Source organism: Pinus tabuliformis, chromosome X, assembly GCF_031772625.1.
Source record: "Pinus tabuliformis cultivar Carrire ecotype Pingquan chromosome X, CPIR1, whole genome shotgun sequence".
Taxonomy (NCBI): domain Eukaryota; kingdom Viridiplantae; phylum Streptophyta; class Pinopsida; order Pinales; family Pinaceae; genus Pinus; species Pinus tabuliformis.
In genome coordinates, this window is record NC_142308.1 from 602,279,460 (window position 1) to 602,351,548 (window position 72,089).

At 40.1% G+C, this 72,089-nt stretch overlaps 1 protein-coding gene across 1 annotated transcript; it reads left to right on the plus strand.

Moving 5' to 3' along the window:
- The first annotated feature begins 38,143 nt into the window (after positions 1–38,143).
- Positions 38,144–43,995, plus strand: LOC149141475 (uncharacterized). Its single transcript, XM_089451244.1, has 2 exons — positions 38,144–39,771; positions 39,855–43,995. The coding sequence occupies exons 1-2, from the start codon at positions 38,144–38,146 to the stop codon at positions 43,993–43,995; spliced, it is 5,769 nt and encodes a 1,922-aa protein (XP_089307370.1).
- The last annotated feature ends 28,094 nt before the right edge of the window (positions 43,996–72,089 follow it).

The window sequence follows — 72,089 nt, forward strand, 5'->3', positions numbered from 1 at the left end:
ACAAACTTTGCGGAAGCTTAATCGACTTGAGAAAGATTGATAAGAACACATATAACTAGGAATGAGAAATCAATCACACATGAACACAGAATAATAACCCGAGGAAAGCCTCAGCCTAAAACCCCAATCTTTGTATTATCATACAAGTGGAAATATGTTCGAATTAAAAAAAGAATTTTCTCACAAGCTATCCTGCTCTCTCTACAATCCAACTGCTGCTCATAGACAATCAAAGGCTTCTCACAAACCTTCTCCTCTACCCTCCAAGCCTCCTATTTCCTTGCGCAATTTTCCTTTGGGTCTAGTGCTGCCACCTGTGTGAATTGGCCTCTTCACACACTCACTAACCTCGGATCTAACTACACAATCTTGAAGGAGATAATTCCTTCTACATGGATGAGTTTCCTATATAGGAAAAATCCTCCAACTGATAGTACATTGTCCCTTCCTCTGATCTCAACTGGGTCTCCAACTGAACTAACATGCATGACTTATTTATGAGAGAATACTCAGTTATCTGAAGTGCAACAGTTACATGCATGCATGCATTAACTAACTGAACTCACAATTAATTCAACAAATTGTTTGAACTAATCTAACTGGACTTGACTCAATTAACTGAGCCAACTAATTACAACTCATCCTTATCTCTTTAACTGATGGATAAATTCCTCAATCAATGGAGAAACTGTTGCATGTCCCCACATAGACTTCATGTTTGATTTTCTATAACTAATTAACTCAAGATGAATTAATTAATTATTTTACAAAAAACTGCTAAGATCAAATTCGAATTTTTTCCTCTCTATTTTAGTTCAAGGACTAACTAAAATAGGAAGGTATCCCAAAATGCTATTTATAGCAATGCTACTTTTATCACTTTCATTTTTCATTACTTGTTGCTATGTCCAACACTGGTACCCGAACTGTTATTTATAGTAATGATATTTTTAGCATTTCTTGTTGCCATTTTCAACAGAGAGAAGTTGTCAGATTTGGAATGACTCTGATCAGATTTGATGCAGGAGGAGATCAAGAGGAACACCAAGGAGGCTCTTCATCAAAGACTGATGATGAAGAGAATTGTGACTTAGAAATTAAGGCAAAGAAGGGGAAAGGGAAAGATTCCCATTCCAAATTAGATTCTTATCATGGAGGTAAGAAGAAAGACATGACGAAAATTAAGTTCTTTCATTGTCATGCGCTGGCCCATTTTGCTACAAATTGTCCACTCAAGAAGTCCAAGAAGAAGTCCTAAAGAGGAGCGGTGGGTGAGGCTTTTGCCTCTCAATTATAATTGGACTTTTCCATCATTGCATCATGGTATCATCAATGATGGGAATTGTATGGTACTTAGACAGTGGAGCTTCATTCCACATGATTGGCGATAAAGAGTTACTCAGTGACATGGAGGAGAAAGATCTCCAGATGCATATCGAGATGGGTGATGATGGGAAGTATAATGTTACCGTATTGGGCATGATTACTTTTTAGAGGGAGCATGGGGATCCACTCACCTTGAACAATTTTATGTATGTGCCCGAGCTAAAGAAGAACTTGGTATTCGTTGCCATTCTTGAGGATAGAGCTTATGATGTGATCTTCTCGAAAGGAATGGTGTTCCTTCGACACATAGCCACAAGTCAAGTAAAGAAGATAGGGATTCGGGTGAAGAATCTCTATAAGTTGGACGTAGATGAGTGTGTTTCTTTGAGCACAAAAGCATAAAGGGTGTAGATCCGAGATGTTGGTGAGTTGTGGCACAAGCGATTGGGCCACTTGCATCATGGGGCTTCGAAGATATTGCAACAAATCTCTACCGGTCTTCCCAAAGGTATGCTTGAGAAAGTTGATACATGCAAGGGGTGTACTTTGGGAAAATACACCAAATCTTCCTTTCATGACAGATACAATCTAGCAGAGGATATTCTAGAGCGAGTCCATTCAGATGTGTGTGGACCATTCTCGACAGCATCCATGGCCAAACACAAGTATTATGTTATATTTGTTGATGACTATTCTCGTAAATGTTGGATATTTTTCATACAGAAAAAGGATCAATCTTTCACAAAGTTTTGTGAGTTTAAAGCATTGGTGAAGAAAGGGTTGGGTATGAAGGTTAAAGCTCTATGGAGTGATAATGGTGGTGAGTACATCTTAAATGAGTTTAAGAGATTCTGTGCAGTGGAAGGGATTAAATGGGAGTTGACAGCACCCCATAACCCTCAGCAAAATGGGGTGGCCGAGAGAAAGAACAAAAGCATAGTAGGGGCAACAAGGGCGATGTTGCATGATCAAGGCCTACCACTACACTTATGGGTTGAGGCATGCAACATAGAAGTTTATGTTTAGAACCGTATCCCACATCAGATACTTAAGATGAAGACACTAGAGGAGGCTTATTCCGGTAAGAGGCCAGATGTTGGTCACTTCAAGATTTTTGGGTCATCGATATATTGCCATGTGACCAAAGATGCATGGAAGAAGATTGAGCTGACAGTAGAGGTGGGGATATTTCTGGGGTACACTGATACACCTCATAGCTATCGGGTGTAGCTTCCAACCAGCAGGTTGATAGTGGTTCACAGGGATGTCAGATTCGATGAGGAGAAGGCCATGCAAGTTTCCCTTGAGAGGGAGCTTGATCTACATGTGGATGAGAAGCTTTTAGCTCCTAAGCTTGAGGAGCCTCAGATTGATGTGGAGCATACACATGCAGAGGATCTGGGAGTGGAGACATTCACTCAGTAGAGTCTTCCAGAGAGGGAAGAAAGCGCACTAGAGAGGCTAACAGACTATTGGATGATGCATGGGAGAATGTGGTAGAACCACTTCTCATTGCAGGCATAGGAGGTCACCAGAGAGGTACACTAGATACATGTCTCTTATGGCCAAATGTGTTGTGACAGAGCCATCTTCCTTTAAGGAAGCAGTGCAGCAGTCGGTTTGGGTTGATGCCATGGTGGAGGAGTATGACTCCATAGTTCATAACAATGTTTGGGATGTGGTCCCGAGACTGGAGGACAAGTCAGTGGTGAGCTCCCGTTGGCTTTACAAAGTAAATAAATTTGCACATGGTAGTGTGGAGAAGCATAAGGCTAGATTTGTGGCTCGTGGCTTTTCACGGGTAGAGGGGATTAACTATGATGATACCTTTGCTCTTGTTGCAAGGTACTCGTCAATCAGATCTATATTGGCACTATCAACACAGATGGGTTGGAAGATACATCAGATGGATGTGAAGACAACATTCCCTAATGGCATGATTGAGGAAGAGTTGTACATAAAACATCCTAAAGGTTTTGAAACCTTTGATCATGAGCCGCATGTGTGCTGGCTCAAAAGAGCGTTGTATGGGATGAAGCAAGCACCTCGTGCTTGGTACACCAGGATAGATAGCTACTTCATTGGGTTGGGCTTCACAAAGAGTGAAGCAAATGAAAATCTGTACCACATAGTGGTGGAAGGTAAATTGTTGATCATTGTACTTTATGTTGATGATCTCTTAATGAGAGGTGATGATCAAATGATCAAGTCTTGCAAGGAGGACCTTGCAAGATAGTTTGAGATGAAGGACATGGGTCTCATGCATTACTTTCTTGGCATGGAGGTATGGTAGGGAGATGGGGATTTGTTTGTGTCTCATGGCAAGTATGCTAACGAGATACTCAGGAGATTCTGCATGGAGAGTGGCAAACCCATGGAGACTCCTCTAACAGGTAATTGGAGGAAGGAGGATGCAATTTCAAGAGTAGTGGAATCTGTTATTTATAGGCAATGTGTGGGTTCACTCATGTACTTGGTAAACACGTGACAGGATATGTTCTATTCATTTAACCATCTTAGTCAAGTGATGGTTAGGCCTACCAAGTTGTATTGGAAGGCGGAAAAGCATGCATTGAGATACCTCAAGGGCACTCCTCAATATGGATTATGGTACAAACGGACAAAGGGAGTGAAGCTTCAAGGCTTCACCGATGCAGATTGGGTAGGGAGTCCATCTGACAAGAAGAGCACATCACTAGGGATCTTTAGTATTGGGTCAACGACAGTTTCTTGGTACAACAAGAAACAAAGATCGGTTGCACTCAGTTCAGTAGAGGCAGAGTACATGGCAGAGAGTCAGGCAACATGTGAGGCCATCTAGATGAGGAAGACGTTTGTTGGTTTGTTTGGTCAATAGATGGATCCAACTATGATTTACTACAATAATCAGAGTTGTATCAAACTCTCTGAAAATCCAGTTTTTTATGATCGGTCCAAGCATATTGATATTTGATATCATCATCTCAAATATTGTGTATTGAGGTGGATTATGTTGTTAGAGTACATTCCCATGGAGGAACAAGATGTTGACATTTTTCGATTTTCACAGAGAGAGGATCGGGGTAGTTGATAATCCCTTTCTTGTTGAGAGGGAGTGTTGAGAAATGGAAATAAGAAATTCCAATTTAATTTTTCCTTGAATTAAACTGAGAATTAAAATCGAATTCTTTTCTCATAGCAACTTGTAATAGTTAACTAAGTTAAGTTGACTTAGTTAACTTAGGAATTTCGAGTCAGAAGTATTTCTAAAGTCATGCATATGGTCTCCCTAAGTTTTAGGGGTCTGCAATGAGTTTAATTGCGAGTTGTAATTAGATAACTTAGTTTACTGATTTATGTTCAGTTAAATTAGTTCTGAACTATTTGTGGAACTAATATAGATTTAACAATCAGTTGGTGCACTAATGTATCCACTAGTGCTACTCCAATTAACTGAAGATTCTATCATGAGAAACTCATGCATGTGAGTTCAGAGAAAGACCTAGTTGATACTAGAGTGCAGGGACACTGTACTATCAGTGGTATTATATACTGCAGTGTAAATATCATGCATGCATTAGAGATTGATCCTATGTTTGGATTGCGTTATTTTGGAAGCATGATTTCCCTTTAAATATGGGCTATTCATCCTAGGAATTACGAAAAATATTAGGGGCTTGGAGAGCTACATAATTGGTTAAGTGTTGGCCAAGAGCTAGCTTGTGAGTTGAGAGAGTTGAGCATACTTGTGTGGAATTATTCTAGTGAGAACAAGCTTTGTATCTTCACTCATATTTTTGATATATGCAAATACAGATAGCCGGGTTTTGAGAAGTGGCTTTCCCCAAATACATCTTGTGTTATATGCCATTGATTTATCTTCTTCTTGTTCATATTGTTTTCATCGATCTATTGGCTTACGCTGGTTGAAAGTAGAAGTAGATTCTTGTCTCGTGCTTTAGTAAATTGCATGAGCTTGTGAATCTACAGGATTTTCTACACTCGGTCCCACCTCATATACATTATTCTTCATGATGGATTGTATTCTTCCACCATGGAATCAACCCAAACAGGTTGAGAAATCACTTCATCAAATGAAGAAGGCTTTGTCTCAATGAGCTATGTCATGAAATCCATGTACCCATCGTACCTATCATGTGACCTCCTCTACAGAAATTGTGATGTAGGGGCTCCCACATTCTCCCTAGCAATCTGCAACAATCTATCAGCTTCTTTGGTTCTCTTTCTCCCCTCTCTGGAAGATTCGATTGAGTGGGTACCTCCACTTTGCCTCTTGTCTGCTCCACTACATGTGGCTACTCCACAACCTCATGAAGCTCATCCTCCGGCTCATCCTTTGGAGCTAGAAGCTCCTGCTCTGGTAGAATAATAAACACTCGTTCCAGAGAGCATCTCATAGCCTTCTCTTCATTGAACTTGACATATCTCCCCACAACTGTCATGCTAAGTGAAGGTAAGCACACCCGGTAATTATGTGGAGTTTCGATGTATCCTACGAAGACTCTCAACTCTGGTGTAGGATCAAGTTTCTTCCTCAAATCCTTCGAGACATGATAATAAATTGAATCTCCAAAAACTCTAAAATGAGACACATAAGGATTTCTCCCAAATAAAGCTTCCATTGGTTTGATTATACAAAGTATGATATGAGGACTCTAATTCTGCAAGTAGATTGTGGCATTGCATGCTTCCGCCCATAGATGTAATGACAGCCCTTGATCACGCAACATGGATCTTAATGCTCCCACTATGCTCATGTTCTTCCTCTCAACTACCCCATTATGCTATGGGATATGGGGTGTTATCAGTTCTCTTCAAACACCTTCTTTGGCACAAAAATCCTTGCATGCGAAACAAATTCACCTCCATTGTCGCCCCTGAGAGCCTTCACCATATTCCCAGTCTCCTTCTCAACCAATGCCTTGAATTCAACAATTTTTGATAAAAAATCATCCATCTTCCACATGAAGAAGGTCCAAAATTTTCTAGAGAAATCACCAATAAAAATAACATAGTACTTATGTTTTTTTGTGGAGGCTACAGAAAAGGGACCACAAACATTAGAGTGGACTCACTCCAAGACTGCAGTTGCTATGCTATCTCAGTCATGGAAAGTCGATTTGACATATTTCCCCTATATGAAACCCTTGCAGACATCATGCTAGTCAAGGGAGCCTTTAGGGAGACCAATGATAATTTAGTACATGATTTTTAAGGAACCATGGTGTAGATGACCCAATCTCTTGTGCTAGAGTTCTCTAACATCTCGATTCTGCACTTTTTCAGCCTTACTACTCAATGCAATGCAATCTTCCAATTAAAGTTTGTATAGGTTCTTCACTCGAACCTCAGTCTGCTTCACTTGTCTGGTAGTTATGTGTCTCAAAAAGGATTTCCCTTTATTGAAAATAACATCATAGCCTCTATCCTCCAATACTGCTACAAAGATCAGGTTCTTCTTCAGCCCAGGTATAAACATAACATCTTTGAGGCTAAGAGGAGATAGTACCAATTCATGTAGCATTGTACCTCCCATCATCCCCCATTTCGATATGCAACTGGAGATCATTCTCCTCCGGACTACTGAAAAACTCCTTGCACCCTGTCATATAGAATGAGGCGCAAGAATCAAGGTAACAAACACTCCCCATAACAGTGTTGGTCATGCATGGTATGTGACAGTACCAATTCATGTAGCATTGTACCTCCCATCATCCCCCATTTCGATATGCATCTGGAGATCATTCTCCTCCGGGTTACTAAAAAAATCCTTCCACCCTGTCATATAGAATGAGGCACAAGAATCAAGGTAACAAACACTCCCCATAACAGTGTTGGCCATGCATGCTATTAGTGTGAATTATAATTCGAATTGTGAAACCAAAGCTTCACCTCCTACTCCCCCTGAAGGCTTCTTATTAGACTTTTTGTGTGGACATTTTGTTGCATAGTGCCCATATCTGTGGCAATTGAAGCATTTTATCTTGCTAAATTCTTTATTCTTGCCATTATTTTGGCTAGATTCAGGCTTTATATGGGTCTTCTTTCCTTTTCATTTCTTCCCTTTTCAAACCAATTGCAAAATTTGCTTCATCCTCAGCTTTGGGTGATGTTCCATCTCTAGTATTCCTCCTTAACTCTTCTTGAATCAAATTGGACCACAACCTTTTCCAATTTGGTAATTTTTCCCTTCCATTCTTAGAGTCCTAGTAGTTGTGCCAGGATTTTGGAAGGCCTAAAAGAGTTAGGCTCACCAATTCATCTTCTGCAACATTCACCACAACCCCTCCAAGCTCATCTCGGACATGTGTGAACCTGAAGAGATATTGTGGAATAGTATCATTCTTCTACATCTTAATGTTTTGAAGTTTGTCTTTCAGGGCCAATTTTCTATGGTCACTACTATTTTTTAATAGCTAAGTCAGTGTCTTCCACATAGCAAATGGTGTCTCTTTACAGTGGAGTTTTGAGACCACATGGTTTCTCACATCTTCCATAAGAATTAGCTTGGCCTTTGCAACATTATTCTTCCATTGGGAGAATTGTTGTGCATCATACTGTTGGGGTTTTATAGTGTTAGTTTTAACATATTCTAACACACCATTATCATCAAGCATTGCTTCCATTCAATCCTTCCAGACTATGAAATTTGAGCTACCCTCCAAGGCATACTCCAATCTCAGTCTGTTGAAAGACATTGTCTCAATCCTGAAGAAAAATTGTTGCACTAAATCTACAAATTTGAAATTCCTGAGAGACAAGTTTGAAATACTGGTTCTAATGTGATTTCAGGTTTTTGATACCAGGTAGAAATTTGATATAAATTGCAACTGCTCAAGATTTCAAACTAAAAACAAGAGAAACAATTCTACTCTACTGATTTTCGAAATGGAAATCACAATTTAGAACAACATGCAACAAGAAAAATCACAAGTACATAATGATTTCTAGGGGAAGCCAACTGGGAAAAATCGCTCAAGCCTTTTTTCATTAATCATTTGAATAAAGAGACTATTACAGGTTATTGCTCCAGTTCTTAGCTCAAATTGCAAAAGAATAAGTGTTCTCTCTATTGAATGAGAAAATTTGGCCAACACTTAGCCAATTATTTGCTCATCTACCCTCTTATTTCCTTACGCAATCCTTAAGGAAATTATCTCCTAAAATATAGGTGTTAGTGCCCAGATTTACCTCAGGCTGAAAAGGTAAGATTCTAGGTCCACATCAAACCACGCTCAGCCTTGTAGCTGGCCCTACGAGGACAGGAGAGGGCTCTCTCCAGGTGAATCTCAGCAAAATATAATCAGATGGGACTTGATATGACTGAAATATCTTCTGATCTTAGGCTAGGTATGAAGTGCAAGGATTTAATCTGAGTTTTTTTGGGGGTTTTGTTGGAAACAAGGGAAAGGCAATTTTGGGTCCAGGGATGAAGGCCAGTTTTGCAGAGTTCTGATTGGGGCAAGAAAGGCAATCGTTTTGATGCTTTGATTTGTAAAGGTGGAGCGTTCAGACCCGTGAGAAGTTGAAGAGGGCAAGAGGGTACCAAGAATCCTCTTCAAACTGAAGAAAACATTGAAAATTAAACGAAACTAACAGGCAGAGCACAGCAAGCTAATGAATTCTACCTTTATCACTCATTTGTTTAATTTCAGAAGCAAAGAGAAAAGGAAATGATGCACATAAATATTAGTGAACTCACAAATTACATAGAGAGGAAACACCATCAAAACACAGAGCCACAGGAATCCCAAAGAGTGCTGCAAAACCCTGGTCTTTCCTTTGCCAAAAACGGAGAAATCAAATGTACAATGGAGTGCCAAGCAATCCCAAGTGTCCAACCCTGAAAATGACTGAGAAATTACATGATATATGCAAGCTTAACTCATTCCCATGCCTCTATGGGTCGAGATCATCATTCTAGGAGTTGTTTCAACCATATCTAAACAAGGAACTGAAAAATAGGCAATGAAACAACTTGCCTCTATATGTTAGGAAACTGATTCATTCAGTTGTTTTTCACTTTTTAGTGAATGAATCTACTAAAACAAGTAAAAATGTGCCCAAAATTACATCATGGTCATGAAATTACATCAAGTTATATCAAGAGTAACATCAAAAAGTAAAACTAGTCAAAACTGGCCGAAATTCTAAGCTAGAGATTGAAAAATAGGCCAAAACCTGTATGTGTATCACAACATTGGAGCTGATTTTGAGGTACTTCCCGAAGTCCAAATTGAGCTCATGATAGCTTGTTGGAAAGACTTGCCTATCTACTTTCCAACATAAGTGTAATTTCTGGATTTTGATGTCATTTGCCCCTCCAAAACTTCAATCTCACAAGACTGCTTCCTGTGGGTGTAAAAGGTGGCTGAGAGGTCATTTTTAGGGTGTTTTTGACCCTTTAGGCAACCCAGAACTTGATGAAATCCTTAGGTAATCCATGAGAATGCATAAATTTTGATGAAAAATCCAAAAATGTAAAGTTTTCCTCCAGATGATCTCCCAATTATAAGCGCGCGCCAAGTGGCGCTACGCGTTGGGCAGGAAAATCTGTTTTGAAGCCAAAAAATTCAAAATTGACAAAATTTTCTCCAAATTTGTTGAAATTTGGAGTGAAGTTCCATCATCAAGTATCATGCTCAGCCAAAGAAGCTTCAGCCAAGATTTGGAGCCTATCATGCCTTTTGCGTCATTTTAGTGCCCTCCTTAGTCTTGCCTTCAGGATTTTGATCCTTGCATTGCAAACATGAGTTCGTGCCCAATAATGATTTTTCATGTGCCTAAGCATGTCCTTGTCTTTGTTTGCCTTCGCCAATAGCTTCTCAAGATGAATGTTGACCCTCTCGAGCCAAGTCTCTCGATCAGCATCTATCTGCTACTCCAATGAAGTGAACTCTATCCTCCTCCTTTGGGCAGCTTGGCGGTTTTGCCGAATGTTTTGTAACTCCATGACTGTATGTTGATCCTCCAGTTGTTTGTTTCGCTGCTCCAAATAGTTTATGACCCATTGAGCTCTCTGCAACTTGTCGGTCAATGCATCTATCTCGGCTTTCTGCTCCTGAATGACCTCCCTCAGCTTTGAGCTAGGAGAGCTCACATCATCATCGATGAGTATGAAATCAGTGTCTAGGCCTCCTGAAGGGCCCTCATCCTACATAGGCTTCTTGCCTCTGTCCTGTACCTGTGCTGTTGATGACGGCAATGAGACCCCTTCCACCCCAGGTGGGGATAGTACTCGTCGGTCTGCTGCAAACAATCCTCTTCTGCCTCTCTGATAGGTGACATATGTCGGCATACTAGTAGTCTCTGCCTCCTGACCTCCACGCTGATATGAAGGTTCACCTATATGATGGACAACCTCCTGATGAGCTGCTGAAGCTTTGAAGAACTCACCGGAAATGAAGTATTCCCATGTGATGCCTTGCAAACCAAGCTGATGCACAACAATGATCTTAATGAGCGCATAGTGATAAATGTTGTTGTACTGTTGTTCAGGAGTCTTCTTTTGCACAAGAGTAGTCATCCTCTCATGTTTTGGCACATGAAATATGGAATGTTCATCATCTTCACTCTCATGAAATGCATCAACAATCTGATATGGTATGCATAGAGGCGTGAGAAGCGGCCCTCACAAATGAAGTATCTGATAATGAGTCTCATCAATGGCGCATAGGATTCTTTCAAAAACCGAAATGGGAACACCCTACTAAGCTGTCTCACATAGCTAGGCCTGATATATGGTTCATAATGTACTCTTTCCACCTGCATTATTTTGTTCCACTCCTCACCTACATTCGGTATTCCTGTTGCTGGAGAAATGGTCTCTGGTGTCAAGGTGAAATTTACACCAACAAGAGTTACCTGACCATCATGCAAATGCAAAACAAATAACCGAACCAATTCCTGATGATGTTGAATCTGAGAAATCATCTCACAATACTGAAAGCATGACTGTTGTTGGAAACATGCCATGGCAAGTGGGAAAGCCTGCAATTGAGTCAATGAGGTGGGCTCTTCTCTGACATGTCTGCCACCCTTACGAGGCCTTCTCGGTGCATGAAGCTCTGTGGTAGAATCATTGTCTTGTTCATATGATGAATCAGTCTCCGTCATGGTGTTGCAATGTGTATAACAAGTGTATGTTTGATTGGTTTGAAAATGAGAAATAGGTGTTTGTTTTCAATGCCAAATATGCCAAAGATCAATAAGGAACTGTGAGGAATATGGGACAGTGGGAAAGTTGGATGGTGGAGTTTGTCAAGTGAAATTTGAAATGTGTTAACAGTCATTTGACTGTGTTTAGGGATGTGGGGTTTGAGAATTTGTTACAAATGATATGGGAGAGGGAAAATGATAGGGAATGGTAGGATTTAGGATAGGCAAAATGGGAATCAGGGATATGAGTAGTTTGGGAGGTTAGGGCATAAGGGATTGACTATAGTGATAGAATTATGAAAGGGAAAGGATCACAGGTGGGAAAGGAGACTTGGCACCAAAATCACAATTTCAAAACACCAATTTCAAAACCCAAAGGAGCAGATTTTGATATAAATATAGGGTTTATATTTTCGAACTTTAAACTTTCAAATCTTCCCTCCAAACAATACCCAACACAAGCTAAATTCAATGGCGAGAACTCTCAAACTTACTTGGAGCAGAAGAAATGGACTTGTTTGGTTTTTTATGAAAGTAGTGATATAAAATTGGCCTGTTGGCTCTGTGCGTCACGCACAAACCCAGTGTGTTGCGCATCCTGGATGTGCCACGCCGGTTGTAAATTGCACGGTGAAACTTGGCCCAATGCACCGCGCGGCCTATATGCGTCGCGCCTTCCTCCAATGCGCCACGCGCACTCCAACACACAGACTTGGCTTTCAAAACACAACTTCGCTGTTTCCCAACTTAAGTCGACTTCAATTGATCTCTTGGCATACCAATGGGTGTTTCAAACAATGAAAATATCTTATATAGTGATGGGTTTGATTTTTGTTTCTCAAAAACCCACTTTCTTATGTTTTAGTTCTGGCACTTTTCTCATTTTAATACAACTCTGTTTTTCTTGTTTCCTCTTTGATTTATGGCGGAAATGATGAAACTCTTTTGTCAATTTTGCAGGGATGTTTGGCATTGAGTTTCGACAAAGGATGACCAGGACTGCATCTAAAATACCCAAGAACTGAAAATTTTGAAATTTACATGGAAATTTATTACAAAGGACAAAATGTCGAATTTTATTCAAAACAGAGTTTTGAAGAAAAGTCATAGTCCAGCAATATGTCGATGAAATTTTTGAAATAAAAACTTGTTTAGAACCTCCCTCTGGCCTGTTGGCATTATTGGACACTTTGAAGATTGAATTCGCTAAACCCTAGACCTAATGACTAAAATGACTCTTTGCCCACCAAAAGACCAAACATTGACTGTCATTGATTGGAAAATGATTTTGATGGACCTTGATGAAAAGACCTGAGCCAGCAGGTACAAGACATGAGGGGAATGAGTGACAAGGCCCTTCCGTCAGATTATGGCATGCCCCTAACGGAATGCAGATGAATGAACTGTATGAGACACCTAAAAATGAAATGCAATAAGAGAAATGATCTCTGACAGAGGGATGTAAAGACCGACTCTAACATTGGCTCCAATGGGGATGGTAGCTCCTGGGAGGTGCCAAGAACGGCAGATCTCTGGGAGAGATAGACAGTGCCTTCGTCCATTGGGCTATGGAGTCCATTATTTTGACAAATTAACACAAGACTCTTGACTTATTTATTGACTGAAACTTGACTCAAACCGACTCAATTATGAAACCAAAATGACTGAAAAACTGACTCGACAAACTGATCCCAAAACTGAAATCTTTCTTCAGAATTATAGCCTTCACTTCGGGCCCCAGACTGAAGAAAAGATCACAGCGCATACTTGCAATGAAACTGAAATAAAATGGTATATACAGTGACAATGTAAACAGCAGAAACAACTCAGAAATGATACCGCTTGAGCAGTCGACCATTGACCGGCCCTCCTGGACAATCTTCCCCGTTCATCTCCTTCAGAAGAAAAGCATTCTGACCCCAATATGTTGCAATCTTAAAGGGACCTTTCCAGAGATTTTCAAACTTACCGTGCTTGCCCTTTTCCTCATTCCTTGCATCCCACTTCAGCACCACTTCCTCCAATTGGAATTTGTCCGCCTTCGCTTTTCTGTCATAGATTTTCTTAATTCTCTCATGCAACTTGAACGTGTTTTGAAAAACTTCTTCTCTCATCTGCTGCAAATGGATCATTTGATTTAGTCTTCTCTGCATATGATCATCTTCACTACCAGCCTCCTAAAGAAGTTTGACTACCAGAGCTGCGAGAGAGGTAGGAAACACTGTATCAACTCCATAAACTAGCTCAAAGGGGGACATACCAATGGATTTCTTCTGACTCACTCAATCTGCCCAAAGTGCATTGACCAACTTCTTATGCCAACTCTTCTTGTTTATTTCCAGCAACTTTTTAATGATGTTGACCAAAGATTTGTTAGAAGACTCTGCCAATCCGTTGCCTTGCGGATGATAGGCAGTTGAGTGTCCCAAAATGATTTTATACTTGTTACAAAACTCAATCATCTTTTTTGATTTGAAAGTTGTTGTGTTATCAGTGATTAACTTATTCGGGCAACCAAAACGAGACAAAATGTTATTCTCAAGGAATGAAATTATTACCGCATCTGTAGCTTGTCTGGTGGGAATTGCTTCGATCCATTTCGTGAAATAATCTGTCGCCATGAGGATCCATCTATGCTGACCTGAAGAAGCAGGATGAATTTCACCAATGAAATCCAACCCCCACTGCTGAAAAGGGGCACTCACCTCAATGGGCTTAAGTGGCAAAGGCTGTAATTTCTGCCTTCCTTCAAAAATCTGACATTTATGACAGCTCTTGACAACCTTATATACATCAGCAAACAATGTTGGCCAATAGTATCCCGCTCTCAGAATTTTATTTGTCGTTGTTTTCCAAAAAAGGTGACCACCACAATCTCCTTTATGGAAATCCTCCATGACCTGCTTTGCTTCTTCTTCCACCAAACAATTCAACAAAACACCACCGGGATCTTTCCAATAAAGTGCAGAATTCAAAACACAAAACTTAGCAGCCTTTAACTTGAGAGTTCTACCTTTGTTTCTAGCCATGCCGGGTGGTGGTGACAAATTCTGAAGCACATATATGATATCTGAATACCATGGAGAAAGAACAAATATTTCAGATACCTGAATTGACGAACCTTCCTCATTCTCATCGGACATAGCTGCAATCAGATTTAGGTCTAAGACATGAAAATTTGATTCAGCCATTAACTTTTCCAATCCATGTCCTTTAACAAGCTTTGTGGGCTTTATCTCCACATCATACTCCAACAAAGCTGCAATCCACTTGCCTTGTCTTCCTTCCGGATCTGTTTGTACCAAAACATCTTTGATAGCAGCGTTAAGAACATAAGCCAAAATATGAGAATGCAGAATATATACCCAAAAATCTTTTAATGCTTTTACAAGTGTAAGGGCTTGCTTTTCAATGATGTTGTACTTCAAGGATGCATCTCTTATAGTTCAGTTGAAGAAAGCAATTGGTCTTTCGTGCTCATCTTTTTTCTGCATTAATACAGCTGCCATAGTATGCTCCGAAGCAAATGAAAACAGTATAAAATCCTGAGTGTAATCCGGGCTGATTAGAACCGGAGCTGAAGAAAGAGCCAATTTTACTAGATTGAAAGATTTTACAGCCTCTTCTATCCACTTCACTTGGTTTTCCTTCTTAAGCATGTTTGTAATCTCTCTTAGGTGTTCAACAAGATTAGGCACAAAGCGGCGTAAAAAATTCATCTTACCATTAAAAGATTGTATCTCCTTCTTGTTCCGGGGAAGGTCAATTTTCTTAATTGCCTCTACACGTGCTGGATCAATATGAATTCCACCTTTTGAGATAATGTGTCCAAGTAGTTTTCCCTCATCCATGGCAAACAAGCTCTTCTTTGGATTCAGCGACACATCATATTTTCTACACTTTTGAAAGACAATTTTCAAATGATACATGTGTTCTTCATCTGAATTGGAAAACACCATCAAATCATCAAGGTACACAACCAAAAAGGCATCCTTCTCATTTGCGAAAGCCATATCCATTGCCCGCTGAAATGCATCTACGTTCTTCAAATCGAAAGGAATTTTAGCGTAATGAAAAGTCCCCCACGGAGTGGTGAACGCTGCTTTTTCTCAGTCGTCTTCATGGACAAAAATTTGGTTATATCCCGAATAACCATCGAGTAGTGACATACGAGATGCTCCAACTACTCACTGAAGTATGTGATCCATTTTTGGCAACGGATAATTTTCCTTCAATGAAACTTTATTGAGATTCCTAAAATCAATGCACAAACGAATCTCACCTGTCTTCTTTCGTATGGGCACCAAATTAGAGATCCAATCAGAAAATCTGATGGGAACGATGATTCCTCATTTGCACAACCTGTTTACCTCCTTCTCAATTGATGGCAGCAGTTTTGGATTTAGCCTTCTCAACTTCTGTCTGAAAGGTGTCTGATTAGGCTTAATAAGAATAGTGTGTTGAATTATATTGGTATCATATGTCTTCAAGTCGGAATAGTCCCAATCAAACACATCAGCAAAGGATGACAACAAATTGATATATTTGGCCTTTACCTTTTGTGGCAATGCTTTGGACAGCTTTACCATCTTTGGATTTTCAGTTGTTCCAATATTCACCTCTTCGACTCCCTTCTCTGTTGGCTGCAATGTTGGTTTGCGGGCTATGTCATCATGATCAAAGAGTTCTTATAAAGGTATCAAGCCTTTAGGAATAATATTATCCTTAAGCTACAACACTTCCATTTGATTGATCTGCACATCATCTTTACCATCATCATGTTCTACATCAATTGAGGTATCTTTAAACTTACCTTTGTTTTGCAGAAAATTATCAATCTCCTCGTCATCTTGGAAAACTTGCCAATATCTCTGATTGTCCGGGACAGTCAGATGATGTTTCACATGGATTTCGAATTTATTACTTGAGTTCATCAGAATCTTCAAATTACTCACTGCCTTAGCAAGTGCATCTGCAATGCTATTTTGAATACGAGGCACACACGTCAAGGTATAATCTGAAAACAACTTCAGGATATCTAGAACTTCATTTCGGTAAGCCCGCATCCGAGGATGATTTGCTTGATATTCGCCTTTGACTTGCTTAATCACCAATTCGGAGTCGCCATATACAGCAATCCTCTTAGCATTCAGCTTTCTTAGAATTTTTAGGCCAGCAATCAAAGCTTCGTACTCAGCCTCATTGTTTGAACAATCAAAAGCTAGCTTGTAAGAACATACCCGCACATTACTAGGCACTTTGTTCGGAGCAGACAAAGGACTGCGTACCCAAATACCAATTCCAGCACCATCATTTCCCACTGCTCCATCGAAATCCATGGTCCACAGACCATCTTCCTCTTCTTCTAAGTGCTGAAACTCTGTTAGCTTTGTTTTTTCTGCTTGCTGTCCATTATCTTTATCTGATTGCTCAATGGTATTTTCCTGTTCTTGTCCTTCTTTCTTCAAAACTTCTCTGAAATTCTCTGCTATTTCTGAAATATCATCTGCTACAACTAACTGACTATCGATATCATTGAAACTATCTGAATACAAAACAAAAGACTCTAAATCTGTATGTACATAATTAATCGGATGATTAATCGGTTTCTCCTTGCTTGTAATCATGTATTTCATTTTTTGTTCTCGATACAGTTTTCTCATTTGGCCAAACACAAGAATCGTTGCATAGGAGAAATCTAGTTGTAATGTCCCTTTCAATTTTGCTCCCCAGGACCTAGAAAGAAGCATACCAAATCTGGGAGGAATGTCTACCACAACAACATCCATCAAAACATTCTTCGTTGGAATCTGATCCAAACTTACAACCAAGTCTTTAATGAGCCCAATACATCTCACCCTACTAGAATCAAATGAATAAAGATCATGGTATTTCCTAGTGATGTCCAAACCCAACTTCTCCATGATAGCCTTCGGCATAAGATTGTGGGAAGCACTGGAATCAAACATGGCATTATGCAACACAAACTCATGCAATCTCAGACTGATATAAAAAGGTGGCACATCACTGTCTGGAGACTCACCATTTAATGTTGGTCCAAAAATCAGTTCAGGTTGATCATCTTCCACACTCACCATATCAGACATTGGGTCAAAATTCAAAATTTTAGAGACTTGACCTCTATAACTGTTGTTCCTCATTAGTTCAGTCAAGGGAATGGATACCTTCAATTTAGAAATTTCATTTTCTAAACTAAAAGCAGAAATCTTTTCTACCTCTTTGGCTGGAACATCTTTTCTTTCAGCTTTATCCTTTGATACAATTGGTTGATTTACTCTTTCATTTGCTGGTGGAGACTTGCTAGTAGTAGGATCAGCAATTTCTTTTCCTTTCTTTGGTACAACAGGTGACTCATTCTTAGATGTTGGAACTTCCTTTCTCTTCTGGATTGGATTGATGGGGACATTTCTGTTTCTAAGTGAATACTGACGTTGCTGGGTGGACAAAGCATTCATATAACCTCTCTCATACTCATCCGACTCTTCTTCAAGAGCTGTGTCATTCGCCAAGATAAAATCCTCATCCTTCTGTACAGCTGAATTTTCTGCATACTCATCATCTTCAGTGATAAAGGTGGGCATATCATCAGGAGTAAAGAAGTGATTTTCTTCTCCTATTACATTGTCTTCATCATCAGATTTGGGACCAACAAAATTCTGCTGAAGAGGTGTCTTTACTTGCTGTTGTTGTGGTGCCGGTTCTTGTGCTCGCTGCTCACGTTGTTTGATCCTGAATTGTGGTTGCTGCTGGCCATGGAAATTGGGATTCTGAATCTGCGGTTCAGGCTTATCAAGTGTTAACCTTTCAATCATCTTTTCTACCTTGCGGAGTACTTGGTCTGAGGTAGAAGCTTCTTCCTTTATTGAGACTTTCTTCTCGGCTTTCAATCTAGCTCTCTTGTCATTCAAATTTGCCTCAACACTAACGGCAATTTTCTGCATTTCTTCTAAGGTAGCCAGATCTCTCTCTCTCAATTGATATGCCATGTCCGGATCAAAACCATCCGGGAACTTAAGCAAAGCTGACTTTCTAGATGGCCTTAAATCATCAGGAATTGCATTATAAACCGCATTGAATCTAATACAGTAGTCTTGCACAGACTCACCGACATTCCGCTTGATCTTGGTATATTCAGAAGTGATTTGAAGAGGATCTTTCTTTACTTCCCAGCGATCCAAGAACTGCCTTTGAAGCTCAGCTAATGTGGGAATACTTCTAGCTGCCAAAGCTCTGAACCATTTTCTTACTTCACCTCCAAATGTTTGTACAAACAGTCTCATGGTTACATTTTATGCATCAATCTCATGAAGATCAAAGAAATCTGTCATTCTGTCCACATGTTGCTGAGCTGTGATACCATGAGGAGTGCCATCAGACAAAGGAATTTTTCTTTGGTAGTCGGCGGGCATATCATCCAAATTTTGGGGCAGTACAAGTGGTGCAAAACGAGCAACCATTGCTCTTGGTGGATTTGCAATCGGTCTTGGTGATGTTGGGGGAGTAGGTGGAGCTGATGTATGAGGGGTATGAGGAGGTGTATGCAGAGGTGAAGCAATCTTGGCTATTTTAGGAGTATAAGGAGTAGATGGAGGCGATACGACTGCAGATTTTTTATCAGAAATAGTAGGCTGTGGGGGAAGGGTAGGAATGAAAGGAGGTTCAGTGGGAATTCTTGAACTAGATGCAATTGCAGATGACCCAAGGGTTGCAGAAGCAGTCTCTAAAAAATTAGAGATATTAGAAGCCACAATGGAATTTTGGAGCTGATTCAAGATATAATCATCAATGGATTTATTGGCCCTTTCAGTTTCAAGATTTTGAACAAACTCAGGATTTAAGACAGTGGAAGCGACAGCGCTTTCAGATTTGGTTTCAAACAAAGACAACTCAAACTGCTCGTCAAATTCTTGATCCTCAAGATACTCAAAACCAATAGGACACGATTGAGCTTTGAACACGGGAATGATAGAGCTTCCTTGGCGGATGATTCTTGGAATAAGATTGGGATTTTCGTAGACAGGAGGGGGATCAGGATCCGGATTTGCTCTGGTATGTCTTCTGGAAGCCAGTGTGTTATTATTTCAAGAAATCAAATGGACATTAACAACTTGTTCAACCTATCAAATTCTAAACTTATCATCCAAAAGCTTAGAATTCTCAGATGTAATGGGGTGATTTTCAAGTTAGATACATCGTTTATAAGACTAGACCGGAGATTGACTGAAGTATCATTTATCTACTTACGCTAATGCAAAGCAAAAGCATTTCGAAGGCTACCTGGCTAATCTTCAGGCTCCATCTGTAGTTTATAAAATGAATAATACCAACAAACAAATAATTTATTCCCCAGTATGGTCGCCACTATGTTAGTGCCTAGATTTACCTCAGGCTGAAAAGGTAAGATTCTAGGTCCACATCAAACCACGCTCAGCCTCGTAGCTAGCCCTACAAGGACAGGAGAGGGCTCTCTCCGGGTCAATCTCAGCAAAAGATAATCAGATGGGGCTTGAGATGACTGAAATATCTTCTGATCTTAGGCTAGGTATGAAGTGCAAGGATTTAATTTGAGTTTTTTTTGGGGTTTTGTTGGAAACAAGGGAAAGGCAATTTTGGGTCCGGGGATGAAGGCCAGTTTTGCAGAGTTCTGATTGGGGCAAGAAAGGCAATCGTTTTGATGCTTTGATTTGTAAAGGTAGAGGGTTCAGACCGGTGAGAAGCTGAAGAGGGCAAGAGGGTACCAAGAATCCTCTTCAAACTGAATAAAACATTGAAAATTAAACGAAACTAACAGGCAGAGCATAGCAAGCTAATGAATTCTACATTTATCACTCATTTGTTTAATTTCAGAAGCAAAGAGAAAAGGAAATGATGCACATAAATATCAGTGAACTCACAAATTACATAGAGAGGAAACACCATCAAAACACATAGCCACAGGAATCCCAAAGAGTGTTTCAAAACCCTGGTCTTTCCTTTGCCAAAATGCAGAAATCAGATGTACAATGGAGTGCCAAGCAATCCCAAGTGTCCAACCCTGAAAATGACTAATAAATTACATGATATAGGAAAGCTTAACTCATTCCCATGCCTCTAGGGGTCGAGCTCATCATTCTAGGAGTTGTTTCAACCATATCTAAACAAGGAACTGAAAAATAGGCAATGAAACAACTTGCCTCTATATGTTAGGAAACTGATTCATTCAGTTGTTTTTCACTTTTTAGTGAATGAATCTACTAAAACAAGTAAAAATGTGGCCAAAATTACATCATGGTCATGAAATTACATCAAGTTAGATCAAGAGTAACATCAAAAAGTAAAACTAGTAAAAATTGGCCAAAATTCTGAGCTGGAGAGTGAAAAATAGGCCAAAATTCTCTATGCGCCGTGCCCAAAACCTGTATGCGTAGCACAACTTTGGAGCTGATTTTGAGGTACTTCTCGAAGTCCAAATTGAGCTCATGATAGCTCGTTGGAAATCCCTGCCTGTCTACTTTCCAACCCAAGTGGAATTTCTAGATTTGGATGTCATTTTCCCCTCCAAAACTTCAATCTCCCAAGACTGCTTCCTGTGGGTGCAAAAGGTGGCAGAGAGGTCATTTTTAGGGTGTTTTTGACCCTTTAGGCAACCCAGAACTTGATGAAATCCTTAGGTAATCCATGAGCATGCATAAATTTTGATGAAAAATCCAAAAATGTAAAGTTTTCCTCCAGATGATCTCCCAATTATAAGCGCGCGCCAAGTGGCGCTACGCGTTGGGCAGGAAAATCTGTTTTGAAGCCAAAAAATTCAAAATTGACAAAATTTTCTCCAAATTTGTTGAAATTTGGACTGAAGGTCCATCATCAAGTATCATTCTCAGCCAAAGAAGTTTCAGATAAGATTTGGAGCCTATCATGCCTTTTGCGTCGTTTTAGTTCCCTCCTTAGTCTTGCCTTCAGGATTTTGATCCTTGCGTTGCAAACATGAGTTCGTGCCCAATAATGATTTTTCATGTGCCTGAGCATGTCCTTGTCTTTGTTTGCCTTCACCAACAGCTTCTCAAGATGAATGTTGACCCTCTCGAGCCAAGTCTCTCGATCAGCCTCTATCTCCTGCTCCAATGAAGTGAACTCTATCCTCCTCCTTTGGGCAGCTTGGCGGTTTTGCCGAATGTTTTGTAACTCCATGACTATATGTTGATCCTTCAGTTGTTTGTTTCATTGCTCCAAATAGTTTATGACCCATTGAGCTCTCTGCAACTTGTCAGTCAATGCATCTATCTCGGCTTTCTGCTCCTGAATGATCTCCCTCAGCTTTGAGATAGGAGAGCTCACATCATCATCGATGAGTATGAAATCAGTGTCTAGGCCTCCTAAAGGGCCCTCATCCTGCATAAGCTTCTTGCCTTTGTCCTATACCTGTGCTGCTGATGACGGCAACGAGACCCCTTCCACCCCAAGTGGAGATAGTACTCATCGGGCTGCTCCAAACAATCCTCTTATGCCTCTCTGATAGGTGACATATGTCGGCACACTAGTAGTCTCTGCCTCCCGACCTCCATGCTGATATGAAGGTTCACCTATATGATGGACAACCTCCTGATGAGCTGCTGAAGCTATGAAGAACTCACGGGAAATGAAGTCTTCCCATGTGATACCCTGCAAACCAAGCTAATGCACAACAATGATCTTGATGAGCGCATAGTGATAAATGTTGTTGTACTGTTGTTCAAGAGTCTTCTTTTGCACAAGAGTAGTCATCCTCTCGATGTTTCGGCACATGAAATATGGAATGTTCATCATATTCACTCTCGTGAAATGCATCAACAATCTGATATGGTATGCATAGAGGTGTGAGAAGCGGCCTTCACAACTGAAGTATCTGATAATGAGTCTCATCAACGGCGCATAGGATTCTTTCAAAAACCAGAATGGGAACACCCTGCTGAGCTGTCTCACATAGCTAGGCCTGATATATGGTTCATAATGTACTCTTTCCACCTGCATTATTTTGTTCCACTCCTCACCTACATTCGGTATTCCTGTTGCTTGAGAAATGGTCTCTGGTGTCAAGGTGAAATTTACACCAGCAAGAGTTACCTGACCATCATGAAAATGCAAAACAAATAACCGAGCCAATTCCTAATGATGCTAAATCTGAGCAATCATCTCACAATACTGAAAGCATGACTGTTGTTGGAAACATGCCATGGCAAGTGGGCAGGCCTGCAATTGAGTCAATGAGGTGGGCTCTTCTCTGACATGTCTGCCACCCTTACGAGGCCTCCTCGGTGCATGAAGCTCTGTGGTAGAATCACTGTCTTGTTCATATGATGAATCAGTCTCCGTCATGGTGCTGCAATGTGTATAACAAGTGTATGTTTGATTGGTTTGAAAATGAGAAATAGGTGTTTGTTTTCAATGCCAAAGAGCAATAAGGAACTGTGAGGAATATGGGACAATGGGAAAAGTGGATGGTGGAGTTTGTCAAGTGAAATTTGAAATGTGTTAACAGTCATTTGACTGTGTTTAGGGATGTGGGAATTTGTTACAAATGATATGGGAGAGGGAAAATGATAGGGAATGGTAGGATTTAGGATAGGGAAAATGGGAAGCAGGGATATGAGTAGTTTGGGAGGTTAGGGCATAAGGGATTGACTATAATGATAGAATTATGAAAGGGAAAGGATCACAGGTGGGAAAGGAGACTTGGCACCAAAATGATAATTTCAAAACACCAATTTCAAAACCCAAAGGAGCATATTTTGATATAAATATAGGGTTTATATTTTCGAACTTTAAACTTTCAAATCTTCCCTCCAAACAATACCCAACACAAGCTAAATTCAATGGCGAGAACTCTCAAACTTACTTGGAGCAAAAGAAATGGAGTTGTTTGGTTTTTGATGAAAGCAGTGATATAAAATTGGCCTGTCGGCTCTGTGCGCCGCGCCAGTTGTAAATTGCACGGTGAAACTTGGCCCAATGCGCCGCGCGGCCTATGTGCACACCGCCTTCCTCCAATGCGCCTCGCGCACTCCAACACATAGTCTTGGCTTTCAAAACACAGCTTCGCTCTTTCCCAACTTAAGTCGACTTCAATTGATCTCTTGGCATACCAATGGGTGTTTCAAACAATGAAAATATCTTATATAGTGATGGGTTTGATTTTTGTTTCTCAAAACCCACTTTCTTATGTTTTAGTTTTGGCACTTTTCTCATTTTAATACAACTCTGTTCTTCTTGTTTCCTCTTTGATTTTTGGCTGAAATGATGAAACTCTTTTGTCAATTTTGCAGGGATGTTTGGCATTGAGTTTCGGCAAAGGATGACCAGGGCTGCATCTAAAATATCCAAGAACTGAAAATTTTGAAATTTACATGGCAATTTATTACAAAGGACGAAATGTCGAATTTTCTTCAAAACAGAGTTTTGAAGAAAAGTCATAGTCCAGCAATATGACGATGAAATTTTTGAAATAAAAACTTGTTTAGAACCTCCCTCTGGCCTGCTGGCATTATTGGACACTTTGAAGACTGAATTCGCTAAACCCTAGACCTAATGACTGAAATGACTCTTTGCCCACCAAAAGACCAAACATTGACTGTCATTGATTGGAAAATGATTTTGATGGACCTTGATGAAAAGACCTGAGCCAGCAGGTACAAGACATGAGGGGAATGAGTGACAAGGCCCTTCCGTCAGATTATGGCATGCCCCTAACGGAATGCAGATGAATGAACTGTATGAGACACCTAAAAATGAAATGCAATAAGAGAAATGATCTCTGACGGAGGGATGTAAAGACCGACTCTAACAATAGGAATTTCCACCTTTTTTCTTACACAATTCCCAAGAATTGATCTCCTGACTGCATGCAACAACTAGTATACAACTCATGTTACACTCGCCTTATCTCTTCCACTTCGGCTTAGTAATTTGAATTCCATGCATGAATTAGTTATTTTGGGTTGATTTATCAACTAACTGATAGATCTCTGAGTTAGACTGTTGTCCCACTACACAACTGACCTTAAATTGACTCTATCAATAGTTAGAGGTCAGTTAACTGAATAGAACTGAAAATAATTGAACTAGATTGCTAAAATTTAGCAATCAACACATGCATAATTGGACTCCAAGCCCCTAACTTGAATTTATTGATCTAATTTGAGTGAAAAGAGACATGTCACACTATTTAAGTACCTCTAAGTTGTGATGTTGATGTGTAAAATCGATTTACTCAATTCGACTAAGGCTAAAGTCATATTGAGCCTTTATTGCTACATTGTTTAACACTACTGAGAGCATCTACAACCTTTTTCTTCTTGCCCTTGATGTACTTGATATCAAAGTTAATTTCAAACTCATTGAGGGTAGCCAACCATCTAGCTTGCATGTCATTTAGATTAGGTTGGTCAAATGAGTACCTCAGCTCACTATCATCACTCATCAAGACGAACCTCTTGCTAAGAAGATAATGTTTCCACATCTTGAATACATGAATGATAGTTTCCAACACAAGATCATGAGTCACATAGTTCTTCTCATGTGCATTCAACTTCCTTAACTCGTAGCATACTACGTGCCCTTCTTGCATCATGACTCCACCAAGTCCTTCCTTGAGAACATCTGTAAAAATCACAAACTTCTTATCAGGATCTGTAATCTTCAAAACTGGAGCATTTGTAAGTAAATGCTTCAACTGCTCAAAACCAATTGCACACTGCTCAGTCTATTCAAACTTCTTCCCTTTCCTCTGTAAATATGTAATAGGATAGTCAATCCTTGATAAGTTCCCAATGAACTTCCTGTAATAACCTGTTAGTCACATGAATGATCTGAGTTCATCCACATTCCTAGCCACTCCATAGTAGCTTTAATATTTTCTGGGTCCACTAATATCCCCTCATTGGAAACAACATGTCCTAAGTTATGAATATAAGACTCAAAGAAACTGCACTTGTTGAGCTTGGCATACAACCAATTCTCCCTCAACAATATCACCACTGATGTCAGGTGCTCTACATGCTCTCCCTCATTCTTGGAGTATATGAATATATATCATTAATAAACATTGTCACAAACTTGTCTAGGTAAGGACGCAACACATTGTTCATAAAACACATGAAAGTGGTTGGAGCATTGGTAAGACCAAAAGGAACAACCACAATTCATAATGTCCATACCTTGTACAGAATGAAGTCTTGTAGATGTCTTCTTCTTTGATGCTCACTTGACGGTAATCCTGATCTCAGACCAATATTTGAGAACACTATTGCTCCCTTTAGTTGATCAAACAAGTCATCAATCCTAGACAATGGATAACTGTTCTTGATAGTCACTTTATTCAGTTGCTTGTAATCAATGCACAATCTGAGAGTACCTTCCTTCTTTACAAACAATATTGGTGCACCCTAATATGACACACTTAGCCTTATGTATCCCTTATCAATCATTTCCTTCAGCTATAAATTCAATTCCACCAACTCTATAGTACTCATCATGTACAGTGCCTTAGATGTTGGTGTTTCTCTCGACATCAACTCATTAGAAAAGTCCACCTCTCTATGAGGAGGCAGCTCTGGAATCTCCGCAGGAAACACATCCTGAAATTGTTGAAAAATAGGATACCTCTTTAAGACTTCATCATCCTCAACATCCTTCCCTTTGTCACTGGAAATATGCACTATAAACAATAAACATCATTTTCGGCAGCTAAGCTTTTCTTGCATAATTATAATCATTCTCATTGATATAGGATTCTTCTTTCCTTGCAAAATTATCATTTCCCCATCATCATCCAAGCACTCAGTAACCTTATCATAACAATCCACTTTAGTCCTATAAATGAACAATCAATCCATGCCCAAAAGCATACTATATGAACCCAAAGGAAGCACATTTACATGTGTTGACGTAGGCATATCATTCAACTCAAATGCACAAGATCTCACCCAATGATGAACTCTTCTCTTGGTCCCTATAGCTAACTATAGCAACCAATATTTTTCATGCACTTATTTATTCAAGAAACACGTATCCACCAGGTCAGGACTGATATAACTATAATTAGATATAGGATCAATCAAAATCGAAACAAATTTATCACAAATTTTACCTTCCATCTCGATAATGGATGCTTAATGATCAGCCTGCATATTATCCATTGTTGCATAAATATGAGGAATACTCTGACCAACATCCCCAACTGTTTGTGCCTCCTTAGCATTGAAAATTTGAGGCCTGCCACCTTGGTGCAATGGGAACTCACTTTGGTGCTTCTCTCCACCACAAGTCCAACACATCAAAGGCTTCCTGCCATTATCCTTATTCTTCTCCTCGGGCTGAAATCCATGTCCTTTAGAAACTGCGTTGAACTTGAACTCATAAGTCGTTATGTTCTCCTTGTCACCTACATCCTGAAGGCTTCCTTGCTTCTTAGTGCACTTCCTTTTAGTCTTCTCATTACCTTTCCAATCCCGCTTAGGTTTATACTTCCACTAATTCTGCTCATAACAATGCTTCAACTTCCCAGTGACTTCCTCCAATGGTCAAGGCTCATCATAATCAATCTAATCTATTAAAGGCAATCCATTGATGAACCTTTAGACCTTTGTCTTCTCATCCTTGAGGTAGGGCACATACCTCAACAGCTCCAAAAGCTTAGTTGTATAATCTTCATCTATCGTGGAACCCGTCTTCAACTCATAAAAAATCCTTGACCTTTCCATCATAATATCTCTCAGACAAGTACTTCCTGGAGAGTCTTTTAAACTCATGCCAGCTGATCTCCTCTACCCCGATGCATCTAACATGCTTCACATCTTCCCACCAGATATACAATTTTCCCTTGAGACTAAATATATTTATCTTGGTTTTTATATTCTCTAAATAATCATGTAATCTAAATAAATTTTTTGTCCCAAGTACCAATGTTTCTGCATCTTCTAATTTCTTCACTCCCCATCAAAAGTAGGAGGCTTGGCTTTCTTGAACTCCTCTAGAAAATACTGCTTCTCACTCCTCCTATAAGGATGTTGGGAATAATAACAATGATGTCTCTCATAAACGGAGATGGAATAAAATCCATGAGTGTTAGAACATCTGTCAAGTGTATCCAAAGATCTGCAACCTCTGATTGTGTAATCCCTGTCCAGCATGTGTCCTATATGAGACCTGTTGCCATATGCCACATTTTTATTTTCTTCATATCCCTAATGGATCCTCAACTATCCTTGCTTCTACAATTTGAAAGGCTCTGAAGGATGATTGCATTAACTTCTGCTTTCTTTCCTTGAGTTATGGCAAGTCTTTCATTTTCCTCAATCATCCTGTTATTATCTACCTTGAAACTTATGATCCCTGCCTTCAAACTTCTCTATATACCTACTAAATCATGAGAGTATTATTCTCCTTTTTGCGCAATTGACCTTTCCCATTCCATAGAATTTACATCAAGCCTGTAAGGGGAGTCATGTGAACTATAGACCACCATTTTACTCTTCATCTATGATCTTCTATCTCCTGTAATCATGTCATGTTAGATAAACCAAATATAGACATAATCAAATCATACCTCAGTGTATTTCAAGGGAGGCTATCTCGTCTGCACAATCAATCCATATTAACATGATATAGATATATAATGAAATCAACATATCAACATCATGCATGATAACACAAAACTGCAATAATCACCACATGCATAACAAGCATAACCATCATAATGCATGCATAGTAGACACATATACAATTTACATTCATGCATAACAATATGCATTTAGCCCATCCATTCCAAGTGTTTGAATCTGAAATCTATGATACCACCTTGTAATGCCTCCTCCCACATTTACCCACTTTAATAAGCTCTTTAGGGTAAACATTAGTTTAGTGTCACTATGATATGACCCTACCTCCAAGTTCCAATTATGTAAGTGAGGCCTTCAAACCAGAAGTAAACACACATCCCTTAGATACTATAAATCACTTAGGAGCCTACAAACCACCCCAGGTAATTTATCCCTGAGTTGGAACTCTTTTTCACTTGGTTTACTCCCCAACCACATGCTTGGCACACTATGCATGCAGTTATGAGGCTCCAACCGCACCCATAATCTTGCATGCATGTGGTTATGACCCAAATTTCCCTGCTCAATTCATGCGGTTGCGAGATCTATGTCACTTTTTTAGGCTAGCCTCCCAACCACTGCCCAAAACTGCCTTTAACTTTCCAGAATCATGACAACGATGATAAAAATGCTAAAGAATCAAAACTTGATCAAGATATTGACCTATACATGCCTACTGCAAGATAGACATTTCATCAAACAGATAGTAAACATATAAGCTACAGGTCATGAATGCATATTTGATTATAAACTTTTGAACTTCACCTGAAAATCACCAAGAAGGTTTTATGCCCTCTCAAGCTAGTTGCATCAACGCTTGTTAGTCCATGCATTCATCAACCATCTAGTAACTTAACAAATCATGAACAAGAGCCATAGTTAGAGAAAATCATAAAACCAAGCATATAACCAACATATAGCTAGAATAGAATCTATGACAAATTAGTCATAATATCACCATAATAACTAGTACAAGTGCTCATAGATCACAATAGGAAAATATCTCATATTAACATATGAAAATTTCAACCAAGTCAGGGACTTCCACATACCACCTGACCATAGATGTGCTGAACCAAATCTCTCTTTCATCCAATCACCCCCATGCCATATTCCAAGCATGAATGTGGGATCATAAGGGTCAAAACTAGGGATTGCAGTGGCCAAACCACCTCAAACCTCAAGCACAATTATATAACCTATATGGTCCATAAATCACTAACATCAACCAAATTGGTCTCTACGGAAGTTGTCAAGTGATCCAACAACTAGTAACTCAACCCACAACTTCTAGGGAACCCATCTTGTTTCAAGGATCCAGAGAATTTGTCCCAACCTGCAAACTCCAGGGACTAATAACTCAACCCACAACCTCCAAGGAATCCAAGTTTTTTTAGGGCTCTAGAGAATTTATCCCAACCCACAACCATAGGAAACATGAGAACCAATTAGAAAACCAAATGGGGAACCCAATACATCATGGTTATCTAGGAAATGGCAAGGCAAGGCTAGAACGACTATCAATCCGGGCAAATATCCATGCCAACGACAACACATAACCAAGGAACAACATGCATATACTATGCATCCAAAAACCAGCAAGGAAATCACACATGTAACTTGTTACATGCAAAGTAAACCCATTGTAGCTATTGATCCAACTATCTCCTTGCATTGTGTTGCTTTCCTTTGTTTTCCCTTTGCTTTCCCTTTGCTTTCTTACTTGTCTTCTTCCAAATCCAAGTGGATGTTAGAGTGCTCCAAGGATACTCTAAGTGTGCAAGAGTATAAAAGAGGCAAATGCTAAACTGAGAAAAACTAAGCCAAAAGCTATCAACTATTTCCTTGATGCCTTTTTATTATTGATGTCTCATTTTTCTTCATTTTCCCACTAATTTCCCTTGCATGAAAATTTGTGTCTCTTCACCTTCCTTTTCTCCTATTTTCTTTTATTTTCATAATTAAATGTCATTAGTTGCCTCTTTTCCTTTTCCGATGCCTTTTCCAATGTCCATAGCCATTAATTAACCACAAGTGATGCCCGTTATAATGTTTTCCCACCATTTAGCTTGGAATATGTGTCCCATGACCTTAGTCTTATTTTATTTACATGGAAAATCAGCGAGGGGATGTTATAGTCCTTACATGCTAGAATATCATACCATGGTGCCATTTTCTAGAAATGAATGGAGCGCATGATGTCAAAGCACTGTCATTCAAATTCAATCGTCTATGGCTTTAGGAAAAGGAATCAGAGGACTTGATACATTAGGATAACGGACATGGCTTCCAAAACATTACAAAGATTAAATGTGGTGGTAAAAACATGGATTTGCACACGTAAAAAGGATCACATACTGGTGTGAGCTAAAATTGAGAAAGATACTACAAAAGTCATGGATCCCACATTCCCTAGTTTTCTCTCTGAACAAACTAAGCAGGCTCTTTTGGATCTATCGTCTCAAAAGAACAACATTCTAAAATTCCAGGAAGAAGCACGGAGACTAAATTGTAGATTGGCCTGGGTCAAGTGGGGTGATAAGAACACATGTTTCTTTCATAAGGATACATTGAAGAAAAAATTACTAATATTATATGGCACATTCGAGATGAGCATAACAGACTACTTATTTCCATGGAAGACATTCAACAGGAGGTTATCCATTATTTCAAAAAGCAATTTTTGGTGCCTAATTCATCAAACATTGAAGACCAAGTGGAGACTACCAACTTATTCCCCTGTATGGTTAAAGAGGAAGACATTGAACATATGGATAGAACCATCACTTACGAAAAACACCAAGGAGTATTGAAAGAGCTTGTCAAGGACAAAATCCTGGGACCAAACAGTTGGCTAATGGAGTTTTTTTATTTTTCTTTAACATGATAGGTCTATATCTCATTGAGGTGGTGAAAGAATCTCGAGTCCAAAGACACATTTCATGTGCTATCAACATTACCTTTCTCACTCTAATTCTAGGACGTTGTTGGCATTACCAAAGAATGCATACACTCTATTAAAGCCCGCAAACTGAAGTCCTACTTGATGAAGATTGACCTTATCAAAGGATATGACAAGATTTTCTCATACATATTTTACATAGAATCGGTTTCCCATGTAGACACATTAATTGGATTATGGCTTGTGTCTCAACAACCAACTTAGTTTTGTTGATCAATGGGTTGTCATCAGATTTTTTCTGTATCACAAGAGGTCTACAACAAGGTTGTGCACTCTCCCCATTACTATTCATTTTGGTAATGGATGGACTTTGTATAGGTTTAACAAGAGCTAGGGAGGCTAGCAATATTACAAGATGCAATATTAAAATTGTCACATTTAATGTTTGTTGATGACCTCATATGTGTTGGTGAGGCAAAATTCTTGAAATAGCGCACATTCTTTCAAATTATTACTAAATTTGGAAATTCTTCTAGTATGTTCCTTAATAAAGACAAGTCAGAACTTATCTCAGACAACATGGAGGAGGTGGAGACTAAGCAGATTGTGAAACTCTTTGGAGTTAGAATCAAACCCTTGGTTGGTGGTTTCAAGTATTTGGGTTTCTACTTAAAGCCTTGCAACTATGAGAAGCAAGATTGGAACTGGATTATCGAGAAATTGCATAAGAAATTGACCTTGTGGGAGAACAAATGGCTTTCATTGGGGGTTAGGATTATTATTATTAAGGTTTTACTACAAGGCATCTCAGTCTATCGGATGGACTTGTTCCACTTACCCATGTTGGTTATCCACAAGATTGACTCAATCATCATAGCTTTTCTTTGGCCCAGTTCTGGTAAGAAATCTAAAATTCGTCTTTCTAATTTTATTTCCATTTGCAGGCCCATTGAGGAAGGGAGTTGGGGCAATAAAGATACTAAGAATTTTAACCTAACTATGCTCACCAAGAATCTTTGGAGAGCCTTCGTGGGCACTAGTATCTAGCATGATATTATAAAGGAAAAGTATATCAATCATGCCAACTTGGAAACATGGATCACAACCGGAGCACAAGTGAAGAAAAATGCCTCATTTATTTGGCAAAGTTTAATGAAATCTAAGGCATGGATGTGTGGTAACCTTAGATGGGGTGGTCGGATCTGGAAGAAAAATTCACATTGGTCTAGATGCCATCATTGGTATGGAGGGGTAAAATCTCCTCTCACTACCCATTATACAGTTCCTAAATGGGAGGGGGATCTTCACCCTTGCTCAAATTGGTTGCCCACTGATTGTTCATTTCCCCTCTACTAGATGGTCGCACACAGATGAGTTGGACCTTCCTCCTGAGTTTGTGGTTGAATGGGAATGCTACATATCAAAATTATGCCTTGCAAGGATTTCCCTATTTGATAAGTCAAACAGGCTCACAGGGGATGGGTGTTCTCATGGGGGTGACATCTCATTTAAAGTGGTATACTCATGCATCACTAGGCTGAATAGGCCGAACAATTGCACAGACTTGGTGGCCCGCATGTGGAGCTGGGAGGTTCCAACGAAACTGAAGTGTTTCTCCTAGATGGTGTTATTTAACCACATCCTCATCTGGGACAATCTTGCAAAGCATGGATTTTAGGGTCTGGGGTATTATCCTCTATGTCGATCTTCTAATGAGGAGGTTGTTCACATTTTCTTGAGTTGTCCATTTGTGATCTCCATCTGGGAGGAGGTCTCCTACTCTCTTAAGTTTACCTTGCAGCTGGATAGGTCCTCTATCACATATTTCCTACTAAATTGGTCCAATTTCCTATCATATTTTAGGGTTGTCCCACTATATATTTTCTAGGGCATCTGTCAATGCATGAACGATTACTTATTTGAAAATAAAGTGCCTAAATTGAGATATACCTCATTGAAAATTGTGACAATTTTTTTGGCCCATTAGTCCTTGGAGACCTATCATTCATAAGTGTAGGTGGACTTTCAAGGACCTCAATATTTTCTCCCTTGTTGGTTATTTTGATGGCACCTTTGTGCATGGAGTATGTGTTTGTGGAGCTATTATCCTCCTCCGATCTTCCATGACATTTCATTTCCACTAGTTTGGGGGTGTTGTCTCCAATATCATATCAGAGGTACTGGCACTTTGGGGGATGATGTGTTGCGCATCTTGGCTTGCAGTTGAGGAGATATTGATTACTAGGGATTCAAAGACTATCGTTGACTAGGAATCTGGCCATTCCTCCTTGGAAGTGCCTTCATTACTACATTGGTTGGAGCAAATTAAATCCATGATGGCTTCTTTTAAATCCATCTCCTTCCACCAAATATTTTGATAGCATAATGTTTTAGCAAACCAACTGTCCAAGCGAGGTGCCCTTATTTTTCTAGGGTAGATTTGCTTTGATTTCTTCCTCAATGGTCCAGCCATCAACTCAAATGCTTCTCATTCTAGGGGTGACTTTGTTTCTGCTTTTTTTACACTTGACAATGGGTCTAGATGCTCCTAGCATCTGCATGGTTTTCCCACATTTTTGTTGGACGTATTGTTGCCTTCATCTAGGGAACCATTTCTATTCATTTTCTTTATTTTGTTCTATTTTTTCCCTGATATTTTGGATTCTTATCCTAGACATTGGATGTTCCTCTCTTTGAGACTTGTATTTTGTAGTTGTGACTGTATCTTTTTAGGATATTGGGTACTATCATATGCACTCATAATTAATCTGGCATTGTAACTCTCTTTTGTTATCAATGGAAGAAGTTTGTTTTTTTCTCTCTAAACAAAAAAAGGCTTGAGAAACTTATAACACCTCTTTCCTTTTGAGGAACAAGAAGGTGTTTAATAACGACTATCTTACTAGGGTCCACTTAAATTCCCTTTGAGGAGAGGGAATGTAATAAAACAATCCCCTCATTCATTAGGAACAAGCACTTTTCATGGCTCAAGGAGAGGTTCATCTCCCCACACCTTTGCAAGTCATGCTCAAGTTAGAGAGATCTTCTTAGAAATAATTCCCATAGGATGTGAAGTTTTCCATGTAGATTTCTACATAATCATGTACAATATCATAGAAGATGCTCAAAACAACCCTTTGGAAAGTGGTAAGGGCATCACATAAGCCAAATGGGAGGGCTTTGTAAGCAAAAGTCCCCCATGAACAAGCGAAGGTGGTTGTATCCTATTCTTCGGGGTTGATTTGGATCTAATTGTGCACGTTGAACCCATCCAAAATGAAAATAACTTTTTCTTAGCAAGCACATCAAGGACTTGGTCAATTAAGGGCAAGGAAAAACGAGTTGTCCTTGTGGCTTTATTAAGTTCCTTGTAATCAACATAGATTCTCCACTTGCCATTTTTCTTGGGAACAATAACCAAAGGAGATACTCATTCATTATCTGAGATTGGATATATGAACCGTGCATCTAGAAATTTCAGCAATTCTTCCTTCACAATATCTTTTAAGGCAAGATTCATTTTCCTTTGAGGTTGGTGAATAGGTTTGTGATCTTCCTTTATGTATATGTGGTGAGTTCACATAGAAGGATGTACTCATTTCATCCCCTTGTAATCCCATGCAAATGCATCAATATGTTGCCTTAAGACAGTGAGCAGTTGATCCTCTTGATTAGTTTAAAGTGAGGAGATCATTTTCAACAACTTAAAGGGGCTGATTTCTATTGTTTTTATGTCATTTTGATAAGAACAAACAATCAATAATTCACCCCATAGATTGTCTTGGGAACAACTATCCTTCCTTGGGGATGACCCTTCTTTTTTCCCATCAATATCCATAGTAGCTGGATATTAGTTTTAAGGAAAATTATCAATTAAATCATATTCATTAGCCTGCTTGTTGCCAAGGGTGGTTTCTATTGCACACAAAAGGTAGGATGATTAGAGGCAAGAATCCTCCTCTCTTTCTTCTTCTTCTTCTACCCACGTAGGAAATTCCTTCTCAACATGAGTTTGAGCTGGGGGATATAAAACAATATATTTTTAGGACTACCCGTTGGTGATTGTCATGTTTTCATCCCTATAGCTAATATGTGCATTAGTGGTAGCTAACCATGGTCTCCCCGAGATGAGTGGATAGCCATTGAAGTTGGTTTTGGGCTAGAGTACAAGGAAGTTTGTGGGAAAATCCTAGGTGTTCATCGAGACCATTACATCTTCAATGATGCCCTCTGGTGCTACTATGGATCTGTTAGCAAGTTGCAACATAGTAGTGATATTTCTTTGGAATTCTTAGAGGTTAAGTTTAAACATGGTTTCCTTGGTTATGACACTAATTGCAGCTCCTAGGTAATTGAGAGTGTTTAGAACTGCAATGGCATTCATGTGCATGTCTATTATTGGGCTTCCAGGTTCTAAATACTTGGGGATGATTACTCTCCCAAGAATTTAATCAACTTGTTGTCCAATGACAATGTTAGTAGGGGCATCCTTTCTCTTCCTTTCAAGAATTCAAAGACATTCTTCCTCGATGAACTTTTTATAGATGGGAACATCTTTGATGCCTTGGAGGAGAGTGATTTTGACACACTTCTTCTTTAATTCTCCTAGAAGTTCAACTTCTTCTAGGGTGTGCTCTTTTTGAGTTATCAACCTTTCAGGACAGGGGAGTTTCTTTTAAGTGGCCTCAGGAACAAGATCCTCCTTCTCTTTCTTAGTTACTTCATTTGGAGAAGGTGGATGGACATCTAGAAGAACTTTCCCTAACCTAAGGTTGATTTCCTAGATTTCTATAGCATAATTTTGGTAGGTAGTCTCTCCATTGTAAAATGGTTGAGCTTACTTATTATTGGGATTGGGATTTGGTTGAGAAGGTATCTGGGGTTTTTTCAGAGGAACATTTTGGGCACTTATTTTTGTTAAGGAGGAGGCATCAAAGCAAGTGGTTGGGCCACCTGAGGCCTCCATCCTTGTGATGGATTACCCCATTAAGGAGGTTGATTAGGTTAGGGAGAAGGAAGGAACAATGCATTGAGGAGGATATGGCTAAGGAGTGGGCATAGGCCATGTTGAAGGATTAGGAGGGAACAAATGTTGATAATGAGTATTAAAATTAGTATTGAAATGAGAATGGAAGTTCATACCTTGTTGGAATTAACTTGGAGCTTGTGGTATCTTTAGGTTGACAAAGAAAAACTACTCTATGCTACCTTCTTCTTCTTGGTACATAGCCTTCAAACCAAGAAAATGTGGACATTAATCAATGTAATTGTTTTCCTGGCTACAAAGCAGTTTTTTATGACATTCAAAGGACTTTCATACTTAGGGTGCCTTTTAGTGCATTGGGGGCAAAATATGGCGAATGCCTTTTCAAAGTCCTCTTGTTTTATCTTGATCTACAAAGTAACCATTTTCATAGAAAATGTGTGAAATATCTTGGCCTTCATGTCTTATAACATCTCCCCTATTTCATTTTTAGTAATTAAGGTGGAGGAGGAAGGACTTACCGAGCTTTTACTTGCTCTACCTCTCTTTCTAGTGGCTCTGGAATGATTTTGAATACCTATTTAATGCCATCGTATGTTAGTTATTATATATCTTGATTGGCCAATAAGTTGATGGTTTCCATAAGATCTTCTTTTGATCCCCTCAATAGTAGTACTAGCTTTAAGGAGTCTTAGTCCATATTCCAATTATGTGACATTTTGTAACATAGCTAGAATCTCTCCTCGTAGTCCTCTAGAGACTCATTTTTTTCCCTTAAATAATTCTACTCTAGTATCCCTTGTTCTGTAGTAATATTAATATTTGTTGTTGAAATCTTGTTGCATTTGATTCCAGGTGGTGATGTTATTTCCTTTAAGGATCATGAACCATCATATGGCTACATCCTTCAAGGTGAAAGGAAACAACTTAAACTTTTTCTCATTGGTGGTGTAATAATAAGTCCTACTCACATTCAATTGAAAACGGTTGGATGGTAGTGGAAGTGCGGGTTTTTTATAGAAATTTTATTGTATTGTCCCTAATTCTTCGAGGAACAAAATAGAGAATATTTGAAAAAAAAAATATTTTTTTATATTTTTTGAAAATATGTTAATGTGTTTTTATTTTTTATTTTTGGGGGAGATGAAATGAAAGAAAGAGGAAATCAACTAAAGAAAAAAGTTGTACCTAATAACATCCTCAAGGAATAGTACTGCAACAACGCCAAAAAGTGACGACGCTAAGTATTTAAAAAACAATGTTGCAACTCCCAAGGGTATCAAATTTAATTATCAACCTGAATTTTGTAGAAACTTAAGAGGGATCAACATTTTATGTGTTGCAGGAACTATATTCTCCTATTGTTGATTTTTATGCAGTTGGAAGTATTAAAATGAAGGTTAGATGCACAGAGACCAAGCTAACTAAGTTATATTATGGGAAAAACATATTTACCTAAAAAGGACTTGCAGAAAAGGAAATGGAACATAACTCTATGCTATTTGAAATGAAATAAATCACACTTTCTTAATGATACACAATTCTATGCTATCTGCAATAAATGGGAAAACACACTTGCTAAAATAAGAGGCTGCCAATCCAAACCCTAATTTGTAGGAAAAAATAATATTCAGAAACAAATTAGCAAGGGCGCCTATGAGGTCCCTATCCTTCCAAGTTTCATTTCCAATGTCCCATAGGTTTTGTAATATGTCAAAGAGGTCAAACCATGAGTTTATTGCGAAGGTGAGCGAGAATGGAGGGATGGTTACAACTTGCTACATGAGTCTCTATTTTTCTATAAGTGACACTCCAATAAACATTTAAACTAGACAAAATGTGACGATGACATGAGAAAAATATGTTTAAATGTTACGAGATGATAACATTCAGCTAATCGATTATTTGACAGTGATGAAATGCGGGAGAGAAGATGGGCACGCGCAAGGGACAAGGCTAGGGTTTACAGGCATATTCTAGGGTTCGTAGGGCATCTGCACAGACGGTTCCACAGGGCGGAAGCACCGACAGCTACTCGACAGCTCCTGGACGGTTACGGTCACGGACTCAGCTTTCGCCACTGCTACAGCTACACTATCGAATTTCTCGCCTGTCCCTTTCTGTCACCGACATTATTCAGTTATGGATCGTTGGGAGTATGAAGAGGTTGATTATTCGGCGGATCCCACACCGGAGAACGTCATATTTGGGACTCCGCATTTTATCTCTCGCTCACTAAACCCCCATTCCGCTTCCTCATCTGCCCAGCCGCATCAACCTACACCTGCATCTGCACCTCTCTCTACTGTCGTTCACCCTCCTGTATCTCCGCCGTTTGAGGTCCCTCCGCTCTCGCCTGGGGCACTACAATTTCTGGCCTCAAACACTCCGCCATCACCTTCATTTGATCCTCTGTCCACTATTCCATCGGTGATCCCCCCTCCGCCGATCTCTACACCTGCTACATTCGCATCGGCCTCTGGTATTCGCCCATCGGGATGCTTTGAGACGCCGGCGGTATCCTCCATTCCCACTAACCCGTCTCCCCGGGAGGGCATCACAAACCCTCTGGTTGATCATCCTTCGGCCCCTCGCTCTGGATCTAAGAAGGTTAAGTGCATTAGATCGACGGCAAGAGATATCTCCATCAAATTTGACGAAGCAAAACCGCTTGGAGAATATATGGATATTGCAAACACTGTGTTGGTTGGGCACGTCAGGGGTCGATCATACTCGAGGCAGAGACTTAATCTTTGGGTTAAGGAGATCTGGGGTGGAGTACTTTTTGATCTACCAGAAGTCCATGTCCTCCCCAGAGGTTGGTTCTCTCTTAAATTCTCCAAGGTCAGCCAAACAGAACTTGTTCTGGGTCGATATTGGCACATCGAAATGGCCCCTGTTCTTCTCAAGCGATGGAACCCTCTCTTTGATCCAGAACGAGAACAGCTAGGTGCCGGTCCAATCTGGGTGAGACTCCCTGGCCTTCCAATTCCATTCTGGGACGAGGAAGTTTTCATTAGGGTTGGGAATGCCCTAGGGACATACTTGGACTATGATCGCACCTATGTGGAATCTGGGCATCGTACACTGGCTCGGATTTTGGTTCATTTGGACACTCGAGAGGGACTCGAGGAACAGATCACGCTTCAATGGGGCAGGTGTATTCGTGTTCAACTGTTGGATTATGAAGGCGTACCATATCGGTGCAGGCGTTGCCACAAAGTGGGGCACCTCGCAAAGGATTGTCCCCTCAATAAGAAAGCTGCAGAATCAGTGAAAGGCACCCCGGCATCAACGAGGACTGCTTCCCCCATCATATCTCGTCCGTCGTCTGCTGGTCCGGCCCTATCGACATCTCCACCTGCGAGCGACACTGATCTCCGGAGATCCTCCCCACCAAAAACAAGGGCGCGCTCGGCGGCAGAAGCGGGTATGAATTCTGTTTCTTTTACTTTGCATTCAGCTTCAAATGCATTTCATGACTCGGGTTCATCTGCACATATCCCCATGATCCCCTGCTCTCTATCTCAACCTCTCACTTGCTCCGACCCTATTATCTCTACATCTCTTGGATCCTTTACCTCCCCGAGCCCATCCTCCCCTCCCCATCCGTATTTCCTTAGGTCTCGGAACACAACAAAGGATCAGGCTGTCGGACACTCGGGGCTAGGCATTATCATTCCTGAGGGGACATCATTGAATCCCAGAGGGCGAAAATCGCACCTTTCTAAAGCCATCAAACAAGCCGGGGCTGAGGTGGTCTCGGGTCGGCAAGCAACCATTGACGGGGTCCTTAGAGCAGGACACACCCCGAGAGGTGTTCCCCCATGAAGTGCCTTTCATATAACTGCAGAGGTATGGCTAGTTCCTCCAAAAAACTAGCCATGAAGAGGCTCATTGCCACTGAGCCGATTGACATTATCATGCTTCAAGAAACACTTTGCTCCGCAGATCAAATTATTGGTGTTATGCAATCTTTGGTCCCTGGATGGAACTTCTTTGCTAATGATGCTGTGGGTCGATCTGGAGGCATCGCCATCGGGATAAATCCTCGTTCCATCAAGCCCATCTCAACCTGGGGAGGTGCTGGTTTCATTGGCCTGGATTTCTTCTCGGCGGAACTTGGTAAGGATCTAAGAATTGTCAATATTTATGCCCCATGCTCCCAGAGAGAAACATTCTGGCAGAATACACTTCAGATGCCCCTACTAAATGAGGACCATGTTATTATAGGAGGAGATCTCAACTTTTCTCTGGGTTACAGGGAATCATGGGGTACTGAGGCTCAAATTGACGCTATCACTGATTATATGACAAATCTCCTGGAACAATCAGATTTCTCGGATATACCTGTGCAGCGACTGCTACCTACTTGGCGGAATCGAAGGGTAGGGGATGCTGCGCTTGCAAGAAGACTTGATAGATTTCTGTTAAAAGGTCCTCTTCTGCAACAACTGCACCTATACAGGCAATGGGTTGGCTCGGGGGGGATATCGGATCACAATCCGATATACCTGGAGATTCTGGGACCTTTTAAGAAACCCAAGGCACCCTTTAAATTCAATCCTTCTTGGCTGAAGGATCCAGCATACATTCAGATGATAAAAGATTTTTGGGCCTCTCATCCCATCAATGAATCTGTTCCCCTTGCCAAAGGTTTCTGTAGGAACCTATCAGAAATTAAGCATTGTTCTATTAAGTGGGCAAGGGAGAAATTTGTTCGGGAAACAGCTGTGCTATCCCAGATTGAAGCGGACTTAAGTTCATTAACAGATGACAGAGGACAGGGCTTCTTGACTGCTGCGGACAAAACTAGGCTTATTGAACTAGAAAATCAAAAAGCCAAGATCCTCAATGAGAGAGAGGAATCCATTAGATTAAGGAGCCGAGCCTTATGGATTCAAGCTGGGGATGACAACTCAAAGTTTTTCCACAACTATGCAAAATGCAGGAAGGTATCTAATACTATCTGGAAATTACCCACCCCGGATGGAGACATCGCGGACAATTTTAATAAACTGGCACAGCTGGGCATATCACATTTCAGGAACCTCTACAGGCGTCCGCGTGAAGAAAGCTTACTTGATATTATTAATATAGCTAATCACTTCCCGAGATTTGTGGAAGATGAAGATGTGGAGACCCTTACTGACCCGGTCACTGCTGAGGAGCTAGAAGGAGTTCTGAAATGGTTCAAGAAAGACAAGAGTCCAGGGCCGGACGGATGGACTATCGAATTCTTCATTGCCTTCTTCGACATTCTGGGACAGGACTTGCTTCAGGTGGTTGAAGAAAGTAGGACATCTGGATCTATATACCATGCCATCAACTCTACATTTATCGCTCTTATCCCCAAATCTGACTCCCCTGCATCTTTTGATGACTACAGACCCATTTCTTTATGTAACTGCCTCTATAAAATTATTTCGAAGACCATTGCAAATCGTCTTAGACCGATCCTCTCTCGTTCCATTGGCCCGCAGCAATTTGCTTTTCTAGAATCTAGACAGATCCATGAGGCCATTGGACTAGCACAAGAAGCCCTCCATTCCATCTGGTCAAAGAACTTAAAAGCCATCCTTCTCAAAATCGACCTATCCAAAGCATTTGACCGTGTCAGCTGGTTATATCTCAAAATGATTCTCATTCATCTGGGTTTCCCACATGCCTACATTACCTGGATCATGGCCTGCATTACCACACCATCTTTCAGCATTCTTATCAATGGTTCGGCCACTGACTTCTTTCACTCTGAAAGGGGTCTAAGACAGGGATGCCCTCTATCACCTCTCCTCTTCTTACTGGTCATGGAAGGCCTCAGCCGTCTCTTGGAATCTGCTATGCGTTCTGGAGACATTAGGGGACTCCGCATCTCGGATCACTGTTTTCTCTCTCATCTACTTTTTGTAGATGATGTTCTTATTCTTCTAAATGGCAGTGTGCGTGACTCTCGATCTTTCTTAAAGATCCTGCAACTGTTTTCCTCTGCCACGGGAATGGTACCTAATCAGCTGAAATCTACCATTACATGTGCTCGCACATCTGCTCAGGAGACCCAGATCGGCCTACATGCTTTCCCATACTCGATTCACCCCCTGGATCGAGGTCTCAAATATCTGGGATTCAACCTTAAACCGACTTGTCAAAGGATTGCTGACTGGGTCTGGTTGGTTGCCAAATTGGAGAAAAGACTTACTAGTTGGAGCTTCAGATATCTCTCCAGGGCTGGGAGACTTGTGCTCATAAAGTCTGTATTAGAAGCTACCCCTGTATTCTGGATGGCATTAGCCTGGATTCCTAGGAACATCCTGGGACGTCTACAACAGCTCTGCAATAGATACCTCTGGAATGGGAGACAGGATAAAAGAATTTTTGCTTGGGTTGGATGGAAGAAAATCTCTCTGCCAAAAAAATGGGGTGGCTGGGGTCTAAAGGAACTACCTGAATTTGCAAAAGCACTTGCCGCCAAGATGGGGTGGATTCTGCTTACAGGACAAAATCTCTGGTCACAGGTAGTTTATCATAAATACATCTGGCCCCTAAATTTATTGGATTGGGCCCGTCTACCAACTTGGTCAACTTCGGGATGCTCATCGGTTTGGAAGGCTCTGATTCAATCTCTGCCACTCATACGGAACAATCTTGCTTGGCGCATAAATGATGGCTTGACAGGTCGCATTGGCATAGACCCCTGGATTAACTGTGGGGGGCGACACATCCTTACTCCAGATCTTATCCTTCACCTTCAGACTCGGGATATCCATCATTTTGCTCATATTGCAGACCAGCAGCGCACTGATATATTTTCACAGGCTTGGAAATCCGCCCAGCAATTGAACCTTCCATTACATTGGCATCAGGAGTGGGATCGTTACACTGAGGCATTAACTGATTCACATATCCGTATCAAGCAAGGCCCGGATGAGCTCATATGGTGCGCTGCTGAACATGGTGTATACGCTCCTAAACTTGGATATACTGTTCTTATATCGCACAGAATGCCAGACCAGTTGCAGTCATGGTGGCAAGCCATATGGAAACTAAAGGCCTCTCCCCGGTCTAAACTTTTCTTTTGGTGCGCTCTCAAAGGCACTGTTCCCACTGGGGAATATCTCACTCGCAGAGCCATATTTGGTCCCTCTTGGTGCGTATTCTGTAAAAATTCAACAGAGACACTGGATCATCTATTTCTCATTTGCCCTGTCATCATCAATCTATGGAATAACATCTGCAATCTGCTGGGTATCGCTGTCGACTGGATTGGGCATGACATTGTGAGTGCATGGGATATCTGGACACACCGTCATCCGGGCACAAAACTACAAAATCTCCCCCCTGTAGCTACCTGGCACATATGGCTCGCGAGGAATCGGGCTATATTCGATGACAGAGCGATAATTTGGGCTCGGGTTGAGGCCTCCATCATTGCAGCATATCACGAATTACCTGATCCCCCTCCCCCGAGACCGCGAACCATTCAACCTTTGCCAGATATTGACAGATCTGTCCCGTGGGCTTTTTTTGACGGAGCAGCAAACCAGGAAGGATGTGGCGGGGGTTTCATTCTGCACTTAACTGAACATCACCGTTACCTTGCCAAAATTGGTTTTGGAATCGGATCGAATAACTTTGCTGAGCTATCTGCTGTCCACAATCTATTGCATTTTGCATTATCGCATCATCATACAAGCATCAATATATATGGGGACTCATTGGTGGTTGTTAACTGGATTAACAACATTACTACATGTCATTCACAAACTCTCAGCAATTTATTACACGATACTCTCATCCTCAAAGATGCTTTTAATATCTGCACATGTTTTCATATTTACAGAGAACATAACAGCGATGCTGACAAATTATCCAAAGAGGCCACGCTACTTCCCAGAGGCGAGGGGATTATAACAGAACAGAATGGAGCAGAGGAGTACCAATATTACCACAGGCCATTCATAGAACAAAGGGAACAAAGGGACAACAGTCCCAATTGATGATTGACAAGGGCATTTTTGTTTTTTATTTTTGATAATAGAAACATCTAGAACACGGATACTATGTTATATAACAGAGTCCTCTAATGGACATTGGACAGTTTGTACAGCCTGACAAAGAACTCAAATCTTTTTTATTTAGCATACTCCTACAGAACTATACCTTGAAAAAGGGATTTTTGTATGAACAATACAGCAATGCCTCGGCATCTACTTATGTAATTTTCAAATATAAATGAAAGTTACTGATTTTTCCAGTGGAAAAAGATAACATTCAACTAATCAAAGCTTAAGAAAACCTAGTGCAAGCCTATCCTAATGAAATCGATCTTTGTGTGTTTCTTGTAGCTGTAAAACTAGTTACATGGCAAAATAGTGAACAACAAAATCTATGACAACAAGAGAAATGAAATGAAGGAAGACCCAAAATAATGTTAATAAGTGTTAATATTGTTAACAATTGCACGAATGACCTATAAGAAAGAATTTCTCATAAAATATTTTATTTAACCATGCACAAAGAACCATGATAAGATAACTTTCAGAAATACTGGAAAATGAATAAAATCATAACACTAATAGAAGAACAAGAGGGCTCTGAGGCTCCTAGGGTGGGCCTAGTGTGAAAATTCGGAATCCCTGAATCACTACTAAGAAACTGATTATATTTCTCCTACTGAATCAAGTTATTTACAATATTATATGGTAACAATCAAAACAAATACAACTGCATATTTTTTCACAACTTAAATAATATGTGGAAACAAGAACTGATCAAGAAAGGAATAACACACACAAGTGACACCGTTGTTTTTGGACAAATGCCCCTAGAAAAAACCAATGTGGGAAAACTAGTGTAGCAACTAAGAGTTTGTATTATTATGCAATAAATTCTTAGTACAATTATTCGGATGCTCAAACTGGAAATCCTATATAGAGATCTAACTAGACAAAAATATAGTGAGATTATCTCACCCTGTCATTGGGAAATCCGACACTGATCTGCATTGGAGATGAGCCTCTATGTTGTCTCTACGTAGTCTCTGTGCAGTATTTTGTCACACCCACACAGTTACTGCATCACTGCTATTGGGACTACACTACACCTCCTCTCGATCTTCTTCTCATTGGAAACTTTGACCCTCTGGCCTCCTAGTCTCACACACCAGCTCTAGCACTAGATCTCGACTATTCCCCGGCAGAAATACAAACTCCCTCTAAAGATTTGCACTGCCACAGTATGATCTACGTTGCCTCTATGTGGCCTAACGCTACCTCTTTGGACTACTCTCTACCCTCTCTGCCTTGCACTCTCTGGATCAGGAAAACTTCCTCCATAAAACTATCCTTGCCCCTCACTATAAGGAATCTCCTCGATCATCTTCTTCAACAACTGCTACGCAACTCTCTTGAGAAAATTGATCTTTGATCTCCCACCTGATATATTTTCTAAACGCCCATAAAGCCTCTTCTTATAATCCTCTCGTTGATCGACCAATGAAACATATTAGATTCTAATCAATGACTCGGATCATTTTTACTTGATCCTTGTCTTCTTCTAGAAGTTTCACCCCCATTTTAATTAATACCCTTTAATTATTTTAATTTCCTAAGTTTAGACTTAAGGCATCCATTAAAAATAATTAATTATTCTAATAAAATTGTCTCTGGGTGGAATTTGTATAAATTCCCACGTGTAGATCACCTGATAATGCAATAGACTAAAGCAAAATACTTGATCTACTTCTACAACCAATTTAGCAGAAGCTTAATCGAACATGAGTAACATCAATAAGAACACATATAACTGATAAGAAGGAATCAATCACACATAACACAGAAGATATAACCCAGGGAAAGCCTCAGCCTAAAACCCCAACTCTGTATTATCATACATAGGATTTATACAAAGCCTTAGCTCTCACACAACTAGCCAGCTCTCAGTACAATCCTCACAAATGAAGGTGGAAATACATCAGGATTACACAAAGCCTTAGCTCTCACAGCTAGCTAGCTCTCAGTGCAATCCTCCTGGATGCTCACAGGCAATCAAGACTTCTGCTAAGCCTTCTCCTCTGCCCTCCAAGCCTCCTATTTCCTTGCACAGTTTCTCCTAGGTGATCCTCCTTGTTACCAAGTGTAACACTGATCTCTCACACTAATCTCACACCCTGTAAAATGCACAATCCTTAAGGAACCTTGATCCTTCTGCTTGGATGATTTTCCTTTATAGGAAAATTCCATCCAACTGATAGTACACTGTCCCTCCTCTGATCTCAACTGGGTCTTTCTCTGAACTGACTTGCTTGAGTTATTTATGAGAGAATCTTCAATTATCTGAAAATACCAGTTGTTACATGCATGCAAGCATTAACAGACTGAATCTCATTAATTTAACAACTTGTTAAATTAATCTAACTAGACTTGACTCAGTTAACTGAACCAACTAATTACAACTCATCCTCATCCTTTAACTGATGGTTAAATCCCTCAATCAAAGGAGAAACTGTTGCATGTCCTCACACAGACTTCAAGTTCATAATTCCTTAACTAACTAACTCAAACTGAATTAATTAATTAATTTACAAACTGTTGTTAATATCAAATTCGAATTTTACTTCTTATTTTAGTCCAAGGACTGACTAAAAATAGGAATCCATCCTGAACTGCTAAAAATAGAACTTCTATTTTTAGCACTTCCATTTTTCATTCCCTGTTGCCCAATCCAACGCTGGTACCCAAACTGCTATTTTTAACAGTGCTATTTTTAGCACTTCTATTCTTAGCAATTTCTTGTTGTCATTTTCAACACTCCCTCTCAACAAGAAAGGCTTCCTCTCGAACCCGATCCTGTACCTTTGGAATGTTCTGCATGCAACACCTCTACCATGTGTGGTTGCTCCAGCAACTCTCGGAACAAAAAAAACTCCTAATTGACCTCTCTATTGGGCTAGAAACATACTCTGATGCTGAAGCTCTACCTACTGCTGACAAGTGCTCCTTCTCTAACATCTGAGCTACCGCAACATCTCCATTCATCTCGCACCGTTGCACCCTTCTCTGTGCTACCTTGCATTGTGCAACACACTTGTGCCTCTCACATTGCTGCAGCCTGCATGCTTTGCATTGTCCTGGGATTCCCTGCACTGTAGCTCTCTCTACCGCTCCATCTGCATCTGTCTCTACCCAATCAGTCAGTTCCTACTACTCCACATCAGGGCTCTTGTAGCAAAGTCGAATCAAAGAGGTTGGGTACCTCAAGGATCCTGCCCCTCCTCCTCGGGACGATCACTCCACATCACCCCACCTCCTACCTGGAGGTATGGCTGCATGCGATCCCTCTACCCACCTGGCTCGAAGTTTCCCCCTATGGGAGGTCTGTGCATGAGTAGATGTCTATACTCAATCTCCTCTCAGCTTCCTCTGTTTTGGCTGCTCCACAACCTCCTGAAGTTGCTGCACCAATTGTGGCTCCTCCACAATCGTCTGAGACTTCTTCTGGCGCTGCATGTTGAGAGGTAATATACTCTCCCTCTCAACCACCAAGTCTCCATCAGTTGCCTTGCTGCTCAAGGCTTACATGCATCTTTAACCTCAAGAGCACAAAGGTTCTTGACCCGTGAACCGATCTGCTTCACCTGTCTAGTGATGATGTGTCTAAGGAAAACCTTTCCCTTACTGAAGACTACATCATAGCCTCTGTCTTCCAGCATTGTGGTCGACACCAAGTTTCTCTTCAGTCCTGGTACATACTTAACATCGGTCAAGGTAAGGCGAGCTCCATGCTCCCTCTGCAAAATAACCGTGCCTACACCTGAGACACTATACTTTTCATCATTACCCATCGCTATGAGTATCTGGAGATCTTTCTCCTCCAAAGTACTGAACAAAATCTTATCGTCAGTCATGTGGAAAGAAGCTCCATTGTCAAGAAACCAACCACTTCCCACCATGGATGAAACCATGCATGCGAAGAGTGTGAAATCCAACTCGAACTGTGAAGCAAGTGCCTCACCTTGAGATCCTTCCCCCGATCCCTTCCTGGATTTCCTCAGTGGACAATTTGTAACAAAATAGCCCACCTCATGACAACAAAAGCATCATACTTTTGATTTTTCAACCTTATTCCCACCATGGGAAGAACTGGATTCGAGAAGAGAAACCTTCTCCTTCCCCTTCTTCACCTTGCTTGCTAAGGAACAGTTCTCTTCATCCTCCATGGATGAAGAACCGTCTCTGGTGCTCCGTCTGATCTCCTCCTGCATCAAATCGAACCATAGTCATTCCCAATCTGGCAATTTCTCTCTTCCATTGACCGAGTCCTGGTAGCTATGCCAGCTCTTAGGAAGTCTAAGGAGTGCAAGACTCACCATGTCATCATCAGCTGTCACGACCCCTACACTTGAAAGCTCATCCCTACATGTGGTGAGCTTGGTTAGATACATAGAGATCGTGTCACCCTTTTCACACTTGATCTTTCGAAGTTTGTCCTTCAGTGTCAGCTTCCTATTATCATTGCTGTTCTAATAAAGATCTTTCAATGTTTTCCACATCGAAAATGGAGTCTCCTTCCCATGGAGGCTCGAGACTATGTGATCTTGAACTCCCTCCAAGATGATTCTCCTAGCTCTAGCCACACACTTCCTCCATTCCGCCAACTCTTGGGCATTAGATCCTGAGGGCTTGGGGACTTCTTGATCAATGAAGTCCTTCACCCTGTTATCCTCTAATACTGCCTCCATGCAATCCTTCCAGGCTATATAGTTTGAGCTACCATCCAATGCATACTCAAGCCTCAAACCATAGAACGTCATTGATGAAATCTGAAATGTGATAAGAACTCGATATCTATATCTAGAAACCACAAACTTCTTCCTTCTTGTATAATGTTCTTCCTTGATCACCTATGCTCTGATACCATGTAGAAATTCCCACCTGTAGATCACCTGATAATACAATAGACTAAAGCAAAATACTTGATCTACTTCTACAACCAATTTAGCAGAAGCTTAATCGAACATGGGCAACATCAATAAGAACACATATAATTGATAAGAAGGAATCAATCACACATAACACAGAAAATATAACCAAGGGAAAGCCTCAGCCTAAAACCCAAACTTTGTATTATCATACATAGGATTTATACAAAGCCTTAGCTCTCACATAGCTAGCCAGCTCTCAGTACAATCCTCACAGATGAAGGTGGAAATACATCAAGATTACACAAAGCCTTAGCTCTCACAGCTAGCCAACTCTTAGTGCAATCCTCCTGGATGCTCACAGGAAATCAAGACTTCTGGTAAGCCTTCTCCTCTACCCTCCAAGCCTCCTATTTCCTTGCACAGTTTCTCCTGGGTGATCCTTCTGTTACCAAGTGTAACACTGATCTCTCACACTGATCTCACACCCTGTAAAACTGCACAATCCTCAAGGAACCTTAATCCTTCTGCTTGGATGATTTTCCTTTATAGGAAAAATCCATCCAATTGATAGTACATTGTCCCTCCTCTGATCTCAACTAGGTCTTTCTCTGAACTGACATGCATGAGTTATTTATGAGAGAATCTTCAGTTATCTGAAAATACCAGTTGTTACATGAATGCAAGCATTAACAAACTGAATCTCATTAATTTAACAACTTGTTAAATTAATATAACTGGACTTGACTCAGTTAACTGAGCCAACTAATTACAACTCATCCTCATCCTTTAACTGATGGTTAAATCCCTCAATCAAAGGAGAAACGGTTGCATGTCCTCACATAGACTTCAAGTTCATAATTCCTTAACTAATTAACTCAAACTGAACTAATTAATTAATTTACAAACTGCTGTTAATATCAAATTCGAATTTTACTTCCTATTTTAGTCCAAGGACTGACTAAAAATAGGAATCCATCCTAAACTACTAAAAATAGAATTTCTATTTTTAGCACTTCCATTTTTCATTCCCTGTTGCCCAATCCAGCACTGGTACCCAAACTGCTATTTTTATCACTTCTATTTTTAGCAATTTCTTATTGTCATTTTCAACAGAATTTCCCAAAATGATTTATGGGTATTCTGGAATACGTGTCCTCACCTCCCTGCAAATTTTGAGGCTTAGAACACATCTAATGCTACTAGAAATAAACACTCCCTCTTAGAGAGGAATGTGCTCTAGTAATGCAACCTGCTGAAGCATCACCCTGACTTTGTAACATCTCCCTTTGTGTTGATGATTTCTGACATCACTGCCCACCAACTACTGCACAAATGTTGCATCTATGTTGTTGTTGACTCTGCATGTTGCTACCAACTGCATCTGCACTACAACTCTGCTCCAATTGTTGTTGCTTCCTTCTGCAACAACTACAATGGAAAAACATCCAAAATATTGAACCAATTATGTTTAGTACGATGCATCCGTCATCTGAGTTCTGACTGTTGCTAGCCTCTGCACTATCATTAAAGTCTCTACATTGTTGCTAACTCTGCTCTGTGCCAACTGCACTACTGCCAACACTAGCCTGTGTTGCTTAGTATCTGACTACTACTGGCAACTGCATTTGTCACTCTGGCACCTTACTACACTACCTGACACTAGTCCATCCTTCTACTAATGACTATGGGTTCCCGTAGAAAGGTCTTGATCCAAGAGGTGGACTCCTCAAAGATCCTACCCATATGTGGTTATTTCGAACTACAATACTAGATCACCCCACCTCTCCCCTGAAGGTATCTGAGCAATCATGGAAAACTCCTCCTCCTCGATCTTTGTGGTTGTAGCATACGAATCATGTTTCTCGTCCTTGTCCTTCTTCTTGAGAGGAAACTATGTATCATAGTGACCAAATTCACCACACCAGAAACATTTGATCTTTGAGACGTCCTTCTTCCACCTTCGATGCTCCTGTCGCCCCCTTTGATGCAAGGGATGCATTCTCCTCCTCCTCCTTGGGCTTCATCCCACTTCTTTTATTGCCATCAAGTTTGCACTTGAATAAGTCTCACATCATCTCTTCCTATTGAAGAGTAGCCCACATCCCTTCCTAATCCGGTAATTTCTATCTGCCTAGGATACTCTAGACAAATTCTTTCCATTCTTCTGAGACTGAATTTATGGCCAACCTCACAATCTCTATGGTTTGAGATGATGACCCTACAACTGCCAACTGATCTTGAACTTCCTGGTGCTTCGATAGGAACAGATCAATACATTCCCCTTTCTGCATCCTCTTTGATCTCATCTTCTCCTCCAAGTACATCTTCCACTGCTCGGAAGATCCTTGATACAACGTACCCAAGGCATCCCACATCTCTTTGGTCATCCCTTTTCTAGCAATGTGACATAAAAAGTGATCCCTCACTCCATCAAGGATCAATCACTTGGCCTTCACCATCTCAACCTTATACTTCTTGAGTGGATCTGCATCGGCAAGTTCAGCTACCACACTATCGACATAGGTTTTGAGATCATGCTCATCTAGAAGGCAGGAGATCCTATCCTTCCAGATCAAATAGTTGGATGCTTCGTCCAATTGATCTTGATGTCTCATCCCATTGGTTTCCAATTCTACCAACAAAAAGTCGAACTTCTCCCTCTCTCTTCTGTGCAGATGCTAGACTATCCTACACACTCCCTGCTGGAGTTAGTAGATATGCTCCTCCCTATTGTTGCTCAGCAATTGAGAAATCGAATTCCCTGGCTAGGAATTCTCTGAGCAATAAATTCCCTCAAAAAGTGTCTCCTTCCTTCTTCTAATGTTTTTCTATGCCAGCAATTGCTGCAAAAAACTATGTCTCACCTGAAGACAGCTCTGCGCTAAAGATTCTATTGCACTGCTCCCTCTGTCACTGACAAATCTCGATCTAGAAATCTTACCTCTTTGTCAACTCACTCAGAGAGATAGATCTTACTTGAGAATTTTTCCCTAGTGGCCTGGACTACGCAATCCCTCTGGGGATTCGATCTGCTACCTACGCAGCACTTTGATCTCCCTCCTCCTTTTCAACATTGGGCTCTTCCAGTCTTCTCTCTCTCTTCACTTGCGCTCTGATACCATGTGAAAATTTGGAATCCCTAAATCACTACTACAACAACTGATTATATTTATCCTACTGAATCAAGTTATTTACAGTATTATATGGTAAACATCAAAATAAATACAAATTCAACCTTCACAACTTAAATAATATGCGGAAACAAGAACTGAGCAAGAAATAAATAACACATGCAAGTGACACTGTTGTTTTTTGACAAATGTCCTTGGAAAAACCCAATGTGGGAAAATCGGTGCAACAGCTGAGGGTTTGTATTATTATGCAGTAGTTTCTAAGTACAATTATTTGGATGCCCAAACTGGCAATGTTATACAGAGATCTAACTGGACAAAAATATAGTGAGATGATCTCACCCTGTCACTGGGAAATTCGGGATTGATCTGTGCTAGAGATGATCCTTTGCATTATCTCTACGTAGTCTTTGTGCAGTATTGCATCACACCCATGCAGTTACTGCATCATTGTTGTTAGGACTACATTGCACCTCCTCTCAATCCTTCACTCGCTAAAAAGTTTGGCCCTCTGGCCTCCCGGTCTCACATCCCGACTCTGGCACTAGATCCTGAATATTCCCCAACATAAATATGGACTCCCTATGAAGCTTTGTGTTGCCACAGCGTAGCTCTACACTGCCTTTGCATGGCCCAACGTTGCCTCTCCAGACTACTCTCTGGATCATGAAAATTTCCAATGTAAAATTATCCCTTCCCCTCATTACAATAAATCTCTTCGATCACCTTCTCTGGCAACTTTTGCGCTACTCTCTTGATAAAATTAATCTCTGATCTCTCACCCAATGTATTTTCCAAATGCCCATGAAGCCTCTTCTTATAATCCTCTCGCTGATCTATCAACGACCTAGATTAGATTCTAATCAATGGCACAAATCATTTTGACTTGATCCTCGTCTTCTTCTAGAATTTTCACCCCCAATTTAATTAATACCCTTTAATTATTTTAATTTCCTAAGTTTAGACTAAGGCATCCATTAAAAATAATTAATTATTTAATAAAACTGCCTTTGGGTAGAATTTCCCAAAATGATTTTTGGGTATTCTGGAAAACATGTGTCCTAGCATCCTTGCAAATTTTGAGGCTTAGAACACATTCAATACTACCAAAAATACAACACCTAGCCCAAGGAAGCTCATTGTCTTTAAAGGAAAACCAAGCTAAGAGTTGGAATAAAACAATGCTTTCATTAATTGAGAAATGGTCTTCACATTACATGATTGCAAAACTTGCTTGAGAATACAAATCTAATATAGCTTCCTATTCTTTCCTCTTCTCTATATCTCTATTGGGCTACTTGAGTCTCTTATCTATACATATAGTAGGGAGTAACCTCCTTGAGAGGAAGGTTGCATTTCCCTCCAAAAATTCCTAAAATAATGGATCTTTCTCCTAGTTCACCTCGTGACAACAGGAAGGGGAATTAAATGTGCCTAGACAACCAAGTTTAGGCCCTCCTCTTGTAGGGAACAAGTCCCAAAAATATCTCTAGTGTTGGATCTCTCGGAATCTGCTCAATATCTCTTCAAATCCTACACAATAAACATGTTAAGGCACTTAAAATATGAAAACCACATCGAACTCTTCTAAGAACCCATTAAGCTAGAAAAATGTTTCATTAAGTGCAAAATATGGGTTCAACATAGCTTTTATGTGCTCAGGAGTGGATTGATGGGCCTTATATTCCTTCCCTATTTTGGAGGTTCATCACACATTTGTTAATATTCAAATTCCAAGCATTTTTTTAGTGCAATATTATTCAACGTGAAGTATAACTCTATGTGAGTAACAAAACAAAAGCATAAAGTGGACCGAACAACACCCTTATTAGGGATATATCATAAAATATTCCTTGTTTCGCGCTAAACACTCTTGTATAACTCTTTAGTAAGTCTTTTGGTGTGATTTGCTTGTCCCTTTCCACTACTCCCACATCACTAGCCCTAACTCCACTCACACTTTCTTGTGCTTCTCTCCAAGTGGAAAATTGCAACGAAGAGTATAACAATCACATTGCTTCCCTTGAAAAACGATTTCCCATGTTGCAAACCACCTCCAAATAGGCCCATGTTAATAGTAAGCAAAAAAATTAATCAATTAATTCCCAACTAGCCTCCATTAATTCCTAGCTTGTTGTACTTAACCAACTCAATGATTATTGGTTTGCAGTTGAGGCCCTTCTGGCTAAATTCAATGACCCTAGTCCTTTGATGTAACTTGTATTCCAAGAGAGTGTTGCATTATCTAAATTCATGACATTTCATTTTAAATCCGTTGCTTCCTAAAGTATATGTTGACAAACTTGATGGCTGAGATCCCACTAGATGGGTTACTCAAATGGAACATTGTTTCTTATTACACAATATCAATGATGGTTTATTGAAACTTCATATAAATTTCCCCCATTTAGATATTAAGTGTTGGAAATGGTGGTAATGGTGAAAGATTTCTCGCTTAGATTACATCATTTTGACTCAATTTGTGGTTGATATCTATGAGTGTTTTGATAGTACAACTCATCATATAAGTCATTTGACCAAACTTTGATAGTTGGGAATAGTGAAAGATGAAATTACTACTTTTGAATAATTTTCTTTGTGCACTAAAATTTTATGACACTTTATTTCATGAGTTCTTTATCAGCGGTCTTAAGGATGACGTTCATCCTCATGTCATAATGGCTCACCCTCAAACTTGGCTTGAAGCCACTCATCGAGCTTCTGAAGCACAACAAGTGATCAATTCTCAAATATAAAAACCCTCCTTCATTCCTTGTCCACATCTCGCTAATACCCCCCAATTTATATCCTCCACTCCACATCAAAAACTTAATTAGGCTAGAAATGATCAAATGCCAACTTAAAAGTATTTGCTACAATTATGATGAGAAATAATTTCTTGGCCACAAATACAAGAAATTAAATGTTATGGCCATTTCTGTTGACATTTTGGATAATAAAGGTGACACTCCCACTCTTGAATAATCACCATATCTAGATAGTGGCATTCTGTAACAACCCCTAGTTTATTTTCCATGTAAATAAAATAAAACCAAGGTCATGGGACATGTATTCCAAGCTGAATAGTGGGTAAACATTATATTGGGAATCACTTGTGTTTAACTAATGGCTATGGAAATAAATGACATTTAATTATGAAAATAAAGGAAAAAAGGAAGGTGAAGAGACACAAATGTGCATGCAAGGGAAATTAAAGAAAAATGAAGGAAAATGAAGAAAAAGGAGACATCAATGATAAAAAGGCATTAGAGAAACAATTCACAACTTTTGTCAATTCAATTTTGGTTCTCTCTTTCGTTGCTGTCATTCTCTCATACACTCCTTCACACTTACAAAATTATGGGATCACTCTATCATTCACTTGAATTTGGAGGAAGCAAACAAAGGAAAGCAAGGGAGCACAAGGAGACAGTTGGATCAACATATACAATAGGCTTACTTTGCAAGTAATAGGTTGCATGTGTGATATCCTTATTGGTTTTTGGATGCATGGTATATGCATGTGGTTTTATGGTTATGAGTTGTCATTGGCATGGATATTTTCCTAGATTGACAGTGGTTTCAACCTTTCCTTTCCATTTACTGGATAACCATGGTGTAGTGGGTTCCACATTTTTTGGATTCTCTGATTGGTTCTTAGGTTCCCTATGGTTGTGGGTTGGGATAGGATCTATGGAGCCCTAGAACAACTTGGTGATGAGGCTCATTAATGGGTAAATTATATGGACCTTAACGCCACTCTCCAGCTTATGAAAATCAATTTTTCTCACATTTCTTTACATGTTTTGTTATATTTTGCTTAATGAGAATGGTAAAGATGAGATGTCATGTCTTGTGGTCTAATATGCATTGATTGCACATTTTGGAGCAAATTTTGGCTAATTAAAGTAGAGGAAATTGAAGTAGACGAGCAAGAGGGATTTTAGGAGATTGGATCTCCCTCCTTAACTCCTCACTCACTCGAAGATTCCTTCACCATATCTCATCAGCTCAGAGTTACAAGCAATCGAACCATTAAGATCATTGGAAGCCAAGCCAGTGATAGTTGAAGATCATTTGATCTCGAGTTTGGGAGTCAAGCCTCCCTAAATTTAAATAAGTTGTTGGTAGCTTCAGTGGTATAAATAAGAAGGCTTAGAGCCTCATTAGGATTGGACTTTTTTTGTTGTAACCAATGGGCATTTTCGAGCTAAGAAATTGTGATTGATGAATCTTGTGTATTTTTGACATTTAGATGAAAATGAGAAGCATTCCCTTGATCCAGCACTGAGTTGACTCAAAGGGCTGAAGCTCTTGGGTTAGGGCCCAACCCTAATAGCAGAGGTTCCTCTTCTTGTACATGTATGCTTAGAATACATTCATAGTTAGCTATTGAAGTGATTTTGGTTTTGTCAATTTGCAAGTATTTGGATGATTAATTAGTTTGCTTCCATTTGTGGATAGTTAGATCAATGGTATCATAGTGATAGAAGAGACTCAAAAAAATCTTGTGATAGTGGCTTTCACCTCATCTCCCTCATGGGATCATGACTTGAGGGTTCCATTCACACGACCCAGAAATAGATTTCTTGCTTTACTGCATGATCTAGGGTTTCTTGATGAGTAGGTAATTGTCTTTGAGTTTCTTAGGATGATTTACAGTTGTAATTTTTGACCTCTTAAGTTTTTCATTGGTTTCAAAGCACTTCCATTCATGAACTTAGCCACTAGATAGTAATAACTTTGTTTTCTTCCATTTAATAAATCTTTTCCATGCATAGATGAATTTGTGCATAAATGAAGACAAGAATGTATGTTTTTGTAGGAGCTTCTAATTTGCAGGGAGACCTCATCTCAGTTGCCTCATCCAAGACTTATCCACCCATGTTTCCAAATTCCACTAAACCGTAAATCCAAATTCTTGTTTTGTAAGAAAAATTGCCATTTACATTGAGAAAATCCAACCATCTTGAAGCATTTGACCTAGCCTTGGATAGTGTTCACCCCCTCCATGCCTTATTTCTCCATCAGATACCTTTCCCACACTTCATTCTACCTTCCATACCATCTCCTAAGCTTTCGGCATGTTTCCTATAGTAAAATAGGGCATCCTATAGTAGAACTAGGACATCCTATAGTAGAACTAGGACATCCTATAGTAGTACTACAAGAAACCCTGTAGCAACCTGTTTTAAGCCTGAATTTAGCAAAATTGTCATATGAACTTGGATTAAGCCTCTCCTTGGATTCCATACCCTTGAGACTAGTCCATACCTCTTCCTCCATACCTGTCTCCCCTGCCAAAGAACAAGTGAAGATTAGCATTTGCATTCATAAAATTAAAACATCAAAAAAGGTATTTTTCTATAATTCCTAAATTAGCACATACATGCAGCAGTCATAATACTTCTTAGATCAGATTCCATGCTCAGTCAGATTAGACCTTCATAGGTCATAAACAAGGTTAAGTTAGGTTTCTTTTACAAGAAAAATGTGTCAATGAGTAGCTAAATAATTTCATGTCACTTTACAAGTATCTTCCAATTCAGTCTTTCATTCCTTAAAGTAGGCAATGTTCTTTTTCTTTCATTAAGGATTATTTTCCCTTCTCCATTTGGTAGTCAGACTTCTTCTAGTCAATAGAAGATTGGTTTGAGAAACCCTAGTGGTCTATCACCCCAGTTTAAAAGTGACAAGAGTAGACCATTACATCTGCTATGTATACAACACTATCACCTCCAATTTTGTACGAACCCCAGGTTGATGAAGTAAAGTTGGTAGCCCCAGGAGTTGTAGCATTCTTGCTGCAATAATGGCACTCATTACTTTTTGGCACTGTTTCCGGGGAGGTGTCTAAGTAGATGTGATTTATGCTTTCTTTCTTTCCTTATTTATTTCTCATTCTACAAATAGTTCCATTCAGCAGATAGTTGCAATCTTTTGCTTTCTTTCCAATTCTGCAAATAGTTCCATTCAGCAAGTAGTTGCAATTTGGTTTTGCTTTCTTTCCATTCTGCAAGAAGTTCTAAAAAACCCTAAAAAGAAAAAAACAACTCCTTTCATGCCTCGTAGGAGTAGAGACAACTTAGGGAATTTTTTGCCAAATACCCCATCGCATCAAACAGCCAACCTTCCCTCTTCTTCGGTGGTTGTGAGCTAGAGGACCCATTAGGCGAACAACCAGAGATATTTGAAGAGCCTATTGGGGAAGAAGAAGAGACTGTTCCACCAACTTACACCATGGTTGAAAATAGAAATGGGATTGGAGATAGAGAAGGAGCTAAGAATAGGGCTAAGGGTTCTTTTCCCGTCAGAGAAACTAATGGGGATGCTAGGATGAAAAACATAAGCCCCTATGCTCTTCCTCACTTCCATGGCCTGACCTCAGAAGACCCAGATACCTTTTTGTTCGAGTTTTTTGTCATATGCAGAACTTATGATTACACCTTTGATGACTATAAGTTGAAATTGTTCCCATCCACTCTCAAAGATACAGCCTTGTGCTGGTTCATGGGTTTACTTTGGGACAATATCACCACCTCGGCTCAAATGCAACAAGCCTTCAACAACAAGTATAGGGACTACTACAAATCCAAATATACCAAAGAGGAAATTTTTAGAATGACCTTGGGACATGATGAATCTTTAGAAGATTATGAGGAAAGATTCCAACTTAGTTACAAAATGGCCAGGTGTGCACCCTTGATCCTGAATCGCTTCAACTAATCCTTCTTAGGGGGATCAAGGAAGATCTCCTAGAAACCCTAAACCTGTTGTCAGGAGGGGACATCTATCAGTTACCCTATGATGATATCAAGATAGTTTTCAGGAATCATTCTAGGGTAGCTAGAAATAAGGGTAGGGCTATTCAAGCTTTGGCCAGTTCATCCTCCTCCAACACATCCATAAAAAGTGAAATTGGGAACATGTTGGAAGACTTTAAGAGTGAAATTTTGCATACCCTTGCTCTGCAAATGGACACCATGCAGATCAAGAGGAAGCAGGAGGAAGAAGAGAGAGCCTTAGTTGTCTTATGCCCTAGATGCACCAGGAGGCACCCTAGGAACGAATGTCCATTAAATATTATAGAAATCTACTCGGTCTGTGAGGAAAACCACTCCACAGACAAGTGCCCTTCTCTGCCTGGATTAAAAGCTATGTATCAGGGAACTGAAGGGGTGACTGAACAACTCTACTACATCAACCAAAGGATGCCTCAAGGACCTCGACCATACCAACAAGGCATTCAAGGGGCATCCTATTCATATTACAACCCTAACCAAAATACATTCATTCACCCTCAGTGCCCTCTTGCTCATCATTCATGGTCCACACCTTCTCCCTAGTCTTTTGCACCTCAATACCATTCCCAACCTGCCAACCAACCATTTCAACCATATGCTCCTCCACAACCTCAGTGGAATGCACCATCCCAAGGGTGGAGGCCCCCATACAACCAAGCTCCAACTTTACTGCCTCCACCTCCATCTTAACCATAGCTCCTACACCCTACTCAACCTAAGAAACCTCAGATGCCTGCCCAACCAAATTCAAACCCGAACAACAGACATGCACTACAGGTCTACAGTGGAGAAACATTCTACCCTGCCTATGTTGTGGAAATTCAAGAAATTAACCTAAGGTCTATAAGAGTGCTTTCGGATAGTCATCCTCCATCTCCACTTGAGGAGTGTGAAGAGGAAAAGGAGGAAAGTGTCCCTCAAGCAAATCCACATCCTTTTCCTAAGAGATTAACCCCTCCTGTCCAGCACACCCAGAAGAGACTGAACTTCTGGGTGAATTGAAAAACATGTGTGTTAAAATCTTGCTTCCCGAAGCTATCAAGGATGTCCCCATCTACAACAATTTAATCAAGGAGAAGTGTTTCAAACATCCAGGAAAGAGAGATAAAGACACCCCTACCATTAATGTCATTGGAAAACTATTTGACTTAATGTTGGGGCGAGTGATTTACCCAAAGTATCTAGATCCTAGAAGTTCTGTAGTAGATGTACACATTGATGGCATCATTGTCCCCCATACCTTGATCAATCTTGGGGTCGTCATCAATGTGATGACTAAGGAGACTATGCTTAAATTAAATCTCCAGGAATCATTAAGAAAGACCACAATAGTCTTGTAGCTTGCAGACAGTTCCACAGTAGCTCCTGAGGGAGTTGTTGAGGATATGATGGTCTGCATTGATTCTTGGGAATAGCTTGCTTACTTCCTAGTTCTCCAACCTAAGACCAAGTTCAATGGTTATCCTCTCATCCTTGGGAGGCCATGGTTAGCCACTATCGATGCTTACATAAGTTGCAAGGCTGGGAATATGACCATTAAAAATGGGCATTTGTTCAAACAATTGGCTTGTACCCTCCTACTCAACCATCTCTGGAGCATGACTTACCTTTATGGTCATAATAGGAGGAAGAAGATGAAGTATAATCTTCCCCAATTTGTACCCTAGATGCTACTATAGGAGGGGGGAAACTTGATGAAGATGACCTGATTGAGCAAATCCTCCAGAATCAGCCCCCCAACACCATGTCTCTTGAGGAGTTAGTGAAGAAAGTTGAAGATAACCCTTGGACTGATCTATGCCTAGCTGACTCAAGCCCTACTCATGTCAAGATGATAGAATTTGGCCCAGAAAGAACATTGAAAATCAACCCCTCTCTCTTTGTACATCAGGAAGAGGATTTATGTGACATGCTAGGAGAGCATATAGATGCCTTTGCCTGGAGTTACAAGGAAATGAAGGGAGTGAACCCGTCGGCGTGTACTCACCACATTTACATCAAGGAAGACTGCAAGCCAATGTGCCAACCTCATAGGAGAATGAACCCAACCGTCAAGGATATAATCAAAGAAGAAATGCAGAAGTTGTTTGATGCAGGGTTCATTTACCCCATCTTAGATAGTGTGGGTGTATCCTCTGGTTCTGGTTCCAAAGAAAAATGGAAAATGGAGGATCTATGTGGATTACCGAGAGATAAACAAATCCATGGAAAAGGACCATTTCCCTATACCATTCATTGACCAAGTATTAGATGGTTTGGTAGAAAAGAAGTTCTTCTCTTTCCTATATGGATTCAGTGGTTACAATCAAATCCAAATCAGCCCAGAGGACATGGATAAAACAACCTTCACCTGTCCCTGGGGTACCTTTGCTTATAGGGTCCTTCCTTTTGGTTTATGCAATGCCCCTGCCACTTTTCAGAGGGCAGTCCTGAGCATATTTGCAGAGCTAGTACATGATTCTGTGGAAATTTATATGGATGATTTCACCCACTATGGGTGTGATTTCCTAGAGGCTCTCTCTAACTTGGGAAAGGTATTAAACAAATTCATTGAAATGAACCCATCCCTTAGTCCCGCGAAGTGTGAGTTCTTGATGACTGTGGGACTATTCTAGGTCACTCAATATCCCAGGAAGGACTGAAAGTAGACCCAAATAAGATAGCTATCATAAAGAGGGTCCCTACTCCTCAAAAGCAGAGGGATGTCAGAAGTTTCTTAGGCTTAGACAGATACTGTAGGAGATTCATAAAATACTTTAGCAAGGTAGCCTTGCCTTTGTTTAGACTATTGTCCAAGGACTCTGAATTTTTATAGTCAGAAAGCTGCCAAGAGGCCCTAGAAACCCTAAAGGACAAGTTGACTACTGCATCTATACTCTGAGGCCCAAATTGGGCTCTTCCTTTTCACATTCATGCTGATGCCTCTGACAAAGCCATAGGAGTAGCTCTGGGCCAAATAGATGACAAGATACGTTATGCCATTTACTTCATCAGCAAAAATCTGTCCAAAGTTGAGTTGAACTACATTGTGACTGAAAAGGAGCTCCTATATGTTATCCATTCCTTGAATAAATTTTGACATTACATTACTAGTTACCAAACCTTTGTACATACCGACCATGCTGCAGTTAAATATTTGATGAACAAATCTGATGTGAATGCCCGAATTATTAGATGGTTACTTTTGTTACGACAGCTTGATCTAACTATTATTGATAAGCCTAATAGAGAAAATGTAGTTGCAGATTTTTTGTCCAGATTGGCTTTGCTTGCAGGTGAGGAAGGAATGGTCGGTGACCAGCTGCCAAATGAGCATTTATTCGCCATTTCAGTTCTCTCTCTGTGGTTTTATGACATAGCCAACTACTTAGTAGCTACATAGTTCCCTCCATATCTATCCTCCAAGGAAAAGAGCATAACTATAAGGAAAAGTACCGAATTCACTTGGATTAGGGGCAATCTCTTCAAGCTGGGACCAAATCAAAGTCTAAGAAGATGTATCAGGGAGGAGGAATTTTCTGACATCCTTTTGGCCTGTTATGATGGGCCTTGTGGAGGTCACTTTGCAGCCAAAAGGATAACCTTCAAGGTAATACAAACTAGCTATTACTAGCCCACTCTCCACCAAGATGCAAGAAGGTATACTAGCCACTGTGATTGGTGCCAAAGAATTGGCAAACCTACTCCCAGGGATGAAATTCATTTGCAACCTCAAGTGACTTTTTAGCCATTTGACAAGTGGGGCATGGATTTCATTGGGCCCATTGATCCTCGATCAGCACAGAAAGAGTACATCATTATGTGCATTGAATACTTAATAAAGTGGGTTGAAACCAAAGTTGTCAAGGCAGCCACAGAAGGGAAAGTGGATGAGTTTTTAAGGGAGAATTTGTTTTACAAGTTTGGATAGCCTAGAGAGTTATTCATTGATCCGGGCACTCAATTCACCTCACACGCGATTGAGAATTTGTTAAGCCAGCATAATATCAAGCACAGGAAATCCACTCCTTACCACCCTCAGGCCAATGGACAAGTAGAAGTCACCAACAGAGCATTGGAAAGCATTTTGACAAAAGTGGTTAGTAGCAGCAGGAAGGATTGAGCTGACAGACTAGTGGAGGCCACTTGGGCCTACAATACAACTTGGAAGACAACCACTAGCTTCACCCCTTATGATTTGGTCTATGGGAAGAAGGCTCTGCTCTCCATTGAGTTTGAGTACAACACTTTAAAGATAGCAACACAATTAGATCTAGATGTTACAAGGGCACAACAAGAGAGGTTGCTCTAGTTAAATGGGTTAGATGAATTTAGGATGTAGGCCCTCCTACACACAGAGGTGACTCAAGTACAAATAAATGTTTGGCATGACAAAAATATCAGAGACAAATTGTTTCAAGAAGGTGATTGGTTTTTGTTGTATGACTCCAGGTTCAAAGATTTCAAAGGCAAGTCAATGACCAGATGGTTGGGCCCATATGTGATAAAAAAGTGTCGCGAAAACAGGGTTGTTCAGATAAGAACCATTGATGAAGAAGGTATCCCCTTGCTTGTCAATGGGTATAGTCTACAAAAGGCCTTTGTCAAATAGGGAGTTCATTAGTAGTATCAGTAAGGCAGTAATGGTGATTCAAGGAGTCTCGGCTTCCACCTCACCAAGCTCTTAAGGACTGTTAAATCTTTGAAAGAAAAGAAAAAAGACAATAAGGGACCTAGGTGAAAACCTCCATGAGGCACCTGAGGCCCACTCCTAGGTTGAAAACCTCATTGAGGCAGTCCAAGAGCTAAAAAAAATGAGATGAAAAACAGAAAAAATAAAATACCCCTAGGTGAAAACCTCCTTTGAGGCACCTAGGGCAGGAAACCAGGGTGAAAACCTCCTTTGAGGCAACCTGGTTGTCTTTCAAAAAGAGAGAGAGAGAGAGAAAGCACAAAAATAATGGTAGGGACCTCAAACCTGCCCACTCATAACAATTTTGGTTTTTGTAGGTATTCAAGAAGATAATGGATAGACATATCAAAGAGAAGTAAGCCATGCAAAACCCCATGTTTTTCTTCATCCATTTCATCTCCTCCATGACCCCCATGTTCATTCATCCATACTCATCTCCAACAATAGAAAAATCCAATTTTCAGGCAATTTTGTGACTTCTACAGGATTTCATGTAGTTACTATAGGAGTTTCTTGTAGTACTATAGGAAGTCTTGAAAATCTACAGGAAAGGAAGTTTGGTTGAAAAAATTATGATGCAGGCCTGTTTTCGATGAAAAAGGAGGCCATTGACTTCCCCACATATTAGCCAACACCCTTCATGACCAGGTCACCCTCTGTGTCCATCAAAAAAATCTACTTAGAAGAAGAAAATATATGTGTGTGTGTGTGTGTACAAAAAGAAAAGAGAATAAACAAAGAAATATCAAAGGGGCATACCACCAGCAGCCTACCTCACCTACCACTCCATGGCCACACCTTCCACTCACTCCAATATCTATTCACCCTCGAAGCAAAGAAAGGCCACAGAAATTCAAAAAAGGGAAGCTACAGGATTTCTTGTAGTAGCTTATTTTGAAGCAGCGGCAAGCTCCAATCCCAACCTTCAGCACCCATGCATTAGAAGAGGAGTAGCACAATTGCAGGCACTAGGGCACCTCTCCAAATTTTAGCAACAAAAGAGGAATCCAACACCTACACATCAACAAGAGTACAACCTATCAGCAGAATAAAATCAACAAAAAGAGAGCGATAAAGAAGATGTACCTGAACAATGAGCAGCACAACAGAGCAACCCTACAGCATGCATCAACAAGGAAAAGGAAGCCATAGGTATGTCGCCTCATCCACACTCTCTCATAAGTACGAATATGATTAAAATTGTGGGAATATGTAAAAAGTTGGTTTATAAGCGAAGGTGGCTAGTTAACTTGGCCGCCCTAAGCCCGATAACAAAAAGTTAAAGTGCTAGTCAACCGAACACGTGGCAAGGTCACATCAAAGGGAGAAAATAGGAAAGGAAGTCAAGTTATGTTGAACAGGAGTGGGTGATGATTATGAGGAAGGGTTTCATGATAACTAATAGTGGGACCAACGGTCCAAAAGGAGAAATACGTACTCAGCCAACTAACACATCACTCAATGAAATCAACAATAAATAGAAATATTCCTTAACCTTCATGCAAGATATTGTTCATTTCAATATTTTGAGAGTTGGGGCCACCTGGAGGAGCCATCGAAGGGAAAATCTGGTCTCGGCCATCCTACAATGAGCACCTACAAGAAGCATAGAGAAACTACAAGAAACGGTGAGGAAAGCTCATCTCGGCATCCTACAGTGAGCACCTACATGAAAACTACATGAAACAGGGAGAATTGTCAAAAATGTTGTGAGGGGGTGCCTAAGGCCAGCAATTCAAGAATTATACTCAACAAAGGCATTGCAATGAAATTTAGGTGACATATCCTCTATGCTTTCATTTGTAAAGAGAAAAAGAAAAGAAATTGTCATTTCTTTTAGTGATTACAGTGTGCATAGAGATAGGTAGAATTGTGTGGAAGATTGTGTAGAGTAAAGGGAAAATTGTAGTCATCACCCTCCTAAAACTCTAAAACTTCCTCACCTAGGGAAGCTCTTAAGCTATAGCCACCAGAACTTCATACAATCAAGTTGACAGAGAGAGAGAGGATGACAAGGGGTTTCAACAGAATGGAGCCCACCAGAACAACTAGAATACATTAACATCCTCATGTGGTAGAAATCTTTACAAGGCATCAATGGTTGGGATTCTTCGAGCTACTTAGGGGATATGATGATGATATAACTAGGGAATTTGCAATATCACTCATACCTCTAGCTAGAGTCAGTGCCATTGCTGTAGTGAGGGGATTGTCAATGACAATTATCCCTAAAAGCATTAGCAAGATCACTACACTTCGTCTAGTTTTGCAATGGAGAAAAGAGGATAAAGCTAGCAGCACTCTTTCCAAGAATAACTTTTATGGGAAGGAGAGGAACCAATTGAGGACAAAAATGGGATTAAAAGGGGTAGCATTCCATATCCTTGGGATGAAATAACCTATCACATTCTCAAGTATATTTCTTGTGAGGGTAGGCCCAGTATAGCCTATGGTTACCAGTTTAGACTCCATGAGTTGAGATTTGAAGAAGAGTTACCTCCTCATCGAATACTTAGTGTACCCTACTTTTTGTTGTAATCAATAATCGACATGAGCATCAAAGTACAAGAAGGGAAGCATCAGAAGCTAGCACATCATAGACCGATCAAGATCATACTAGAAGATGCCCTCAGGAACTTAAGAATCCCTATTATGTGGTCAACATTTGCAGACATGAACAGAGAAGATGTAATTCAAGCTATTGAGTATGAAAGAGACACTAATTCTAGTGGTGAAGAAGAGGAAGAAGAGCTTGAAGAAGAGGAAGAAGAGTCTTAAGAAGAACACAAAGAGCCTAAAGAAGAGGAAGAAGAGTCTGAAGAAGAGCACGAAGAGCCTGAAAAAGAGAAGCATGAAGAAGAGCCTGAAGAAGAGGAGACAGAAATAAATGAGACAGATGATGAAAAGGAAAGTAGGGAAGAAGCACGAAAGGATGGATCAAGTCCTAAAATACATAGCAAGGAAGGAGAGGAGTCCCTAAGAATGTCTCCTAAGCCCATATAGAAGGAGGCAGCTGATGTCTTAATTTCTCTAAGTACACCTATAAAATCAAAAGGAAAGAAGCAGAGGCAGACTCCCCTATACTTTAGAACAAGGAGGAGCACCATGATAAAGCAAGGGAGACCTCAAACACCTATCAAGACTCCTATAATCATTTAGGACTCACCAAAATAACAAGAGAAGTTAGTCCCTCCAAGAATGGGAGGTGAAGAGAGCACATCACAACAGGCTTCCCCAAGGTCACCAATCACCTATGTTAGGAGACCTGTCACCAGGTCAACCTCAAAAAAACAAATTAAAGAACCTTTGACCCATTTTTAGAAAGCGAAAGGCCTCCTATAGGAAACACAGACAGACCTATAGGAAACACAGACATTCCTACAGGAAACTCTATCAGAACTACAGGAAACACATAAACATGAGCAAGAAGGATAACAGATACAAAGGGAAGGAAAGGAAGCAGCAACGCAAGCACAGGGGGAGACAGATACTCAAAAGACAGTAAAGGGAGAGTCCCAGGAGCTGCAGGAACCTAGCCCATAACCAAACCTCAGTTCTTATTACAGATTCATTGAGGGAGGTAGAGTAATACTACAAAAATTTTCCATCCCTCTATTCTTTGAGCTTGAAAAGGAGAGAGCAAGGACACATCGCTAGATGAAAATTTCTAAATCAAAAAGTGTAGAGGACGTGGGCCATATTGAAGAAAAGATGCTAGAGATGGGCAGAGAGTTGAGTAGGATAATAGACAAGGAAAGAGTGATGAAATATCAACTAGATGTTGAGAACACATGACTGAGGATGCAAGTACAGGGAAAAGAGATCCAATTGGCAACTATGGCAAGTCTCTCCATGGAGGCACTCCAGTGCAGGATGCCATCGAAATCATATGCCTTATACCTCAAAGAACAATGGCTACAGTTTCAAATAAAAACCCTAGCACAACGAGGAACTATGCCTTTCCAAGACTATAGGAAGTTCATTGACCTATGTGATCAAAGAACCCTAGAGGACAAGGCCAAGAATTCCCAATTATACCTACATAACTTGGCCTTAATAGATTTGAATGTGTGGGACACCAATCCAAAGCTAGGGGACTTACAACTAATGGCCTTGGTATCATGGATGAGTGATGAGAAGGCCAAGGCCAAGGAAGTAAAAAGGGTAGTGGAAAGAGAAGAAACATAACCCCTTTACATCAGAACAAAATAGATCAACTCCATGGCTATCATTAGCACCCACAACCTCATCGCCAATGATCCCCAGATTGCACCAAGATACCTAACTACACAAGAGAAAGTAGTCACTCATTTTGAGGACAATTTGAGATTTCTAGGGGATGAAATCTAGCAAGCATGCCAAAGGAGATGGAACACTTTAGCGTACAACCTAAAGATTAGGGACTATCATTCCCCTAAAAGAATGAGGGATGCACTAGAAAGGACCCCATTGTATAAGAAAGCATTGCAGAGACTCAAAGTCAACTGGATTGGCTTGAAACCCAGTCCACCATTGCAATTGGGTATGTTAGAAGGGAGAAAGGAAGAAGAAGAAAGAAAGTAGCAGGAGGAAATAGAAAAGCATGCAGGATTTTATCCACAAGAAGAGGATACTCCAATAGAGGCCTAGAATGTATGGAAGGCCACCAAATCAATGAAAGACATGGACATAGATTGAGTTTCTCAGAGGATGAGAAACACTTTCAGTAGGGGGTGACAATGAGGCTCATCAATGGGTAAATTATATGGACCTTAATGCCACTCTCCAACTTATTAAAATCCATTTTTCTCACATTTCTTTACATGTTTTGTTATATTTTTCTTAGTGAGAAGGGTAAAGATGAGATGTAATGTCTTATGGTCTAATGTGCATTGATTTCAAGTTTTGGAGCAAATTTTTGCTAATTAAAGTGCAGGAACTCAAAGTAGACAAGCAAGAGGGATTTTAGGAGATTGGATCTCCCTCCTTAACTCCTCACTCACTCGAATATTCCTCCACCGAGTCTCATCATCTCAAAGTTACAAGCATCCAAGCCAATAATAGTTGAAAACCAGTTGATCTTGATTTTGGGAGCCAAGCCTCCCTAAATTTAAGGAAGTTGTTGGTAGCTTCAGTTGTATAAATAAGAAGGCCTAGAGCATCATTAGGATTGGACTTTTTTTGTTGTAGCCAAGAGGCATTTTCAAGTTGAGACATTGTGATTGACGACTCTTATGTATTTTTGACATTTTAATGAAAATGAGAAGCATTCCCTTAATCCAGCACTAAGTTGACTCAGAGGACTAAATCACTTAGGTTAGGGCCCAACCTTAGCAGCAGAGGTTCCTCTTCTTGTACATGTATGCTTATATTACATTCATAGTTAGCTGCTGAAGTGCTTTTGGTTTTATTAATTTGCAAGTATTTGGATGATTAATTAGTCTGATTCCATTTGTGAATAGTTAGATCAGTGGTATCATAGTGACAAAAGACACTCCAAAAATTCTTGTGATAGTGGCTTTCACCTCAACTCCCTCATGGGATCATGACTTGAGGGTTCCATTCACACAGCCCAAAAATAGATTTCTTGCTTTACTACATGATCTAGGGTTTCTTGATGAGTAGGTCATTGTCTTTGAGTTTCTTAGGATGATTTACAGTTATCATTTTTTATATCTTAAGTTTTTCATTGGTTTCAAAGCACTTCCATTCATGAACCTAACCACTAGACAGTAATAACTCTATTTTCTTCCATTTAATAAATATTTTCCATGCATAGATGAATTTGTGCATCAATGAAGACAAGAATGTATGTTGTTGCAGGAGCTTATAATTTGCAAGGAGACCTCATCTCAGTTGCCTCATCCAAGCCTTATCCACCCATGTTGCCAAAGTCCACTAAACCGTAAATCTGAATCCTTGTTTTGTAAGCAAAATTGACATTTCCATTCAGCAAATCCAACCATCTTGAAGCATCTGACCTAGCCTTGGATAGTGTTCACCCCCTCCATGCTATTTCTCCATGAGATACCGTTCCCACACTTCATTCTACCTTCTCTACCATCTCTTAAGCTTTTGGCTTGTTTCTTGTAGTAAAACAGGGCATCCTGTAGTGGAACTAGGACATCCTGTAGTAGTACTAGAGTAAACCATATAGCAGCCTGTTTTAAGCCCGAATTTAGCGAAATTATCATCTAAATTTGGATTAAGCCTCTCCTTGACTTCCATACCCTTGAGACTAGTCCATACCTCTTCCTCCATACATGTCTCCCCTGCCAAAGAATAAGTGAAGATTAACATTTGCATTCATAAAATTAAAACATCAAAAAAGGTATTTTTCTACAATTCCTAAATTAGCACATGCATGCAGCAGTCATAATACTTCTTAGATTAGATTCCATGCTCAGTTAGTCTAGATCATCACAAGTCATAAACAAGGTTAAGCTAGGTTTCTTTTGCAAGAAAAATGTGTCAATGAGTAGCTAAAGGATTTCATGTCACTTTACAAGCATCTTCCAATTCAGTCTTTCATTCCTTAAAGTAGGCAGCATTCCTTTTCTTTCATTAAGGATAATTTTCCCTTCTCAATTTGGTAGTCAGACTTCTTCTAGTCAATAGAAGACTAGTTTGAGAAACCCTAATGGTCTATCGCCCCAGTTTAAAAGTGACAAGAGTTTACCATTACATCTACTATGTATACAACACTCTCACCTCCAAGTTTGTACCAAGTTTGTATGAACCCCGATTTGATGAAGTAAAGTTGGTAGCCCCAGGAGTTGCTGCAATATTGCCGCTCATCACTTGGGTCCCTGGAGGCTGTGGGTTGAGATGGAATCCCTAGAGCCCTGTAACAACTTCAGTACCTGGAGGTTGTGGGTTGAGATGGAATCCTTGGAGCCCTGGACAACTTGGGTAGATATCAATCTGGTTGATGTTGGTGATTACTGGACCAATTAAGTGAAATCACCATGGTTGAGGTGGTTTGCCTTCTGGAAGCCCTATTTGGTTTTAGTTTGGTTTAACCCATATGATCCCACATTCGTGCTTAGAATATGGCATTGGGGTGATTAGCTGAATGAGAAATTTGGTTCAATCCAACCTATGGCCAGGTGGTACGTGGAAGTCCCTAACTTGGTTGACATTTTCATGTGTTAATATGAGTTATTTCCTATTGTGATCTATGAGCATTTGTACTAGTTATTATGGTGATCTTATGGTTGATTTATCATGGTTTCTATTCTGGTTATATGTTGGTTATAAGCATGGTTCTATTATGTGCTCTAACTATGGCTCTTGTTCATGATTTGATAAGTGACTATGTGGTTGATGAATGCATGGGCTAGCTAGAGAGTGCATAGATCCTTCTTGGTTATTCTCAAATGAAGTTCATAAGTTTATGATTAAATATGCATTCATAACCTATTACTTCTATGTTTATCGTGTGTTTGACGAAAGGTCTATCATGTATTAGGTATGTCTAGGTCAAGATCTTGCTCAAGTTCAAAATGTTTAGCATTTTTTTCATCATTATCATGGTTCTGTAAAGTTACATGCAATTCTGGGCAATGGTCTGGAGGCTATCCTGAAAAAGTGGCATAGATATCACGAACACATGCACAGAACAGGGGATTTTGGGTCATAACTACATGGAGACAAGCTTATGGGTGCGTTTATAGTCTCCCAACTGCATGCATGAAGTGTTATGGGTGTATTTGGGGAGAAAACCTAGTGAAAAAGAGTTTCGTCTCAAGGATTGATCACTTGGGGTGGTTGGTAGGCTCTTGAGTGATACGCAGTCTCTGAGGGATGTCAGATTACTTCCAATTTGTAGGCCTCGCTTTCATAACTGGAATGTACCTATCAGGTGACCTCCTCTACCTACATTGTGATGTAGAAGCTCACACATTATCCTTAGCATCCTACAACAATCTATCAACTTCTTTGGTTCTCTTTCTCCCTTCTCTGGAAGATTCGGTTAAGTGGGTGCCTCCACTTTGCCTCCTGTCTACTCCGCTGCATGTGGCTACTCCACAACCTCGTGAAGCTCATCCTCAGGATCCTCCTTGGGCGCTATAAGCTCCTTCTCTAGTGGAATAATCAACACCCATTCCAAAGAGCATATCACAGCCTTCTCCTCATCGAAATTGTCATTTCTCCTCACAACTGTCATCTTAAGTGAAGGTGAACACACCTAGTAATTATGAGGAGTTTCGGTGTATCCTATAAAAAATGTCAACTCTGTTTTAGGATCAAGTTTCTTCCTCAAATCCTTCAAGACATGACAATAAATTGAAGCTCCAAAAATTCTAAAATGTGACACATCAGGATTTCTCCAAAAGAAAGCTTCCTTTGGTGTGACCATACCAAGTATTATATGAGGACTCTGATTCTGCAGGTCGATTGTGGTGTTGCATGCTTCCGCCCATAGATGTAATGGTAGCCCCTGATCATGCAATATGGCTCTTGTTTCTCCCACTATGCTCATGTTCTTCCTCTCAACTACCCCATTATGTTATGGGTTATGGGGTGTTATTAGTTCTCTCCGAACACCTTCTTTGGCACAAAAATCCTTAAAGGCATGCAA

Coding starts and splice junctions, on each gene's coding strand:
- LOC149141475 (XM_089451244.1), top strand. CDS start 38,144: ATGGATCGTTGGGAGTATGAAGAGGTTGATTATTCGGCGGATCCCACA. Junction 39,772..39,854: donor GCTGAGGTGGTCTCGGGTCG/GCAAGCAACCAT, acceptor ATATAACTGCAG/AGGTATGGCTAGTTCCTCCA.